The sequence below is a fragment of the Heloderma suspectum genome, chromosome 10 (genome assembly GCF_057233095.1).
Source record: "Heloderma suspectum isolate Gila_16-S chromosome 10, 16-S_ref, whole genome shotgun sequence".
NCBI lineage: Eukaryota > Metazoa > Chordata > Lepidosauria > Squamata > Helodermatidae > Heloderma > Heloderma suspectum.
Genome location: NC_139467.1, coordinates 20892525 through 20953472, shown reverse-complemented (window position 1 = coordinate 20953472; position 60948 = coordinate 20892525). Strand labels below are relative to the sequence as shown.

At 48.7% G+C, this 60948-nt stretch overlaps 1 protein-coding gene across 2 annotated transcripts; it reads right to left on the bottom strand.

The window, feature by feature from the left end:
- Window positions 1-1618: 1618 nt before the first annotated feature.
- KIRREL2 (kirre like nephrin family adhesion molecule 2) lies at window positions 1619-57993 on the bottom strand. 2 transcript variants are annotated; one of them, XM_084814385.1, is made up of 15 exons: window positions 57924-57993; window positions 26334-26483; window positions 24373-24522; window positions 21369-21526; window positions 20836-20986; window positions 20299-20404; window positions 19403-19551; window positions 16982-17109; window positions 15813-15939; window positions 15235-15335; window positions 9815-10013; window positions 8480-8590; window positions 5943-6052; window positions 4707-4790; window positions 1619-2062 (listed from the first exon to the last, which is right to left on the bottom strand). In XM_084814385.1, exons 1-15 carry the CDS (start codon window positions 57991-57993, stop codon window positions 1619-1621), a joined length of 2238 nt encoding a protein of 745 aa, XP_084670511.1. The 2 variants fall into 2 exon arrangements, with proteins under 2 accessions (XP_084670511.1, XP_084670512.1); XM_084814386.1 differs by having other exon boundaries at window positions 15813-15942; window positions 57924-57981.
- Window positions 57994-60948: the final 2955 nt, after the last annotated feature.

The following is a 60948-nucleotide window of genomic DNA, read 5'->3' as shown; positions in this document are numbered from 1 at the left end:
TTGCATTGCAATGGGATAGCTCACAACTATATTTTTTTGCTGGGAAAATTAATTTCTCCCCAGCTACTGTGAGGACTGCAGCTAAGTTCAGAAGGGACAGGGAAACCCAGTGGAGGCTGGCGTCTCCAATGTCAGTGGGGCGGTGCATCCGCTCTGGTTTTAGCAGAACTCTAAGTTATCCAAGGTCCAGAAGCATACTTATGCAGTACGTATGTTTGCCTTCCCTATCCTTCCACATAGTAGGCTGAAATAATCTTGTGATCGGACAAGGTTGAAAGAATGAAGCATCACTCATTCCCATTTAAAAAAAAAAAATTAGATATAAATATTTGAATCCTCCAGTAGGGAAGACATTGATCTTTCCCCCTCTTCTGATATAAAGCACTACACATCCAAACAGGCATGGCCATAGTGTCTCCCTGTGAAATCCCATTCTGAAAAATGCAAAATACAAAACAAAGAAAGAAAAGACACACACAAAGCAATAACTAAACCAACCCCAGCGATTTGGGAAAGATCAAAACAAAAATGTCAAAAAACATCCAACAGCAGAGAAATATGCTTAAGGCAAAAAGTAATCACAAGGAATAACTTATTATATAAAAAAATCACACACACACACACACACACACACAGAAATGAAATCAACAGATCCCATCCCCTTTCAATTGCCAGCTTTTCCCCATGCTCCGCCCTTGGGTTTTCGAAAAATCGGATTATAGTCCTCAACACAATCCTATCATTTCAACGTTTGTGCCCAAGGAGTCCTTTCAGGTCTCATATGGGCACCATGGTTGAACACTTGCGCCACCTCCTGATCTGACTTGTGTAACGCGGCAGGTGTCTTTCCATTAGAAGTGGTGGGCCAGTTGTTTTCATTAAAGGGGGTGGGTGGGAATCTAGTTGCATTTGTATCCACCCAGAGCCACCTCTGCTAAAGAGGGGGAAGAGGGAATTATTTAAACCACAGCAATCAAGCCAGGAAAATTAAAATGCAAGCACTAGCACCCATGCTTAGAGGTTTCCCAGAATCATGCAATGGCAGGAGAGTCTTGCCTTCATGGCTGGAGATTGCCCTTGGGGCAACTCTGTTGGGGAGCCAAGAACAAGCGTCACATAGTCCCATTGCAGAGGCTGTTACTACATCAGATTGTGCACCATTTGGAGCACCCACTGGCTCCTTACGCCCATGCTTTTGTCTGACAAGCAACAACATCCACCATTTTGAATCCAGATTCTTACAGGCCACGACAACCCATGAAGAGCCTATTCTCCATTTCCACAAAGGGGTGCATTTCAACACGTACGATCCACTTTCATGTACTGACATGAAGGCAGATGACAGGGTGGTTTCCTCACAGCCAAAGCAAGATGGAGCTAGTTCCAGTTGGAAGATGACAAGCAGGCCGTCAGCCATCTTGGGTTGCTGCCCCTGGGGATTGTTGAGCCAGCTACCTGCCATCTTCCCTGGAAGGTGAAAATGGTGCATCCTCAGGACAAGCTCAAGGACGTCAAGTCTTATCACCTGGCCGTTGGGAGTCTGTTAGCCAAAGTGAGCGTCTGTTCCCTTTTCTCTCCCTCTGGAGGTGAAAGGAGCTTGGCAGGGGTCAGGCACGAGTCATACGTGAGTCTGCATGCGCTGGTGAGCAGGGCGCCCATAGTCAGACTGCTGGGACAAGGAGGTATAGGAGAAGCGCGAGCAGCCTGAGGCCTTGCTGGCCTGGTCCGACTGTTCATACCCGCTCTCGGCCTTCTCGTAGTTGCTGGGTTTGACGTAGCTGGTAAAGGCCCGGTTGTAGGGGGCCGTGAGGTAGGCCGTCCCACTGTACATGTTTTCCTGCGGGAAAAGCCGCTCGTGGGGGTCGTAGGCTGAGCGGGAACCAGGCGTGCCTAAGGTGTAGCGGTGAGCGTATTCATATAGCTTGGGCTGCGCTGGCCCTGTGGAAGGGTACAGAGAAGAGGCCCCAAACAAAGGTCGGGGGGCTGGCGTATATTCGGAGAAGCTGCTTCCCAGGCATGGCTCCTCATGGGCACGCACTTTGTAGTAGCCATTGGTGGGATCCTAGGGAAGGAGGAGGAGGAGGAGGTGAAGAAGATTATAATGTCATTGGAACATGTTTAGGATATCTGCTCCAAAGAATATGAGGGACAATCTACAGTCTGGTGTAGTGGTTAGAGTAGGGGTGGGGAACTTCAGGCCTGAGAGCCAAATACAGCCTTTCTGGGGCCCCAATCTGGCCCTCCCAGGTTCCCCAGATGGGCCCTCCCCCTGCCCGCACCCTCTTTCAATCATATAGTGTGGTATAGTGGTTAGAACAGGGGTAGGGAACTTCAGGCCTGAGAGCCAAATACAGCCTTTCTGGGGCCCCAATCTGGCCCTCCCAGGTTCCCCAGATGGGCCCTCCACCTGCCCGCACCCTCTTTCAATCATATAGTGTGGTATAGTGGTTAGAACAGGGGTAGGGAACTTCAGGCCTGAGAGCCAAATACAGCCTTTCTGGGGCCCCAATCTGGCCCTCCCAGGTTCCCCAGATGGGCCCTCCCCCTGCCCGCACCCTCTTTCAATCATATAGTGTGGTATAGTGGTTAGAACAGGGGTAGGGAACTTCAGGCCTGAGAGCCAAATACAGCCTTTCTGGGGCCCCAATCTGGCCCTCCCAGGTTCCCCAGATGGGCCCTCCCCCTGTCTGCACCCCCTTTCAATCATACAGTGTGGTGTAGTGGTTAGAGCAGGGGTGGGGAACTTCAGGCCTGAGAGTGAAATACAGTCTTTCTGGGGTCCCAATCCAGCCCTCCCAGGTTCCTCAGATAGCTCCTCCCCCTTTTCCCATCTGCTTTTCCCCAACCACTGATGGTTTTGGTAGTATCCCGGCTTTTGTGCAGTTTCCTCCCCATTCTAAAAGGTTGAAATGTTTCTCCTAAGGCTCAGTCAGCAGCAGCCAGAGCTTTAAGCTAAAATATGCTGGTACTCTTGGTGGGTTTGGTCCTGCCCCTTTTGCCTTTTGACCCACCCACCACTGGAATGCGACTCCTGAGAGCTTCTCCGAAATGGAATTCGCCCCTCAAGCTGCAAGAGGTTCAACAGTGCAGGGTTAGTGTTTGACTAGGATTGGGGAGACCTGATTCAAATCCCCACTTGGCCATGAAGCTCACTAGGTGGATTTGGGCCAGTCACTGACTCTCAGCCTAACCTACTTCACAGGGTTGTTGTGGGAATAAAATGGTGGTGGAGCAGGGGGAGAAAGCACTCTGAGCTCCTTGGGGGAAGGGATAAAATGGATGATTGAATAAAGACTTGGTTTACAGTGAAGTCAAGCACAAAATTAACATGTAGAATTCTTTGCCACAAGATATGGCAATGGCTGCTAGCTTAGGAAGCTTTAAGAAAGAATTAGACCTATCCTCCATAAAAGTTGTCTGTGAGCAGCGGTTAGCCATGAGAGGTAAGAATAGAGCCTCCATGTTTTAAGGCTGTCTACCACTGAGCATCAGATACTGGAGACAAACCAGAAGAGGTGGCTGCCGCCACCATGCTCTTCTTGGCTAAATCTACACTTAGCAGTTATACCGTTATCATACTGTTATCATAACTGTTGGTACACATGACACCAATGGGCACCAATAGTTATGATAATGGTATGATAATGGTACAACTGCAATGTGTAGATTCAGCCCTTGTTAGCATCTCAGAGGCATCTGGTTAGAGGTTTTATTGGAGATAGGATGTTGCAAAAGGATGGACCAGAGGTGGTCCTGTATCGGGGGCAAGTGGGGCAGTGACCCTCCACCTGTCCCCCACCCACTTGTGGCAGAGATAACCAGGTTCATGTGCAACCACTGAGTGCCACACATAGACATAGACATAGAATCATAGGGTTGGAAGGGGCCTACAGGACCATCAAGTCCAACCCCCTGCTCAGTGCAGGAAGCCTGATTCCCAGGCAGTTCCCCATCAAAGTACTAACCAGGGCTGACCCTGCTTCGCTTCTGAGATCAGATGAGATCAGGCACATGATCTGCCCGTCCTCCTTTGGCAATCCAAATAGAATATTGAACATCTGCCCTGCCCTTTGCCCTACCAGCCCCAACAGGCACCAGATGCCCCTGGGATGGACCTTTCGTATGATCCAGGAAGGCAATTTTTACGGTCCTGTGACTCTTTTGGAGGGGAACGATGTGGTGTTCAAAAGGCAGATTACATGCCTTTTGTGCAATGTTGACTTAGATCCTTAGCAGGCATTCAAGCAGGTTTTGATGGCCTGTTTGTTTACAGCTGCCTTTTCTTGAACGACGTTCTTCTTGGGTTGCTGTATATAAGGGGCTCCTGTCGTTCATAATTATTTATTTGAACTTCCTGCTCTTTCTGGGTAGCATGCAGTTTGCCATTAGCATTATTTGTTGGTTCTTGGCTTTTAAAATATTCCATTGTATTTTTTAATGATTTATGGCAGCTGTGCTCTCCAGATGTGTTGGCCTACAACTCCCATCAGCTACAGCCAGCACAGCCAACGGTGAGGGATGATGGGAGTTCTAGGCCAAAAGATGTTGGTTTATGGTTTTAAACCTGCACGGATTTCATTTGGTGAATGTTTATGTTGGACCTTGCCTTTAGAGGGTATGACCCTAGAAGGCGGCCTAGAAATACTTTAAATAAATGAAATAGAGGAGAGATACGATTCGTCCCCCACAGCCCTAGCTGAGCTCACCTTCAGCTCCTGGCTCCCTTCGTCATCCTCCAGGATTTCGCTGTGCTCTGTGTGGGATGTACCTGGAGACTCGCTGCTCGTGGCCTGGAGGCAGATGAACAGGGAAAGGTGAGCATCACACAAAAAATGCCCTTGCCTCAAGTTCAGGTCCGATGGGTCCCTGAGGGCCAAACTGGATGAGACAATGAAGATCCGCATGATCGGATCTCCTCCTGTCTTCTCTTTAAATCAGCCTTCCCCTCCAGGTGTTTTGGACCTCAACTCCCATCAGCATGGCCAATGGTCAGGCATGCTGGGAGTTGTGGCCCACCACATCTGGAGGACACCCCGCCGTTCCCTCTATTACCAATGTTCGGGTGCAAGTGCCGTTGCATACATGGCTGAAACAGCACCGTCCATGCACAGGAGCAGGAGTGAGGAAGCATCTGCAGGCTTGGGGGAATCCCAAAGTTTGAAGAAGTAAAAAAAAAAACTTTTAAAAAACTCAGGGGGGGGGGGAACACTCCCTAAATAGCTCAGTGGGGACGGAGTGTGCTCAGACGCTACAGAATATTGACTGGGTGTTGTGGGCAGGTCATGAGTGGTGTGGGAAAGAGCAGCCTGACCCGGCTGGGGCTTACTGTAAGCCCTGGCTGAGTCCCTTTCTCTGTGAAGCTCCATGGCTCTCTCTGCATGGAGAAAATAACATTTTTTTAGAAAGTGTAATGGTGTTATGCATCCCTCTGACCTTAGATGGCCATGTCTCTTAGGGTGCAATCCTATGCATGTTTAGGCAGAAAAAAGTCCTGCAACTCCCAGCATTCTCCAGCCAGCTGGAGAATGCTGGGAGTTGCAGGACTTTTTTTCTGTCTAAACATGCATAGGATTGCACCCTGACTTCAGCTGTGCAGCACACAGCTACCATTTCTCTTCCACTTTCCTCCAACTGCCGCTCCATGCTTTAAAACTGCCCCTGCATGCCTGATAGGTTAGAACACCAACAACAAAACTGTTTGCCCACCCTGATAAAAGTGATAATATTCTGAGTGTGTGCAGTTTTGCATTTGACACTCATTTTAGTCATAGGGCCATCATGACTACAGGAATGGGGTTGGTTTCTGTTCCCCTGATGGCCTTATCACCTGCTACTCTCTGGGTGTATCCTTGGGCCCCCATTGGGCTGCAGGGCCCTGAGCTTCAGCCCCACAGTCCAGCTCTAGCAGTGCCCCTGCACAGGGGATTGGGTCATTGGCTCACCATGGGCTCCTTGCCCTCCTCTTCCGCCTCGCTTGGCCTGCTGGGGCTGCTCTCGCTCGTCGTGATCTGCACCAGGATGTCCGCCTTGGAGAGCTGTGTTCCCCGCTTGGCTGCAGAGAAGACAGATGGACAAACACAGGCATTAAAGAGTGTCCTCCATCGCCTATGGCTAGGGATGTTGGAGAAATTCATTTGGGGCATAGAGTTTGATGGGTCTTCCTACGCTCAGCCCACCAAACTTCATTTGGGTTCTCGCTACGGCGCCAAACTCCATCTGAGTCAGGCCAGTTCACAGATTCTCCAGAACTTGGGGCATTTTAGGGGGAAGGTTCTGCAATTTGAGCAGATTTCTAAGCCATCTGCGCAAAGGATGGCTGAATTTGCGCAAAATATGGCCGAATTTGCGCAAATTATGCAAAGTAATGTAATTTGTGCAAGTTTGGCCATAAACTGTGCAAATCACCCAGAAATTTGCACAAATCACAGAACCTTCCCAAAAATTGCACAAAAAAGTTCCCAGAGTTCAGGGAACAGCCCTCAGCTCAGCTCAGCGATGCAAAGCCAGTCATACATGCTACGGAACTCCATCAAGCCAAAAATAAATGGATTTCCCAGTGACGGACATCCCTACCAATGGCAGGTTTGCAGAAGCTCAGGCCCGCAGGCCAAATCCAGACCTGCAGCTGCACAGTTCTTACCCCAGGTCAGCACATGAAAATCAGTGGTGGGGAGGGATCGCAGCTCAGCGATTCAGCACAAAGCTTAACATGCAGAGAGTCCATGGTTCAATCCCTGGTATCTCCAGTTTAGAAGGCTGATGGGAAAGCCCCCTGGCCAAGGACCAGGACGGTGGCAATGGTGGGAGGTCAGGGCTCCCTAGAAAAAACAACTGGTGGTTTGCTGCTGAAATTTGATGGCAAACCACTGCTAGTGATAAAAGCACAACTTCCTTGGGTAAAAAAATATTTTTTTTTCTGGTGGGGCAGCAGGGGGAGCACATTCGGGGGCAGCAGGGGCTGCATGCAGGACGTGAGCCGTGTGTTGCCCACTCTGACCTAGCGAGACTCAGAGTAGACCAGGGGTGAGGGCTGAATTTCATTTTGGAGAAGCCTTCGGGGGCCGCATTCCACGTGTGGGTGGGGCCAAAGACAAAAGGGGCAGGGCTGAAATTCCCCCAAATACCACTATCTTTGAGCTTAACGCTTTTCCTGCCAGTAATTAAGCATTAGGAGAGGCATTTCAACCTGTTAGAATGGGGAAAAAGACTGCAGAACAGCTGGGAAACCATCAAATCATTAGCGGGTGGGGAAAGCAGGGGAGGCCAGGGGAATGGGGAGGGGTCATCGGGGATTGGAAGGGCCAGATTATGACCCCAGGAGGGCCGATTTTGACCGGAGGTTCTGCAGAGGTTCCTAGAGTAAATAGTACTCAGATTGTTAGTTTGACCTAGTCAAAGGCAGATACTTATGTGCCTGCACACTGACCCTGGAACGTTAGAACTGGGTGAACATACTGAATGTATGAAGCTGCCTTAAAAAGAGTCAGACTGGTACAGTATTGTCTATTTGAGGGGTGAGCAGAAGGTAGATCTGGATCTACTGGTAAATCTCTTGGTCATTTGTAGTAGACCAGCAAGGATTTCTGACTTCCAATAGCCACAACAACAAATGACTCTTCCTGCCCCAAATTATACCATTTAAAAGAAGGAGGCTTCTTTCTTCTTTTCCTGGACTTTTCTTATTGTCAATTGTTTAAAACTGCTTTAAAGTCCCGGACTTTTCTTACTGCTGGTGGTTTAAAACTGTTTGAGATCTATGTGTGTCTGTGCTGTCTGTCTATATGTTAGTATAGAAATGGTTTTTACGCTTGGTGTAATGTATTCGTAATGAGTTTTTCATCTTTGTAAGCCTCCCAGACAGCTTCAGCTATTGGGCGGGATAGAAATGTAATAAATGAAATGAAATGAAAGCTTGGGGTTACCAGCAGTGGAGTTTTGTGTGGAAGGACTGTGAGCTCCATTTGACTGTGGCATTCCACACAAATCCCTGGGTCCAGATTTCTTTAATTCTAAGTGTATGTCTTTTGCACCAGGCTCCGGCTGGTGGATCTTGGAGTTCTAGTTTAAAAAAATCCCCAAAGTAGATCCTGCAAGCCTGAAGAGTGCCCTCCCCGGTCTACTCTGAGTGGCAGCTGTTCTTCAAGCAGGTGTCTTTCTCCAGGAAGGGGGATCCTTTTTTAAACTGGGAGATGCCGGGAATAGCACCTGGAAACTTCAGCCTGCGCAGCCGTGCTGCTCCGTCACTCAGCTGTGCTCCCTTCCCCAGCGAAGGAGACAGAAAGGCCCCCCTGCTGGGATTTGACCTCATACCTGCGCCTCTGAGCGCATGTGTCAGCTTCTTTCAACGCAAGCATGCGTGCTTCCTGGTACTGCAGAGCTGATAGGCTCCATTTAGCCCCTTCAGGTGTACTTCAAGTAGAGAAGAAGCTGCAAAGCAGAGGGAGGAAGAGGAAGAGAAAGAAGCTATAAGGATCCTCACCTTTCCTGCAGTGCTTGCGCCGGTAACAGAGAGAGATGAAGACGACTAGGATGAGGAGGGCGGCAACTCCGGAGGCAGCCATGGCACCCAAGATGAGGACAGACCAGACCTCTGGAGGGAGAAGTCATTGCTTTATAACTTTGGCTTATCACAGACTTCCCTGACCTGGTGACCTCCAGATGTGCTGGACAACAACTCCCATAATCCACCCCCCACCCCCTGGGGAAGGCTGATCTATCCTATCTATACACCTGTCTTTCTCTCAAAGAGTGTAGAGTGACTGGCAAGGCTTTATACCATTCTGCCATCACAACAACCACCCCATGGTTTGGGTGATGCCAAGAGATGGCGATTTGCCTAAATGGGCTTTGTGGCTAGAGAGGGATTTGAACTCAGAACTCCTGCTCCAACTTTGACACTCAGGGGCTGGCAGGAATGGGGCTGGCATTTGCACTCAGCATCGTTGAGCAGATGCTGCCCCAAGCTGTTTCAGGCTTTAGAAGGAAGAACCAGCAACCCAGCAGGATTAGTTCTGAGTTTGCCTTAAAAAACCCCCAAAACCTCAGGCCTGATGCACAAAGCAGCATGATGCCAGGAGCATTCTGGGAAGTCAAAATGGAGGCTAGCTGTACTGCTGCCCCTGCCACCTCTAGATAATCCTGACCATGCTCACTGATGGAGGAGGAGAGCTCAGCAACAGAGAAGGGGCCATAGCAGACCCAGGGCAGACATCTTCCTGGACACAAGCAGGATCACTCGAATGCCATTCCTGGCAGAGTTAGCCCTCCAGATATTTTGGACTACCACTCCCATCATCCCTGACTATTAGCCATGCTGGGTGAGGCTGATGGGAGTACTTGTCCAAAACTTCTGGAGGGCGCTGGCTTGGGGAAGGCTGATCTAGGGCTGGGGTCCCCAACCTTTTGGGGTGAGTGGGCATTTTTGGAATTTTGGGAGTGTCATGGGTGCCCTCACAAAATGACTGCCATGTAGGACGCCTTGCGCCAAACTGGCAAGACTAAAAGAAATGTAAGTTCCCCAAGAACCTAAGTACAAGGCAGAGGTGGCGTCTGAACTCCAAAACACAAAAGCTTTCTTTTGAACCCAAAGAAAGGTGGCGCTGGAGGGCAGCACTTCGCTTTGAAGCATGGCTAGCATCCCAGTGAAAATATTGATTATATTATGAAATAACATAAAAATCAGGAGGGCTGGGAAGCCTGATGGGCACCAAGAGGAGTGTCCGTGGACACTTTGGCATCCATGAGCACCGTGTTGGCGACCCCAGGTCTCGGGGGTCATTCCAAAGGCTTCCTGGCAAAAGATGATGCCTCTCACCTTGGCGGCGCAAGCTGACCACGGCAGAACGTGCGCCGAAGCGGTTCCAAGCCGTGCAGTTGTAGGGAAGTGCAAAGTCGGCATTGTGGGTTGGGTCGATCAGCAAAGCCGAGAGCACCCCTTGGTCTGTCACCACAGTGTCCACCGTGAAGCGGTCCAGCGAGCCAGCATCCAGCACCCGTTCACCCCACGCCCACGCCTGTTGCAAGAGGAAAGAGAGGGAATCAAGACTGCGGACTGATGGGGGACGCATGGGTGAGCACATGGAGCTGGCCCGTGTGAGACGGCTGCCACACAGAGGCACCTTGAAAAAGACAAATGCTCCATGTGACTGTTGCCACCATGTGGCCAGCTGATCATGCGTAGGAATTCACCATACAGAAATTTGCTGATTTTCTCCATGCTTCTGCAGATCCTCTTTGTCTGTTTGCAGCCTGAGGGGAGAAAAATAATCTCTGCCACCAGGTCTGAATGGTTAGCCGTGGCCCACAAATAGCTCACCCGATGTTAGTGGGTGTCCTCGTGGAATGATTTAAAGCTGCATGCTATGCACTGGCTCATCTCAGACTCTTTTGACATGGTGGGAGAGAAGACAAGTCAGGGAGGGGGCGTAGCTCAGTGGGAGAGCACCTGCTTTGCATGCAGAAGGTCCCAGGTTCGATCCCCGGCATCTCCAGGTAGGGCTGGAAAAACTCCTGCCTGAAACCTTGGAGAGCCGCTGCCAGTCAGGGTCAACAACACTGGGTGAGATGGACCAAGAGTCTGGCTCAGTATAAGGCAGCTGCCTAGGTTCCTATATCTTAAGATCGCTGTGCCATTCCAACCTGCCCCAGCTTCTGAAACGTTCCCCCCCCCCCACAATTTTTTATTGTGAGTTTTAACAAAACAAAACAAAACTGAAAACTTAACAAAACCAAAAACAAACAAACACAACATATTCTAAAATCCTCAGTTTCAAATATTCCAATATCCAAGAAAGAAAGAAGAAAAAAAGTGGTGGTGGGGGAAATAGGTTACACACACACTTCAGTAAAAGCAGACCAAATATCCACATGTAAGTCTACCTGCAAGTTACGCCTATATATCACCCTTTCAAATGTTGTTCAAGTGTTGTTACGTCTTCAGCCCATTGCGTTACAGGCAATTGGAAGGCTTTTATCCTTCCAATTTCGTAGTATCAGTCTTTTAGTGACAAAAAGGGTGCGAAAGATCCATTTACACTGACCATGTGTTACATTCCAAGAAGCAGGTAAGTAATTTAAAAGAACATCTACGTCAGTGAATATTAAAGAGCTTTCCAATACAACATTTATCCGTACAATAACCTCCTCCCTAAAGGAGGCGGCCATTGGCCATTTCCAAAGCATATGAATAAGAGAAGCATTGACTGCATTATGCCTCCAACAATCAGCCGAATTTGACAAGCCTTTATTTAAAAGACGTTGTGGCTTTTCGAGATGTGGCCCACGTGCTTTCATGTTTCTCACCTCCATCTTTGGGTGAACCCTGCCCCCCTCCCCGAATTTTGGAAACAGAGGATCACAACAGGTTCTGCATCTGCACAGCGAACTTGAACATCTCCTGCCTTACCAAGCCGCTTGTGCCCTCACATCAGCCAACAGAGCCCTGCTCCAAGAGCTGGCACTGTCCAGTCTTCTGCTGACAGGTGCTCTTGGCAAGGAAGAACTCTCACCGGTGTCCCCTTGTTGACCTCCCACTACTGGGAAGCCTTCCCCAACCTGGTGCCCCCCAAATGTGTTGCCCCACAACTCCCATCATCCCCAGCTAGCACAGCCAATGGTCAGGGATGATGGGAGTTGTAGGCCAACACCTCTGGAGGGCACCCATTTTGGGAAGGCTGTCCCACAGGAGTTTGGTTGGCCTTCCTGGGTTTGTTTTTTTAAGAGGGTGGCTAACAGTGCAATCCTCGGCAGGTCTACTCAGAAGTAAGCCCCCCCCCCCCCGAGTGTGTATTGAATTGCAGCCTAACACTCTCACTGTTCCAGGGGGCTTTGGAGGAAGATGTGCATTTTATTCCAGACTTACTGTTGTATTAATCATACTGCTAGATCAATGCTATTGAGACCATTCATTTTTTAATTGCATTTCATCCCACCAATAACACTTTGTTTTGTTGGTTTCCGCTATTGCTAGCTGCCCCGAGGCTTTTGAAAAATGTGAAACAAAGGATGTGAATGGAAATAAATAAAACTGATGGCATAAATGTCTGTGCCAGCAAGCTGAATGCTGGATCAGTAACTGAGTTAGATTACCGCCTCTCCCTCCTGTTGTACATCAGGCATGCTGAGTTTTCTTTTTTTTAAAAAAAGGGTGCATGTGTTCTTATGCATGCGTTAGTTACATCCAGACTAGACTACTGCTATGTGCGCTATGTGGGGCTGCCTTTGAAGGTGACACAGAAAACCTTGGTTGATTCAGAATGTAGCTGCTCAGGTGCTTGTTGGCGCTAGACGGTCAGAACATATTACACTGATATCGCACAAGCTGCACTGCTTACTGGTGCATTTCCGGGTTCATCTTATTTATTTATTTCATTTCTATACTGCCCCATAGCTGAAGGTCTCTGTGTGCTTTACAACAATTCATTAAAAAAATACAGCAGCATTACAACTCACCCCTATCTCTGGATAGGGGTGAATGCTCCTTCCTTGTTCTCCTCGACCTCTCAGCGGCTGTGGATACTGTTGACCACGGTATCCTCCTGGACCGCCTGGAGGGGTTGGGCATTGGAGACACCGTATTGCGGTGGTTCTGGTCCTTCCTCTCCGGCAGGTACCAGAGGGTAGCACTGGGAGAGGAGGTTTCGGACCCGTGGCCACTCACTTGTGGGGTGCCACAGGATTCCATCCTCTCCCTGATGCTATTTAATATCTATGTGAAGCCGCTGGGGGCTATCATCAGGAGGTTTGGGGTGCGGTATCATCAATATGCAGATGACATGCAGCTCAACCTCTCATTCAAATCTTCACCAAGGTTGGCCGTAGAATCCCTGTCCAAATGTCTGGAGACGGTGAGTAGCTGGATGGGGAGGAATAAGCTGAAGCTGAACCCTGACAAGACCGAGGTACTTTTGGTGGGAGACAAGAGGAGGCTGGGGGATGTTGACCTGGTGTTGAATGGGGTATGGCTACCCTTGAAAGACCAGGTCCGCAGCCTGGGGGTCATTTTGGACTCCCAGCTGTCCATGGAGGCTCAGGTGTCAGCTGTGAGCCGGACAGCGCTGTATCAACTCCATCTGATACGGCGGCTGCGCCCCTTCCTTCCTGACCACCTGCTCCCATCGGTAGTACATGCCCTGGTCTCCTCTCGTTTAGACTACTGTAATGCGCTCTACGTGAGGTTACCCTTGAAGATGGTTCGGAAGCTGCAGCTGGTACAGAACGCGGCGGCTTGCCTGATTAAAGGCAGCCGCCGGCGAGACCACATCAGTCCAGTGCTGAAGGAGTTGCACTGGTTACCAGTTGTTTTCCAGGCCAAATTCAAGGTGTTGGTTTTGACCTTTAAAACCCTATATGGTTCCGGCCCAGCCTATCTTAAGGAGCGCCTCCAGCAGCACCAGACAGGCCGCTTAACAAGATCAGCCTCGGATGGCCTTCTCTCTGTCCCATCAGCCAGGACAGCTAGACTGGTGGGGACGAGGGAGAGGGCCTTTTCTGCGGTGGCCCCCACTCTGTGGAACTCCCTCCCTAGGGAACTCCGCCATGCCCCCTCTTTAATGAGCTTCTGTCGTGCATTAAAAACGTGGTTGTTCAGGCAGGCATTTGGGGTGGGTTAGGGTATTTTAGAAAATGTTTTTATTGTAGAATTTTATTGTTTTAAATTGTTTTATTGTATGCTGTACATCGCCCAGAGTGGCTGGGTGACCAGCCAGATGGGTGATTAATAAATTTAATAATAAATAAAAATAACATACAACATAATAAAAACCTTCCAAATTTTTTAACACAGAAAAATTAAAACAATGTAAACAGCTGAAAGCAACGTAAGCCAACAATATTTTCCCTAAGAGACCTGTTCAAAAACAGCAGACATAGATGCCTCATCATATACCATTCAGTGCCTGGAAGTAGAGGATGGTCTTTACCTGGTGCCGAAAAGGTGGTGTCAGGCAGACCGCAGTGGGGAGCTCATTCCACAGTCAGGGGGCCACCCTTGGAGGTGGCACCCAAAGGAAGGCCCCAGATGTTGAGCTTAGTGTTCGACTATGTACAGATCAGGAGAGGCATTCTGTCAGGTTTGTGGTCCCAAGCCATGTGCGGGTTTTGACCATTAAAGCCCTAAACCTGGGGAGGGCAACCTCTGGCCCACGGAGGGTTGAGCACCCTCTGCAGGCCCTGCCCTCTGCCCCCCCCAGCTCTGCCCATCAGAGGGCAAGTGGCACAAATGGAATCCCTTTCTTATTTCCAATCAGAGATTGGACATAAACTGTGGATTTCCTCGCATCACTCTTGCAAGCCCTGGTCGAGTCCCTTCCTATGCTGCTCGTGCCCCAAGCAGCCTGGGAAGAGGGAACCTGACTCGGCTGGGTTTTGCAGGGGCTGCACACCCTGGCTGGGTCCCTTTCTTTGTACAGAGAGAGGCATGGAGAACTTTTTAAAGAAAGTGGGCAGGGCGGATGATGCCATGAGAGGCAGTGGGGCTTCGGGTTGGGCTCCACCCCCTTGATGTCATGCGGCCTGCTGGCTTGGTCCAGGGGGTTAAATCACCCCCCAGACCAAAAGTGATTGCCCTCCCCTGCCCCAGTTTGGGGCCAGGTTCTCTGATGGACTGCTACATTTGTATTAACCTGCCCAAGCACTAAGTAAGATCAGCATCAGTGGTCCTAGCTGCTGGCCTGCCATTAAGGTCTGAGAGACTGGAAGGCCGTCTGGCACTAGGAAGAGGGCATTCTCAGTGGTGGCCTCCAATCTGTGGAACTCCCTCTCAAGGGAAGCACGGTTGGCCTCATTTGTTTTGGCCTTCAAATAGGTTTCGAAGACATATCTGTGTTGTGATCTGATGGAGTATGCTGCTGGCTAATGGGCTTTTAAATTGCCATTGTGCCGGCCTGAACTCTGTTTCAAATGGTTTATTTAAATGCTGTTGTTGGCTATTTACATTTTTTAAAAAAAATATTTGTAATTTGTGGTTTCCTGCACTTGTCCCAAGATCAGGGAGAAAAAAGAATGCATGTTTTGAGAGCAGCTATTGCATGGCCTCCATGCCTGCATAATGTTATGTCCGTCTTAAAGGCTAGAAACACGCATATTTGTGACTATAAAGCCAGTTTTAATTAGATGTTGAATTCTATACCTGGTGCCAATTCTCAATCGAATTGTCCAGTTGTGAAATACACACAGGCTTGGTTTGAGGCAAGAGGAACGGCAACTTTGGACAGACTAGTAGACTGAAACACTTACGATCCTGTCAGGACGGGGAACGCTTCCCACCAAGCACTCCAGCCGTGCCTTGGCTCCCACTGCTGTCTGCTGGCTTGGTTCTGCACTGATAATTGGTGGACCTGGAAACAAGGACACGATCAGGCCAGTGCTTTGAGTTCTAGGGTGGCTTGAGGGGACCCAGCCCCCTTCCCTTGTGTGCTTGCCCTCTTCTCTACTGCTTTAAAAGGCTACAGGAAGGGGCCATGGCTTGGTTAAAAAGGGATGATGTCAGGGGGTGGTGCTTGTGGATCTCACGAAGGGCTCTCGACGTCCCCTCTCAGAGTTCGACCATTGAACCAGGGGGCTGCTTCAGCCCTAGCTAGTGGGAGCCAGTGGCTCCGATGTCAGTGGGCCGGTGAATCCGCTCCAGGTTTCAGTCAGGACCAGTCAGAACTCTAAAGTACCTCCTTTAGAGTTCTGACTGGTCCTGACTGAAACCCGGAGCGGATTCACCGGCCCACTGACATTGGAGCCACCGCCCTCCACTGGTCCCAGCCCCTCTTTGCAAGACCCACCTTGACAGGTGGCCTTGCCTGCCATGCTGCCCAGCTCCTCACCGTTCACAGCCAGCGTCACCTCCTTCTCAGCCACTCCGATGCGCGGCACGATGGCTTTGCACACGTAAACGCCGGCGTCTTCCTGGGTCACTGCCTTGAGGTGCAGGGTGTTGCCGTTGCTCAGCACCTGCTGGAACAAAGTTGCTTGATGTGGCTTTCTCAAGAGCAAAGACACCTCGCCCGCTCTTCATGGGCAAATGCAGATGGTGCCCTGAGTATCAGGGGCAGTGTTCCTATGTACACCAGTTGCAGGGGGAACGTGGGTGGGAAGGTGCTGTTGCACCCATGTCCTGCTTGTGGGTTCCCCGCATGCAGCTGGTTGGCCACTGTGTGAACAGAATGCTGGACTAGATGGACCCTTGGTCTGATCCAGCATGGCTGTTTTCATATTCTTAGATTGAGGGGGGCGGGAGGGTTGCTAGGCTAGCTTTGGTGTGGGTTGCAAGTCACAAACAGGGAGGGTTTGGGAGCATGGGGTAGAATCCAACTAAAATCCTACTTAGGGTAGACCCATTCAAATGAATGGGATTAAATTAGTCATGTTTACCTTAAGGCCCTTTCATTTCAATGGGTCTACTCTAAGTAGGACATTAGTTGGATTCTACCCACGGACTCCTGGTGTAAGTCAGTTGCCCCACTGGATGAGATGTGATGGCTTGGAAACCCCCCAGAAAAAATGGGGGGTAGGGGGTGGGATGGAAAAAATGTGAAAAAAAGTTTTCCCCCCTTTTTCCAGAGATTTTTGGAAAACTTGGGGGGGGGAACTTCCTCCTTTTTTCCTGTTCTCCCCCCACACCTATTTTTTCTGTTTTTTTTTTTTTTTGCAGACCTTGATTGATTGATTGCATTTATATCCCACCTTTTTTCCTCCAAGGAATTCAAGGCGGCATACATAATCCTCCTCGTCTACATTTTATCCTCACAACAACCACCCTGTGAGGTAGGTTGGGCTGAGAGTCTGTGACTGGCCCAAAGTCACCCAGTGAGCTTCCATGGCCGAGTGGGGACTAGAACCTGGATCTCCCGGCTCCTGGTCCAACACTCTAGCCACTACACCACACTGGCTCTCATCTCCCCACTAGATCCCTTCTTTTATTTGTGCTTCTTATTTTCGTTACTGTTACCATTGCGATAAAACTCTTAATAAACTGCTGATATACTCCACTTACCACACTAGATCCCTTCTTAGTCCAAGCCAGGGTGAGAGGTGGATTCCCAGTCCAGGTACAGGTGAAAGAGGCGTCCGCTCCAACATCTACAGTCAGGGGCTTGGGCTGAGAGACAAGGCGGGGTCCAACTGCAGAAAGACCAAGGCAGGGAAGGCGTTACTGAGAACTAGTGGAGTGCAGCAGCTAAGAGACTGATCTACGAAGCAGGAAGTTCCCCCCCACCCTTCTTCATATTCCACCTCTGTCACAAACTTATTTGGTCACCTTAGGCAAGCTGCCCTCTCTCAGCCTCGGTCTGCCCTTCTGGTAACCTGGGGATAATCAGCGGAGGCTGGTGGTTCCGATGTCAGTGGGCTGGCGAATCCGCTCCGGGTTTCAGTCAGGACCAGTCAGAACTCTAAAGGAGCTCCTTTAGGGTTCTGACTGGTCCTGACTGAAACCCGGAGCGGATTCGCCAGCCCACTGACATCAGAGCCACCAGCCGTCACTGATCCTAGCCCCTCTTTGCAAGACCTGCGTTGACAGGCGGCCTTGCCTGCCATGCTGCCCAGCTACTCACTGTTCACAGCTGCCAACGTGGGGATAATCAATGGAGGCTGGTGGTTCCGATGTCAGTGGGGTGGTGAATCCGCTCCAGGTTTCAGTCAGAACCAGTCAGACTGCTCCACACCTTGGACAGCTTTAGAGTTCGGACTGGTTCTGACTGAAACCCGGAGCGGATTCACCGCCCTACTGACATCGGAGCCACCAGCCTCCACTGGGGATAATAATACCCAACTAGGTAAGAGGAGGATTGTAAGGATGATGGACAGATGTATACGGTGTGCTTTGAACACCACTATGCAAATGAGAGATGGGCTGAGCATTCAAAGCCAGGCTGTTCCGACGACGTGTGAGCATCCCCACTTGAATTTTTGGGGTAGCAGAACTGACGCAGGAGCCACCCCCCTTGAGCAGGTTTCCTTCTGTTCTGCTCTCACCTCCAGCATGGGAGCAGCCTGTTAAAAAAAAGAAGAAGCCCTGATGCATACTGCTGGTGGAGACAATGATCTGGTTCGAATGATCACCGCAACCCACCGTGGTGTATTTAAGCCACGGTGGGTTGCAGTGTGTGCTGGCGGCCATTTTAGATATTCATCCCCCAGCAGGGGGCTTGCCAGGGTTTGTCATCTTGTCCAAACCCGGGCAACAGGGGTTGTTTGAGGGTTAAAGGAACCTCAAACAACCCATGGTCTGTTGTAGGGTTGTTTGAGGGTTGTGTAACCAGCAAACAACTCCTGCTGCCCTGGTTCGGATGACACAACAAATCATGACAACCCCCCGCCAGTGGGTGAATATTCAGAATGGCTGCCAGCAGTGTTCCACAACTTAGTGTGCCTTAAATAAGCCACAGTGTTCTGCGGTGATCGTGCGAACCAGTCCAGTGTCTCCATCTGTTTCCACGGTGGCTGCTTTCAAGGGCTGATCATGGGATAATTGTTGCTTTTGCCCCTGAGCAGAAGATTTCACTGGTTTCACTGGAGCAGCCCTTCAAAGCAGGGTAGGTGGGGGGAAATGATAGTTGTCCCTCCCCACATTTGTTTTGAGCATTTACAAAAGTCCTCGAGGATTTGTGAATATTCAGAGGGAATGCTCATAAAACCCTGATAGTCTCTGAGGTAAACAAGGGGATGTTCCCCCATCCGTAAGGTAACTGCCAAGGATTAGTATCATGGTCTACACCACATACAGATGGAAGGCTACCTACTGGGAAGGCAAGCCAAGGGACTACATCAGGGGGTGGGAGAAGAACCTGTTATGCCCATGTGTGAACTGATCACAACAGCTGGGTAGAAACCAAGGTGGGCAACCTGTAGTCCTGTGGCCACCTGCAGCCCTGGTCCTAAATTCATGCAACCCTCAGTCTCTTTTCAAAAGTCCTCTGCAAGTGATCAGTTCAGACTCCTGACAAGAGTGATTTTTCTCTCCTCAGCAGCTTGCTTGGTGGGGAGGAAGAGGGGGTGAAAAAAAGGTGGCTCCACCCACTTTTGTTCTGGCCCCACCCATCACTGGCTTCAGCTCTGCCCACCACCAGCATGCAGCCCCCAACAGATTACCCCCACAGGATTGTGGCCCTCATCAGATAAAAAGTTGCCTACCCCTGTTATAAACTCTAATTCTGCACCAGGCTAACCCCTTAGCCATCTTAGGCACCTAGGAAGTGGCCTTATACTAGGTCAGATCCTTTGTCCATCTAGCCTGGTATTGCCAGCTCTGACTGGCAGCAGCATTCCAGGCTTTCTGACAGATGGTCCTTCCTGTTACCTCTTATCTTATCGTTTTAGGAACTGACCTGGGACCCCTCTGCATGCAAAGAACATACTCTACTGCTGAGCTACGGAACCCTCCGTCTCAAGATCCAGACCTGCCTCCTTCACTCACAATGCACATCCACCAGTGTGCTGACGTTGGTGCTGCCCACGGCATTTGACACTTCGCAGGACACGGGCTCGGTGAAGAAGGACTGGTCAACGGTCGCCTCGTAGCTGTTGCCGTTGGCTTCCGGAATGGGAACCCCTCCTTTAGCCCACCTGTGAAGGCATGTGCAGTCTTAGGAAAGTCTGATTCAAATAATCCCCTAAGAGGAAAAGTTCCCCTAGGAGGAACTCCCCTACGAAGAAAGGTTACGGCATCTGGGGCTTTTTTTAAAAAAGGAAGGGAAAAAAAGGCAAGTAATGGGGTGGGTGAGGGGACACTTAGGGGGTTTATAAAATTGTGCTTGGTATGGAGAACGTGGACAGAGAAAAGTTGTCCCGCATCTGGCATAACAGTAAAAACCCAGTGGGTCCCCCCATGAAGCTGAATGGTGGGACATTCAGAAGAGACAAAAGGAAGTCCTTCTTCACAAAGCGCAAAGTTAAACTATGGAACTCGCTTCCACAAGATGTGGTGATGGCTGCCAACTTGGATGACTTTGAAAGGAGATGAGATGAATTAGTAGAAGACAAGGCTATCAGTGGCTACTAATCACCACCTCCAGGAGCAGCAGGCCGATGCACCTGAATAGCATTCACTGGGAACCAGACGCAGGGGAGGTATATTGCGGTCGTGTTCTCCTTGTGGGCTTTCCATAGGCATCTGGTTGGCCACTGTGGGTCAGGAGACGGCAATAACCCCAGCAGAAGGAAGTACCTCCCTTTCCTCCTAAACTGGCAAGCACCACTGAGCATGCAATCCCCAGTGTTGCCATTAGAGGGCATCCCAGCCATGTCACAAGCAGAACATGATTGTGTGTGTGATCCCTGGAGAGTAGGAGCTCCCTTTCTTCTAACCCTTACCTGTAGCCTGTCACTTCAGGGTTCGAGGTGGCTGTACAGAGGAAGCTCACTTTGCCACCCTCAGGTACAGTTTGTGGTTGCACTGACAGCATTACAACAGGTGGATCTGCAAGACAGAAGAGAGGAATGGGCAAAGTCCAAAACAGTTTGTGTCCTTAGTATGAAAGTCCCAGAGAAGGGATTTCCCAAAGATGTGGTTTTCTTTCTTCCCAAGCTCAACTCTTCATATATTCAACCTTCCCCTTGAGACCTCTTTCCCAGCCTGGAAGATTGTGCCCAGCCTGCACTGACTTGGACTCCTTACTGTCTATCTTTGCATCTGCTTGGATCCCTTGTTATCCAACTCTCTGTTGCCAATTAACTGTTCCATCTGTGTACAGTCAGGCAGGCTTTTGGTGCTGTGCGAAAGCTAGGTAGCTACAATTTCACTCAGCTTGCTCTTCCAGGTTTCCTGTGCCCTCCCTAGTGGATCTCAGGTGTCACACTAGTGGGTCAGGAGCCCCGAGCACAGCAGATCCCCTTGCCCCATGGACTCACATTGCACATTGAGGGTGACAGTAGTCTGCTTGCCAGCTGGGGCTGCTGGGTTGCTGACTCGGCAGGTGAAGGAGCTGCCCATGTCTCGGCTACTGGGGGTCAAGAGGAGGGTGCTGACTGCCACCTCTCGCTTGCCATCATCCATCAGGGCCTGCAGGGGCGAAAGAAGAAGTGATCAAATCCTCAGTATTTCCTTGGAAGACATCTCTCCAACAGGGAGACAGGGCTATTTTAGGGCAGCCTTCCCCAACCTGGTGCCCTCCATATGTGTGGACTATATCTCCCAGAATCCCCTGGTTGGGATGATGCTGGGAGTTGTAGTCTAACACGAACAGAAGGCACCAGGTTGGGGAAGGCTGTCTTAGGGCTTAGTTTCACATGGAGCTGCTTCTGAAAATGGCAGGCTTGTGTCGAGTTCTCCCCTGTAACGTTCAGGTGCACTTGCCAGGTCACTCTAGGACTTCCTGTCCAACTTTCCATTCCCCTTTTCTGCGTGCTTAGCTCTCACCAACACCGGCCTCACCCTTGCTCACCTTGGAGTACACGGCAGACTCTTGCCGTTGTCCATCGCGGTACCAGCTGATCTCAGCAGCGGGCTTGGCACCAGTAGCACGGCATGACAGGTTGTAGGGAATGTTGGATATCACATGCACAATTGGACCGTTCTGGATCTCGGGGTCATTCGGAGGGACTGGGATAATAGATGCAGGGAGAGGAGGTTAGTCATGTTATATCTGTTGGGATGGGGGTAGGGATCTTGGAGAAATCTGCAACCGATTCCAATGAGTTTGGCTTTCTATGAGTCTGACCTGTGAATTCCACAGCGGACTGGCTTTTTCCGAGTCATGTGGATTCCGCAGACTGGTTTTTCACTTTTGGGAGGGATTTGCGCTAATTTGCATTAGCGCAAATACACATGAACTAATGCACATTTGCAAAAGTAGAATGACATTCCAATTAAAAAAAATTCGAATCTGTCAGTGATGGAATGAAAGATGCCTGACAACCCACAAAATAACTGATGGAATGGATTTAACAAAATCCATACATCCCGGGGTGGTGGGGAAGGCATGTGCAAACAAGAGATTCTGGAAAATGCAAGCTTCTCCAGAGCATCATCCCAGCCAGGCAGAAGATGAAAGGTGGTGTTTCCTTTCAGCCAGGTCTTGTGAAGATGGATAATTAATGCACTGAATCGTTGACCACAGAACAGTCAATCTGTCCCCTCCAGTCCCGCAGCATTTCCAAATGGTCCCCATTCTTCAAGGGAGACACAATAGAACAATCTTCCCCCACCTGGTGCCCTCTGGCCTGCAACTCCCATCATTCCCAGTGGGAGTTGCACTCCATCACACCTGGAGGGCACCAGTTTGGGGAAGGCGACAATAGAACCCACTTATGCCATAAGGTGTGAAGGGAGCAGCAAAGCCAGACTGGAAGATGTATTGTAGCCCCGTCTGGATGACTGTAGCTGCTCTTTGAGTGCCTAAATATTATGGATGGACGTGCGTGCATCAGAGATCAAAGCAACAGGGGAAGGGAGGATAGCCCATTCAGCTGCAGCACAATTCATTCTCTCACTCTTGATCTAATCATATTTCCTAAGTTCCTAAAAACCCAAAATGCACACAGGCACTTAAATAAATTAAGAACAGTAACACACGGCCCTCCCTGCAGGCTGACAATCCAATCTACTCTTCCAGTAGGACTGGGAGGCAGCAGACTCAGCAAGGATCTTGGATTAGATGCCACTGCAAGGTGAGCAGAGACAGTACCATTAATATTGGGATCTTGCCCCATCCCACCCCCTTGCTACTTCATAGTGCCAGATCGGACAATGCTCTTATCCAGACCAGTCCCCTAGGCATGGTTGAGCATATGGGCATGCCCTTCTTCCCACTTACTTGTCAGGAGCGCCCTAGCGGCCTCTTCCAGTAGACTCCAATAGCCAACTCATTCTTTTCAAGGCTTTAATCCTTTTACAACTTAATGACTCTTTCAGATGCTAATCACCAGCGACTAAGCAAGGAACAGCAGAGTGGCCTATCCTCCGAGTAGGCAGTTGATCCCCATTTGAAGGAGAGTCACTTGAAGACCCTGAACTTATGGGCTAGGGAGAGATCCTCCCTCTTTCCCTTGGGTCCACGGGAGGTGGCCGTTGCTTGCGCGCCAAACGGGCGCTACACCTCCTTTCCGCGCCCTCCATCGCTTGTCACTCCCTGCGTATGCATCTAGCAAGCCCCGTTCCCGCACTTTCTCACTGCCAGGGTCACTATCTATCTCAGGAATGCTGGCAGGAGGAATCTCTGCCAGCTGCTGTGCCTGTGAGGGATGAGCTTGCTCTTCTCCCACAGATTGCTGATCCTCCTCAGAATCAGAACTGCTCTGGGATTCTATCGGCTCAGTTTCCACCCTGACATCACTAAACTGCACCTCCTCCCACCTCCGACATGACCTAGATGTCCATGTGTGGTTGCAATGTTCAAAAAGGCATACATTCATAAGATCATAATGGCTGATTAAATCTGGGATATCAACTCTGTGACCTGTGCTTTGAATTGAATAGAAACTTAGGAAACTGACTTATACCAGGTCAGATTCTGTGCCCATCTGGCCCAGTATTGTCTCCTTTGGCTCTCCAAGATCTCAGGTAGAGAAGGGTCAACCCCATCACCTGCTCTCTGCTCCTTTTAACTGGCTATGCCAAGGACTGAACTGGGGATCTTCTGCATGCACAATGAGTGCTCTGCTACCAAGCTGTGTTCCTCTCCCTAGATGGTGAGCCTTTAAGAATGTTACATCCACGTAGGGATGTCCAGAAGTGTCTGATGATGGGACAAGCACACAGGTGTTGGTGGGACAGATGCACTCATTCCCACTCCCCAGCACACATCGAAGAGTGGTCCAGGTAAGAGTATTGTCTGACCCAGCCTGGAGATAAATGTTGGATATGTTGCAAAGGTGGGGAATCAGGCTTCCTGACTGATGGGGAAACTTTCCAAGTTTCTAATAGCCAAAGGAAACAATTGCAGGATTGAGCACAGTTGTCTTTGGAGGCCTCTATGGCTCCACAGTGATGGACAGTCACAACAATCTAACCCCCACTGCCCCCCACAGCTTGGTTTATGTTACCAGGACACTTTCATAGATTGATTAGCAGCGGGGAAAGCAGATCTCAGAAGCCACGATCAGATGCAGGAATTGTTGAGTCTCTCTCATGGTATATTAGCTGAGACCATAGGAACATCAGAAGTTTCCTTCTACTAAGTCAGTCCCTTGGTCCATCTAGCCCAGTACTGTCGGCACTGACCAGCAGTGGCTCTCCAGGGTTTCAGGCAGGATCTAGCCCTAATTGGAGATGCCGGGGATCGAACCTGGGACCTTCTCCATGCAAAGCAGGTGCTCTACCACTGAGCCATGGATCCTGAGAACTCTTTGCGGTTGGAACAAATGGGAATGTTGAGCTGTCTCGGGGTGAACGCTTCTCACAGAGGATGAGCCTTGGAAAGAGGAGAAGGGGGCAAGAAGAGGACTCACTGAGTACGGTGAGCTTGGCCCGCTGGGATCGCAGAGCCGCCTGGGTGGCCTGGCATTCGTAGACAGCATCATCATCCAGTTCGGCATAGTCAATCCGTAGGTTGTGCTGTCCGGCAGAGGCATCCCCGACAATGGAGTAGCGGGACCAGCCTGGTGGGGAGAGAGGGAGGTGGAGCTGAGGGTTAGTTCATGGGCCCCAGAATGGAAAGATCCAACTTGGTGCCCCCTAGCCTTTGGAAGTATCCTCTGTTCAAGGGGCACGCCATAATCCGTGATGCGTGGGAAATCCATGATATAGGGATTTCCTGGGCTTTTTTTTGCTGTATGTGCCATGCTCACTTGGCTTTATGCTCAGTTCCCCAGGAGAGAAACAAAGGAAGCTTACATTGAATTGAGGACAGGAGAGATTTCCCCTGGGATCCATAATAACGTGTGCTTCCCTCACAGAGAGAACATCTTTAACCCTGAGTGCCATAAATGCATAAAGAAGTACAGGCTAAGGTTAAGTTTGGATAGTAGCTACATTGGATGGTGGGGCAGAACCCAACTATTTGAAACAGGTAAGGCAGGGGTGTGGAACCTCAGGCCCAGGGGCCAAATCCAGCCTTCCTGGGGTCTCAATTTGGTCCTCCAGGGTTCCTCAGATGGCCATGCCCCCTTCCCCTGGCCTTACCCCTTTCCTCCAACCACCAAACATTTGGTGGTCTCCCAGTGTTTGTGCAGTATTTTCCCCAATCTGAAATGTGGAAATGGCTCTCCTATGGCTTCGTTCCTGGCAGCATGAGCTTTAAGCGAAGATATGCTGCTGTGTTTTGCTCCTTCCCCTTTGCCTTTGGCCCTGGCCACCACTGGAATGCACCTACCCCATCCCGCCGAGAGCTTCTCTGAAACTGAATTTGGCCCTTAGGCTGAAAGAGGTTCCCCACTCATGAGATAAGGCACAGCATGAACTAAACCTGATGCCCTTCCTTGAAGGAACCTCCAGATGGGTGGAAGTCACTGGAAACCTTGGGCCTGCAACCTTATCTCATCAGAACCAGATGAAACCCTGATGCAAGACCTGAGTGAATTAGGGTGGACTGGTTAAGGGAGGGACTAAAGTGGTCATCCAATGGACTGAGAGTAGTTAAATCAGAGGTAGGCAACATGGTGCCCTCTAGGTGATTTGGACTATAACTCCCATAATCCTTGACCACTGGCCATATTGGCTGGGGCAGATGGGGTATGTAGTCCAAAACATCTGGAGGGTGCCAGGTTGTTTACCCCTGAAAACCTTTAATTTTGTCCCAGGGGCCAGAAGATGTCCATGCCAAAGGTAACCAAGACCCTGTCCATCTCTTCCTGACCACCACTAGCTCCTTCTGTTAGGCTTCACCACTCACCCCAGAAGGCCTGGGACTTGGTGAGGCAACATAATATTTGTTTGTCTGTCTAATGCTGGATAGGAAAGTTAGATAGGGGAGCAGAATCATTATTCGTGTGTGCTGCATATTATTATTAGTGTGTGTTAATACATTCTGAAACTGCATATTGAGACAACGTTCCTTTGAGTCACAGAACACATTCCTGAATTCAGGCTTGTAAAAAAAGTTAATTTGGGTATTTGGAGGGGAAGTAACTCCAAAAATTGGGGTGATTGTCTGGGCAGTCATCTACGTGTACACCAGGGATGTGGAACACGTGACCCTCCAGTTGTTGTGGTATTGGAACTCCCATCATCCCTCACCATTGGCTGTGCTGGCTAAGACTGATGGGAATTCAGTCCAACAACATCTGGAGGACCTCACGTTCGCCACCCCTACTGTACAGGTAAGTGGTAATCCAAGCTGTAATAGGTTACTGCAGTGACCAATAGCTACTGCAGCTGGTGGTGAATTGGTACTTCAGACAATAATGCCCATGGCTGTTAGCTCTCCAACCACACCCCAGGCCTTCCCTTCCCAATCCCATGATGAACATACCAGGCAGGTCTCTTTCTCCCCCCAAGGCCAGCCCATCCTTGGTCCACTGAACCATGCCGCGGTAGCCCATAACCACACAGGCCAGTGTCACTGACTGTCCGGATATGATCACTTGGTCCATGGGCTGTTGGAAGAAATATGCTGCCAACCCTGAAGAGAAGGGAAAAAAGAATAAAAAACAACAAGGGGGGTAGGTCAAGCCAATTAGTGAACATAGCAAGGAGCCAGGATTTCTGGAGCAAATACACAAGAACTGATTCATTGCATTAGACCAATGATGTGTCAACACCAGCACTCTGTTTCCAGCAGCAGCCAGTCAGATGCCTTTGGAAATGCATAACAAGAGTATGGAAACAATGGTTTTGTTGCTGTTATTTTGTCCCCAATATCTCATATTCAGAGGTAGATTACCCCTTAAACATGGTTGATCCAGGTCACTATTGTGGCTAAAAACTATGTTCCCACTTGTTGAGGATCTATCTATCTATCTATCTATCTATCTATCTATCTATCATCTACCTATCACCATCATTTATTTTATATCACGCTTTTCCAGCAAAAATGGTTCTCAAGGCAGCTAACAATAATACAGGTTAAAAACAAAATCTTAATTAAAACACAGCATAAAAACAGATCCATAAAAACTCAGTTACAACCTCAAAATTATAATAAATAAACAGCACCAACCAATTACAAACCCCTTCCATAACAGACCAGCTTATATATGCAAAAGCCTGCCTGAATTAAAAGCTCTTTGCCTGCTGGCAGAAGGACAATGGAGAGGCAGCCAACCTAGCCTCCCTTGGCAAGGAGTTCCAGAGCTTGGGAGCAGCCACTGAGAAGGCCCTCTCTTTCATCCCCACCAGACATGACTCCGATGGTGGCGGGACTGAAAGAAGGGCCTCCCCTGAAGATCTTCAAACCTGGGCAGGTTCATATGGGAGAAGGCAGTCTTTTAGGTAGGCTTAAAAGTGGCATACCCCAGCTGCAGTCTGAATTAGCTCAGCCTGCTCAGCCACTGCCAGCCATTGCAGACATACTGAGCTGGCTGAATCAATGATCTGACTCAGCATAAGGCACCTTCCTTGTTCCTGCCGGCTATATTGGGCACATATTTTTAGGGATGTCAGTTTGAGGGGTGGAGGTGGATGGGTTTTCTTGGGCTCGCCCCCCCCCCCGACTTCATTTCGGGTCCTGCTGCAGCGCCCTACAGTGAGTCAGGCCAGTTCACAGATCTCCCAGGAATTTTGTGCAGTTCAGGGTTGGGGAGATTCTGCAATTTGTGCAAATGTCTGAGCAATTTGTGCAAATGTTGGCCAAATTTGCACAAATTGTGCACATTGCAACCGAATGTGTGCAAATTGCACCAATTTGGTCATGATTTGCACAATTTGCTCAGAAATTTGTGCAAATTTCAGATCCCCCCCCTCCAATCAAAAAGCTTCCCAGAGTTTGGGGAACATCCCACAGCTTGGCTGTCAGACACAAGTGAGTTGTACATGCCGCAGAACTCCGTCGAGCCAAAAAAAGAGAAAGAATTGGATTTCCCAGCAACGGACATCCCTACAAGGTCCCAGGTTCAATCCCCAGAAGGGCTGAGAAAGACTCCTGTCTGGAATCCTGGAGAGCTTTTGCTGGTCAATGGAGTAGACCAGCCTTCGCCAACCAGGTGTCCTCCAGATGTGCTGGATGATGTGTTGGGTGACAACTAGTTGGCTGAGGCATGCTAGGAGTTGTCAGCTGACACATCTGGAGTGCACCGGGTTGCAGCAGGCTGTCGGAGACAGTGCTCAGTGAGATGGACCAGTCATCTGACTCAGGGTCTTTCCACAGAAGGGGGTTTCATTGTGCAATCGCCCTGCTTTATTCACAGAATTTTACAGGCTTTCCCCCCATTACCACAGAAAATTGGTTAAGGAAGGAAAGATGGAAAACCTACACAATGGCTTTGGACTGTTGCACTAGAAGCACCCTGACTATATGGCAGCCTACGTTCCACTCCGCATTCTACCACCACATCTGGCTGCATGGGCAGACCAGGTTGAAACCCGTAGCTACCACCCCATCTTACGTGGCCGTTCTGTGCCAGGTTATTCTTCCCACTACCAAAAAACAACCACCCCCCTGTTCTACAGCGGGAGAAGCGTGTGCACGTTCCCAAAGTGTTTCTCCTTCTGTTGATTATTCTACAGCGCCGTCCTACACGTCTCTGCTCAGAGGGAAGTCCCACTGAACTCCGTGAGACTTACACCCAGGCAAGGGTGCCCAGGATTGAAGCCTTCCTTAGCCTGCCTCCTTTTGTGCGAGAAGTGAAAAATGGAGAAACGTGGGGAAGCTGAGGGGGAAAATGCTGATGGAGCATGTTTTAATTTCTTTAGGCAACGCAGAAGCCCCCGGGTCCCTGGCATTGCCTTATCTCTCTGCCACAGACTGCTGAGGTGCTGTTTTGGTGTGCTCTGCACATGCTCTTCAGCCAAGAAAGCCTCTGTTTCTGCTCCATGCCACCCTCGCTGAAGTGCTTTCTGCTCCCTTTCTTTCCCCTCACCCCCCCCCCGGGGGGGGGGGGCTCTAGGCAAATGCATTAAAAGAAACTTTAGATATCGTGAGTGAGTGCGTACATGCAAATAAATCAGTGGGTTGCTACAATGTTGGCCCTCTGGGGTTCTCTGTCGGGTTTGAGTAGAAACAGGATCTGGTGGTCAGAGCACAGGAAAAAGGCCAGGCGCTGTGGGGGTGGGGGAAAGGCAGAGCGTGTGCGAATAAATCAGTATATCCAATTACACTGACTGATTTTATTTAGTTGAGGGATTTCTATCCCACCTTTCATTAACATGCCCAGGGCAGCTTTACACAGGGCTGATTGCTGCTTCTCATGGATCTACTCTGAAACCGTAACATGTTCCTGCCTGAGACTGTAGCATTCCAAATACATAGGACACAAATGTATTGCAAGGTCTGTCCACATGCCCTGGGAGCCGCGACTCCCTGCCATGTGTGCAGACAGTGGAAAAGATCCGTGGACCTGCTTCGGAGACCGTGCGTATGTGTGTGTGTACTCAGTCCACAGTGTGAAAGTAGGATCTCTGGCTTTCCACCCTCCCCACAAGTGTTCATATCAGCCATGCAGACAGGGGCAATTCTGACCGGAGCCATGGCACTTAGGAGTGGGGTGGGAGGGATTTAACCCTTTTCTCTCAGTGCCTTTTTTCCAATCCCCCCCACCCCAGGCGGCAATTTGAGGCATCATATGGGTGCCTGAATGTTTTGTTTTGCAGGGCAAATATTAGCTTCAGGGAGGGTTTTAACTGAGAAAATGGCATGGAGGGAAAGGGTTACCCTCCCTCCCCCTCAATTCCCAGCATTGTGGTCCCAAACAAAACTGAGCTCCTTCCTCTTATATAATCTAAACACATTTTTTTGAAAGCAGGAGATTCTATTACTTGTCTTCATATCATGCCTTCTTTGGCCCTGACTAAGGACTTTGGAGGAGACCTGATTAAGGTTGCACCTGATAAAGGTGTGTTCAGAACATACGTACTAATCCCCACTCAACAATTACCCTTGAAAAATGCATTGCCTTGGCACTAGTAGGAGGCTTTCCCCCAAAAAATTGCAGCAAGGATGGGAGGGAGATTTGGAGGAGGTCAGTGTGCACAGGGAGGGGGGGTTAACGCTTCCCTCCCCAGCTGTGAGTGCATCTGGGCTGCTGGTTCCCCAACCCTGCACTAAACCATGATTTAGTGGGCTTGAACACCTCCTCTCCTCCTCCTGTGCAGCCAGGAGGAGGCATTCGGAAGCATTCACTCCCACTTTTAGTTAACCACAGTTTGATGTGGTGTCTGGACGCAGAATTGTGGGTATTAACCCGCTATGGTTATGTTTAAATGAGCCAGTTTCATAACCCATGGTTTGAAGTTGGCTTGTCTGAAAGTAACCATAGTTAGTGTTGAAACTAACCACAGTTAACCATGACAAACCATGGTTAGCTAAAAATGAGATGTTAAAGCCTTCTGCACAGAAGTACAGAGGAGGGGAAAGGAGTGTGTGATGCTGTGGCTTGCTGCAGCTTGTGCATGTCATGTGAAACCATGGTTTAGTGTGCTATGTGAACATGGCTGCTGTGAGCGATGAATATAGATGTGTGAATTGTCCTTAAAAAGCCAGGTTTTGAGACCCTGCAGAAGGAGCCCTTTCAGACAGCTTCCTTCCTACTGTTCCCAGTGTGTAAAGTTACTCTCATGCAACTGAATGCAAATTTCCTTCTACTGTATGTTGCAGCAGGGTTGGATCCTGTCTGTGGCAAATCCAGTTGCCAGCACCAAGCTGTTGCCCTCCCAGGCTCTGCCCTCTGCCCTTTTGGCCACTGTGAGGCTGTTAAGATCCAAGAGGCTGAAAGAGCCTTTATTGGCACACAGATCCCTCCATCTTGAGGCTCTTATCTCCTCACTAAAGCCTGCTTAACTGCAATCCAATAACGCCAGGCCTTTGTCCCATTATTTAAAAGTTTACCCACCAAACTAGAGTCTGAATAGAGGGACAATCCCCTCAAGAGGGTCAAGAGAGCTGAGGCACAGAAGGAGCGGGAGACAAAGGCCTGGAAGAGAGTCAGAAAGGCAGGGCAATCCCCCCACCCCCTCCCAAACAGAACCAAGGCCAGCTGATCATGTGGAGCAGTACCGTCAAGTGTGGCACCAACCCAGACGTGCCCAACCGTTTCCCCCAAACATGGAACTTTAATTTTTTTACAGCAAGGAAGACAAGTGCTCTTGAGCGGAACCCTATCTCACCCCCGCCACCCCGCCAAATGTAATGTTGGGAATACTTTTAAAGCTCTGATGTATCACTTGCAAAAGTTGTTAATGCAATTCAAAAAGGAAGCGGGGGGGGGGGGAGAGGTAGATAGATACCCATACGGTACTTGCATATTTAGTCCTGTGGGGGCAAACAACAGCTTCAAGGCCAGTGATTACTTTCCGAAACCCAGTACCCAGAAACCCAGAAAAGATTAAGCCCCCTCTCCTAGTGCTGTGGTCTCAATCTGAATCAGCCCCCACACTCCAGAGCTGCTTTGAGCTTCGAAAAAACAAACAGTGGGAGTTCAAGTAATGGATCTCCTGTTGTCTCGTTTAGTTGCGCCAAAATTATACTATTTGCATAGCCAACCTCAAACATTCCCTTTGCATGTAGGTGCCCTGCAACTGCCCTGACTGCCAGGGGTTGGCATAATCAGGCACCTGCGAAGGCCCACATCCCAGGAGAGGGCCCACTGCTGGCACACATACCCCAGCAGCCTCCTCGGCCTTGCTGCTTGTCATTCTCAGTGCCACTGCCTGTTCACCTGTCCTCTCCAAGTGTGGGAGCAGTGACAAGAGCCAGGAGACAGAGCAGCAGTCTCCATTTTCCTTGCCCCCTCCTTCCAGGCAGTGGTGCAGATCGGGTCCAGAAGGAGATGGCAAGCAAATGGGCAGAAACGACAAGGCGAGGATATGGGCCCTTTCAGGGAGGGAGCTCACTGAGGGAATCTTGCCCAAGCTTTCCCCCCGCACAAACCTAGATCCATTATTACACTCTTGCAAATTCATGCATTTGCTAATTTTCTCTCTCCACTCCCCCTCGCTCTCTCGCACACACACACACACATGCACACACACATTCTTGCTGAATGCACAGCTGTAAGGGACACTCCTGCCATAGGCCCAAAGGGAGGAGTCCATATGGGCTTCCATCTGGTGACATTCAAGAGCATTTCACCATGTCAAGACAGCGTCAGGTAGGGCAGTGTTACTCAATTAAATGGCCCGGGCAGCTCAGTTCACCCCCTGACCCACCTAACCTGGAAGCTGTTGCTTTGTTCCATGCGCTTTGGCTGGGCGTGGTGGTGGCTGCCGTACTCCAGTTCTGGGCAAGACTGTTTCCTCGATGACGCCACACATGTGCGTGCTGCTGGGGTTGGGGTGCTGGCAGCCGCTGTGGCAAACAGCAGGAGAAGGATGGAGAAGCAATTGTCTAGGGAGGGGAAAGTGGCAGAAACTCAGCAGGAACAGGCGTGGGTGGCTAAAAGCCAGGGCAGTAGGGTGTCAGTGGGGGAAGAGCTAGTCCTCTCTATCTAGCCACAGTTGCTTACTCCCTCTCCAGAGCTGGGATGTCCAGGAGTGGAGTCTTCTGAGCAACCCCACTGCCTTTCAAATACACGACACCCTCAGGGGATAGTGGTGGGAACATGGGAATAGCCAGCCATACACAAAATGCACAGTTCAACAATTTGTATGGTCTTTGGATGTGAGATCAGGTTAGGGATGTATGGATTTTGTTAAAATGTCTCTGTCTCGCAGATTGTCAGGCTTCTGTTGTTCCATCGTCGGCTCATTGATGGAATTGCATTTCTTTTAGGGATGTATGAGAATTTCATTCCATGTATGCTAATTTGCACTGGCGCATGTGCACATTTGTGCAAGTGTGAATTAGCACTGATGTGCATTAGCACAAATGCAAATTTGTGCAAAACCCGCCCCCCCCCAGTTAAAAAATCAGTCTGCAAGCCTGTGTGATTTGGAAAAGAACGGTCTGCTGCAGGATGGATTCATAGAAATCCGAACTCATTTGAATCCACTGCAGATTTCTTCGACATCCCTAGGCCAGGTGCTACAAAGATATGTCTGCTCCCCTTTCTGAATGGTGTTGGGGAGGGGAAGAAATGCATTTTATATTTCAATCCCCCCACCCACTCCAGGAACCATTAGATCTAGAAAATTCAGCATTTAAACATTCAAAAACCTGTCTGACCTGCATTCAGTTTTCAATCAGGAGTGTATCACATGATCTTTGGGGACAGAGGTGTCTATATTCTTGAGTGCAAAGTCAAATTTTTGGCTATATCCCTGGGGTCGGTAGGGAGGCAAGGACCAAGAGCTACGATGTCTGGGTTCTGTTGACAGTTCAGGAAGGGAGAGCTGAAGTGTTTTACTATAATGACTTATTAGTAGAGCAGGAGCAGACTGCAAGGAGAGACAGAAAGTGTTGTCATTTGCCTTGAACAAGTTTTGTTGTTGTTATGAGCGCATGCTCCATAGACAAGAAGATATCACAAGGGCTAAGATTAGAGATGGGTGAGCTCTCAGAAACATGTCTCAGATTAACTTGAAGCTTTATCTGAGCTTTTCTGTGAAAACAAATTAGGAAAAACTTGGGTAATTCTCCAGAGCCAATCTGAGAGCTTGCAAATATTGTCCCTGCCTCTCTCCACCAGCTTTTCCTTCTCACCATCCAAACTACAATGCCTCTTATTTCCTCTTTTCTCCTCGCACATCTCCACTGGCAGGGAATGGCAGAGGAAACTGAGAATTTCTGCCCAGTTTGGATTTAAATCCAAGCCCAGGAAGAAATTTGGGGTTCTAAAAACTTGCCTCTCATTTGAGCTGGGCGTTTATGAGCCCCAAAGTTAACTTTTGAGCCCAGGTTTGGAGAACATCCCTAGCTAAGATTCCTTCTTCTGCCCCATGTTTTGGCAGTTCTCAAACAGCTTACATCGACATTCAGTATTGAGGATTCTCTGCATGATAGCTCCTGGGAGAGAGCACGAGGATATTTCAGCTGATAATTACATCTAGGGGCACTTTTCAGGACCCCTTTAAACTGACTTTGTCTCACAAAACCCCTTTACCAGCCTGTCATACTTGAAATGTAGGTGGCGAGACAGAAAGAACAGAGTTGCCAACTTTTTCTGCCAGCTCTTGTGGCTGTGCCTTCAAGGGCCATCTGACCTGTGGGTCTTTTACGGCACAGAGATAAACATAATCACTGACTAATTGCTGCAGATCAAGTGGCTGCTGAAAAGGCACAGCTTCAAGGGCAGTTTCAAAAGTTGGCAAACCTACTAGAGAGTGATCAGCGGACATGGTATGTTTCTCACCCTTTCAAAGCATGCTTGTAAAAGAAAAGTGGAGGTGGTCCAGTCCACCTTGCTAACTATGGATACTGAGTTAGTGCGATAGCAACTCCAGATTTAAGCAGTTAAAAGGTATGATCCTGTGTATGTGGTAGCATTTAGGAATAAGCATTGCATCAAATGATCACATTCCTTTCTATGCAATTGTCAGGGTTCCCCTTATGACCTGAACCCCTTGAGCAATTCCTTAAGGATGTCTTGCCTCCGTAAAAATCCCATCTTCTTTCTTTTAAACTTCCCCTTCCCAGTAACATGTTGTTTAGGCTGTAGATGTTGGGTGACTGACACTCTAGACATTGACTGGGTGACTGAGATCACAACAGTTTACTAGTAGATTTAAAGCTAGCAAATATTTACACAATAAAGCGGCATGATACAAAAGGCCTTAAATGAAAATAAAAGTTGCAAAATGCAAGTTCCTTTACCCTAGCAGTCCTTCGATGTTTCTAGGCTGCTGCTTCTTGCTCACTCTTCAGACTCTGCTCTCACTTCAGGCTCTGGCTGTCTCTGCTCTTACTGGCTCTCTCTCACTTATATACCCTCCTCCCTCAAAACCAAAAGTACTGCTTCAAACCTGAAGAAATGAAACTTAACTGGAGAAATGAAACTGACACTTAACTGGAGAAATGAAACTACTCTTCTCAGGGATATCCTCTCCCAACAAAAAACTCCAGGCCTCTAAGCCTGACCCTTTTTCCTTTTGCCTCTGTTGGCCTCAAACCTTCATAGTAATTCTTCACAAAAAGGTGACAAAGAGAAACTGTGACTTAATTGGAGAAAGAAGAGCTGAGAATTTTCTTTGGCACTATCCTACATCTGTTTTATATATTTATTAATATCCCACCTCTCTTCCATCACGGAACTCAAGGTTGCTGCATGTGGTTCAGGTGGTTTCCCCTCCAAACACTGACCAGGCCCAGACCTGCTTAGCTTCAGCAAGGTAGCTGCCTCATGTGCCTTCAGACCATGTCCTGGAACCAGTTTAACAGTTATACCAGTTTAACTGTTATAGGAGACTACCTTCTACCAGGTCATATTATTTGTCCATCTAGCCAATATTGTCTCCTCTGACTGAAAGTGGCTCTCCAGGGCTTCACACAGAGCTTTCTCATCATCTGTCCCATTACTTTTTAAACTGGAGATATTATTATTGTTATTATTATTAAACATTTATATCCCACCCAACAGTCCTTTGAGGAAGGTTAGGCAGAGAGTCAGTCACAGGCTCATAATCACCCAGTGTGCTTTATGGCCAAGCAGGGACTAGAACCCGGATCTCCCAAGCCCTAGCCCAACACTCTAACCACTGCACCATACTGCCTCTCAATGCCAGGGATTGAACCTGGAGCCTTTCCCATACAAAGCAGGTGTTCCACCACTGAGCTGGCTATGTGCTTGCCCCCACACTGCAAAGAATCCTTGACGAGGGTACCGAAAATCCTCTTAGAGATCCCTAGCCCTATCCTCTTGCAGAATCCTCCATTCCCAGAGTTCTCTGGGGAACCAGAAACTGATGCAAAACTGCGGCTGCTAGAAGAAAAAAAAAGAGATTAACAGTGGGGCTAAGTGATGCAGATCTCAAGATATACTCAAGTGGCAGCTCAGCTCTCCTTGAATGGGGGATACTATCTCCACCTTCCTGATAGATACAGCAGAATTAAATGCATTTAAGCCATTTCGTCTACCAGTAAAGGAGCCTTTCCCCAAGCAGGTGCCCTCCAGACATTTTGAACTACAACTCCCATCACCCCAGTCCCAGTGGAGGCTGGTGGCTCTGATGTCAGTGCGGTGGTCAATCCACTCTGGGTTTCAGTCAGAACCAGTCAGAACTCTAAAGGAGCTATCCAAGGTGCAGCCTGGATAGCTCCTTTAGAGTTCTGATTGAAACCTGGAGTGGATTCACCACCCCACTGACATCAGAGCCACCAGCCTCCACTGCCCTGATCATTGGCCATGCTGGCTGGGACTGATGGGAGTTGTAGTTGAACACATCTAGAGGACACAAGCTTGGGGAAGTACAGCATCTCTGAATGGAAACCAGCTGATGGCCTCAAGGACCCAGTCAGCGGGGCCTGCTGGCAGGTAAGGCAACTGGGTTCCAGTTACAAAACATTTACACACACACACACACACACACACACCACTTGTTGGCTCCCTTCTTCTTCCTCCTCCCACACCCACCTTCCCCCCTCAGGCTCAGGGACGCCTCTGCGTCGTATTTCCATGCTTCACGGCAAATCCTTTTTGAAGCCACGCAGAGGTGAACCGCTGAATTCCTGCCCGCTAATAGGCGTGAAATCGGCAGTTCATTGTGCCAGAGCTGCAGGGGGAAGGGAGATGAAAGCTGCCTAGATAGCTCTTGCAGGGCTCCTTGTCTGCCCCACGGAAATAGGGCAGAATCACACCGGGGAGGTACACTGCTTCCCCTCCCCCAGCAAGGGTTTCCTGGAGGAACAGAAGCCTAAAACTGCAGGCTTTGGGAACAAACTCACCTTTGGGAGCCAATTAGAATCCCGAGTACTCAGGACACCATGGTCGTACCGTCCAACTCCGCCATGTACAATGGGGCCTCCCCCATGACCCTTATGGGGAAGGCCCGTTCCCTCGCTGCCTTGACTCTGAGGACAGCAGGGAATCCACTTCCTCTCCCCAGCCATGGAGCGCGGAACGCAAAACAGAGAACATCTCGCAAAATGCACCAAAGCCAATCAGGATGTTTTGCATTGCTGGTGTAGGACCTTTGCTGTTGTAATTTGCTTGTTTGTTTTGATGCTCAGCGAAGTGAGCATCAAACAGCGGCAGTGACGATACCCTGCCACACAGCATAATTAAGAAAAATCCCTACCACGAAAATCTGGGGGGAAATGTTGGAAGCTAAGCCGCGATTTTTTTAAAAGTGAATTTTTAAAAAGTGCTTTTATGTAGCAGAAAAACTCAAGGCCTGGGGTGGGTGGAAAAGCGCACTTGAAAAGTGTCAGTCAATCTCTTTTTCAGAGACAACCCATGAGAATCCAGCAGGAATCTCAGCTCTCCCTGATGGGAATCGTGTTGCAGAGAGCCTGCCCAGACTTTAAGATCAGAAAGAAAGGCCCTTCTCATTTGCCCACCCGTGAGAGTAGTCAGGTGGGTGACCACACGTGAGAGGGCCTTCTCTGCAGTGGCCCCACACCTTTGGAACAAGCTGCCATCGGAAGTCCGCCACGTTCTGTCATTGCAGACTTTTAAGGCGGCCTTGAAAACAGATTACCTTGGCCTTCTCTTGATATGGCTGCTGTTGCTGCTGTTAACATCGTTGCTGGTTTTATTGTTGGCTTTTATTGTTGTTTTTATTGTTTTATTTTTTTTAATCACTTTTGATATTTTAATTGTTTTTATGTATTTTATTGTTGTAGGCCACCTTGGGAGGGCTTCTGCCCTGAAAGGCATTCAAGAACTATTATAAATAAATAAATAAATAAATAAATAAATAAATAAAAAGAAAGAAAGAAAGAAAGAAAGAAAGAAAGACTATCCATGCTGACTACCGTTGAATGACCAAACAGAGTAGCACTCACAGACCCACTTCAAGAAATCATTCATCCAGCTGAGAAGTATGAGCTTTTGGCCTGACATCCTACAGGGCCTCGACTCTCCTCTCTGCTAGGCCAGAAGCTGACAGCAGGTTGCAGTGCCTGCTTTCTGGTTTTGATGTGGGTCTTTAGTTCAGTGGTGGCCAAAAGCTGTTTTTGGTCCTTATTTTTGTAAACCGCCCAGAGAGCTTTGGCTATGGGGTGGTATAGATATAATAAATAAATAATAACAATACTAATAAATGATTATTTGATAAGGAGGTCTCCCAGAAGCGAGCTCAGGAGGACAGCACAGAGCAAGACGACAGGGAAGCCATGAGAGTGCGTGTGGAACAAATCCCATGTTGTCGTTTTGCAAGAGAAAGGGGGGAAGTTGGAAAGGGGGGGGGGCTGCCAGACCTGGCAGCTTGTGAGTGTGTGAGTTAGCGGCCGGACAAAGGCGCTTTGTATTACAGCCTCATTCAATTGCCATCAGTTCCGCCATCCAGCCATCTCCATGCTGTCTGGTCTGTGTACCCCTCATGCTCAAAAGCTCTGCCAGTACTTCTGACCCATAAATGCCCCTTGCTCGGGCAAACTCCGCCCCCCCCACCCCCGAGGCCTTGGTTTCTAGCCATGAGTCAGTATCTTGGAAATTATCCACACACCTATGAAGAAGCGAATCTAGCCATTGTGGTATATCAGGCCCAATTCATGTGATCCTTTTAGGTTCCATTTCCCATCATGTATTGTAGATTACAGTTTGCTTGTAGTGAAGAGATCACATGAAGGAGTTGCTCATAAGCCCAGATTGAGCAAGGGTGCAGGGGTAGCTCCAGGTCTGAGCCCTTCCCACAGGCAAAGTACCCACTGGTGGGCCTGCTTCCACATCTCCGGGCCTCCTCAGTGGGCTAGCTTATTTCAGCCTAGCAGTCTGCACTGGGCAGCTGTGAACTGTCTGCCATTTTAATTACCCCAGTGCAGGATTGCACCAGGGCATTGTGGGAAATTAAAATCACGGGTGGCCTGCAGATCCAGTGAGATCCCAAATCCAGCATCAATGTTGAGCTCTGTCAGGGTTGTGGTGGCCTGGTAGCTGATCAAAGATTCTAGCTCCTGACACCGGCCCATAATGGGTGCACCATTGTCACTTATTCTTAGGGTGGCCAATTCTGGATTGCCAAAAAAGAGGACACACATCACCCAATAAGAGGACAAAGGAGGACAGTGATTTGTGTAACATTTGCATATGCTACTGTATATCCATGCAAATATTTTAAAAAATTATTATCATTTAAACAGAAATACAGCACATCTCACTATGCTCTGGAAGATTGCGACTAGGTGATCTGTGTGCCTTGCTCTGTCTGCTGCCCAGGTGCGAACTGTTGATGGGCAATGGTTGTTAAGGTTCATTGTCTTTAAACTGGAATTAGACTGGATGGACCGTCTATTATTTATTTATTTACTGTCCAATAGCTGAAGCTCTCTGGGCAGTTCACAACAATTAAACAATGTATAAACATAATGGACAGATTCATCTGACTACTTACAAGGAAGCTACTCATCCTCCCATTTGTACCTAATACAGGAGTTTTCATTAAAAAGAGTCCAGCTTCATTAGGGAGCTTTAACAGCTTTAAATATACACGACTGAACAACTGAACAACAACAACAACAAATATATATATATATATATATATATAGATAGATACACAATTCCTTTTTAATTCACATATCCACATCTTATATACATGTGACATTTTCTTTTGTCCCAGTTTCCTCCCACAAAGCCACATAAAGTCCTTCTAATAAAGGACACCTTCAAAACAGAAGACAGTCCTCTGGCATACCTTCAAACAGAGGATTATGCTCTGTAAAAGAGGCCACTTGGCCACCCTGCGTTAAGTGGTAGCACAACCAACTCCAATATGAGCATAAAGCCCTTCCATAAGCAACCCGCAATCTGGGAAGCCCTGTTCCCTAAAGTCATGAACTGGCCCTATGGGTAGGAGACAGATGTGGCAGGAAGTCCTGATAAGTCTTTTCCAGGCAGGCCCCCTCTTCATCCTGTAACCAACTTCATCTCCCATATAAACCATACTGTCCTTGATGGAGAGGACGGAACATCCTTTTATAGCGAGCGACACGCCCACTGGCTCTCCTTCCTTGCCACCTATGTGGTGAAGGAAGCCCAGACGCCCCTTCCTCAGTGGCAGATTGTGGTGACACAGACACACCTCCCTCGTTTACCAGCCCTTCACGCTGACAGGCCTGGCACTGAGCTTTGCACACCCCTGCAGTATGTTGCCATAGCTGCCTGGCACCAGCTCAAGCACCAGAAATTAGGTCATTCCCAGAAGCCAACAGATGTTAATTTTGTGCATTTGTCTCTGCAAAGCCGGCCACGCCTCTCGCCCCCTCCCCCTCTGCCCTGAATTACAAGGCCGGTGAAAATCCCCTGTACACATCTGCCCAAGCCCACTACTGCTACACATACATGTATGCACACACACATACTCACATGCACACACACGGTTTTGGGCATGGAGCAATACTAGCATAAGGGTGCAATCCTATGCATGTTTAGACAGAAAAAAAGTCATACAATTCCCAGCATGCCCCATGGCCAGACTTTTTTTTTCTGTCTAAGCATGCATAGGATTGCATCCTAAGTCATTTCTGCTTCTTCCTTGTGTCTTCTCAGATGGAAAACGAGGCCCCAAACGTCACTCCTTACTCTCCAACAAGGACATGCTCATGCACATACAGCATTTTGATTCTCTGATGGGGGAAAAACAGAGGAAGCTGCTTTTCTTTACCAGCTGATGTGGGCAGCAGGGAAGAGAGTGGCAGCTGATGCGGGCAGCAGGGAAGCCGAAGGTAGGTCCATTTTATTCCTGCAGTCATGATGTTACCATGATTTAAGTGAGCTTAAAATGCAAAAGTGCACATACTCAGAGTAATTATTATCATTGTTATCATTGTTGTTGTTATTATTATTATTTTAAATCAGGGTTGGCAAACAGTTTGGCTGCTGTTCTAACATGTCAAGAATAGAGACGCGGTTGTAAAGCATGGAATAGCAGTGGCGGGGGGGGGAGAAGAGCAATGTTAGCTGCTTCACAACTGACCTAACACATGGTCATCAAAAGCCCCCCCCGATCATTAAGGGCTCAATCCTGTGAATATTTAGACAGAAAAAAGGCCTACAACTAGGGATGTTGGAAGAATCTTTCTGGGGGGAGGAGCTTTGCAAGCTTTCATCAGCTCAGACCCCCAGACTTTGGCTCGCTTCCCTGTGAGCTGGCTCATCACAATCGGCATCAAGTTGGGCAAGCTCACAGTTTTTTTTTCAGTTTTTTTAAATGTACATAAATAGAAATGTGCACAAATTACAGAGTTCAAGTTGTGTGATTTGCACAAATTTCAACCATAATTTGACTAATTTGCACAAATTGCAGCCCTGATTTTCATAAATTATGTGATCTGCAACTGCAATTTGTTTGAACTTCACCAATTTGCAGCTGGAATTTGCATAAATTGTGAGATTTGTGGCCAAAATATGCATAAATTAAACGAATTACAGCTGAAATTTGTGTAAATCACACAAATTGTGCCCTGGAATTTACGCACATTTCTATTTACGTAATTAAAAAACAACAACAGAAAAAGTACCTGGATTCCAGAAAAAACCCAATGGCTCAGCCCACAAATGTGAGCCGAGTCAGGTCAGACCAGGAGTCTGTCAAACCCCAAAAGGGCCAGATTCCCCAGCGATGGACATCCCTACTTACATCTTCCAGAGTGGTAGGCCTTTTTTCTGCCTAAACATGCATAGGATTGCACCTGAGATCCAGGGTTTAAAATTACCTAGCTGCACCACTGGGTGAGGCTATTTGTTCATCTAGTCCAGTATTGTCTACTCCAACTGTCAGTGGTTCTCCAAGGTCTCAGGCCAGAGAATGGCATTTCCTAGTATCTGCCACCAGTCCTTTTCCATCAGCTGCCACCAGATCCTTCTTGAACTGGAGATGCCGGGCACTGAACCTGGGACCTTGTGCTTTCAAAGCAGGGGCTCTGTGATTGAGCTACGGTCCCCCCCCCCCAAATAAGAGACCTATAATCACATAGAATGTAAGAAGCTGGTCAGGCTATTTGTCCATCTAATCAGGTATCGTCTATAGGGATGTCAGAGTAATCCATTTGGGGGGTGGAATTTGATGTGTTTTCCTAGGCATGCTCCCCTGGACTTCATTTCAGTTCCCACTGTAGCACCAAGTTGGCCTGAAGCAAGTCAGGCCGATTTGTGGATTTTCTGGGCATTTTGCGCATTCTCCACCCCCCAGGTTCCACAATTTGCACAATTTTCTGAGCAATTCATATAAATACGCTCGTAATTTTCACAAATAGCTCAGAAATTTATGCAAATCGTGGAACCTGGTGGTGGTGGGGGGAATGTACAAAAAAGTTCCCAGGGTTCAGGGAAAAGTCGCTCAGGTCACAAACACAAATCGAGCCGTCCATGCTGCAGAACTCCATCGAGCAAAAAAGAACCAGATTTCCCAGCGACAGACATCCCTAACTCTGAGTAGCGGCAAGATCTCCAGGGTCTGCAGCAAGAGAGAAGCCTTTCCCATCATCTGCTACCAGGGATTGAACCTGGGACCTTATGCATGCAAAGCATGTGCTCTGCTACCAAGTTACGGTCCCTCCTCGCCAAGGATCACCGCCTGAGTGCACACACACATATATCCCAGTTCCACATCACTGAAGATTCTCTTCTGCCTACTGTATTCATTTGCTTTGCAATCATCTGCCTAGGGAAAACACTTGCTTCTGAAGCAAGCACGTTAGTAAACCAACCATAGGTTTCCTTCTGAACAATCTCTCTCTCTCTATGGATGTTTAATACAATGTTTAAGCTCACCATGAATCTGGTTGTACTTATTATAGAATAGCTCCAGTTCAAAGACGTTCGGCCACATCCATGGCATAGATTAAGGATGCTGAGCCCCAGGCCTGCAGACTATATCTGACCCTCCAGGGTTCCCAGATGGCCACATCCCCTCCTTTGGGCCCCCTCCCCCCCGACCACCAATCGTATGGTTTCCCGTTGCTTTTTTACCCCATTCTGAAATGATGAAATGCCTCTCCTAAGACTCAGTTACTGGCAGTAAGCACTTTCGGATAAGATATGCTGGTATAATTGCCCTGAGCCTTTGGCCTTGTTCACCATGGGCATGTGGCCCCCAAGTCCTTCTCCAAAATGAATTTGGCCCTTAAGCTAAAAGAGGTTGAACACCCCTGATCTAGTTAGGCAATTACTCTGGGAGGGGCCATGGCAGAGTGAGGTCTTAGATAGAGTGAGGTGGTGGCTTAAGGTGGCGGATGCAGGTGCACGCACGTGTGTGTGTGGGCAGTAGTACCATGGGGCAGCAGCAAAGGCAGTTCCCAGGGTGCTGACCCAGAGGCGAGAAGATAGGATGCCAAGCCTGAAAAACGTGAGTGTTGCCCAGAGGTCTGGCAACACTCTATGTGAAATAGGTAGCCTGGTCTATTTTTAATAGCTAGGTTCATCTTTGTTGACAAAAACAATACGCAAGCTGTTGGGTCACACAATATCATTCATCAAGCCGAACGAGAATGCTCCAGATTCTTTTTCTGGGACGTTGGTAAGGACGTCATCAGGCAAAAACTGTAATGGCAGAGTTCCTTCTGCTTCACTTACCTAGAACTAAATTAATGCCTTTCAAGAACTTCAAGGAAAAGCAATTCTAGGACTTTTCCAGAAATCCAATTCCTCTATTCAATTCTACTTACAATGAAAGGGGGGGGGGGAGGGGAGCTGGCAAAACAGCTTGGCCTGGGCTTTGGTGGCAGCTTAACATACATCCTTAGAAACCACATCAGGATTTTAAAAAATGAAATAGCAGGTGCCATCCCCACACCCCATGATTTACACTGGGATTGCAGCACATGCAGAGGGGATGTTTAAACCTTCCCTCCCTGGCTGCTTTGTGATCCCAGCAAAAATCACTTTCCTGCCCCCCCAGCTGTCTTAGAAAAAAACACTCCCATTAGTGCTATACAGTGTGTGTGTGTGCGTGTGTGGGGGTGGGAACGTCAGGACTGCAGCTGGGGAGGGAAAGTTTAAACCTCCCTCCCCATGTGACGTAGTTGTGATGAAAATCCTCCTCTGCCCCCAATACACTTATTTTTTTAAAAAAGATTGTGATGTGGTTTACAATGACACATCTAGTTTGGCCCTGAGAATTAAGTAAAGGGCGGGGTGACTCCAGATCACTGTCAGGGGGTTCTCTGAAGATGAGTTTCCCACCTAGAGCCACACACAGAACTCTTTGCCTCCTTTGCACTTGCCGTCCCTCAAACGGGTCCCTCCCACCCTGCCATAGCCCCGCACACATTCCAAAACCTTCAAAAGGAAAGAGAGGAAGGCAACTCATTCACTTTGGCCCCTGCCAATTGTTACACCTTCTTCTCTTTCGGTTACAACAAGTGTTCAAGATGTGACAAAGTGTAAGTTGGCTGCGGTGTCTCTGCTTTGGAATCGCCTAAGTGGCTGGGAGGCCTGAGAAGGGACGCCTGCGGAGATCACCACACAACTATGTGCCATATGTGAAGGCTTTTCTGTCTTGTTAATGGTCTGGAGAAAATCGGGGGGACGGGGGAGGGGTCAACACTTCACCTCAACCCTGTGTGGAGTTTCACTCCATAAGGAATCCTGGCTGGAACTTTTGGGCACTCAAGGCAAAGCCTGGTGTGTCCCATAAACAGCGCCAAGACACTGCGTGACCTCATCTTTGCCTGCCTAGCAAAGAGACAGAAACAGGGTTGGCATCAAGGGTAGGCATGGTCGGGGAGTTGCCGAGGGCCCATGCCCCAGTGGGTGTGGCTGACAAGAGCCCACTGAATGTGCTTCTCCTCTTTGCCATTGCAATGTGCTTGTTCACCTGTCTCTCGCTGTGGCCAAGACGACTGAGGTGGGGAGGAGGAGGAGCAGTAGATCGCTCTGGCTCTCTGCCTGTCAAGCAAGCAAGTGGGAGCAATCCTGAGAAAGAGGATGAGGAGCAGTTGCAGCGGGTGACAACGGTGGAGACACGGGGCTCCTTCACACGGAGCTTTTATCCTGCAATTGAGATTGCTCCTTCACGGAAGTTTGCGGGCTCTTTACACGACGCTGTGACCCTCCACGGAGTCTCCTGCACTAAATGCCCTTTGTTCCATTTTTAAATCGATCGCAGATCATGAGCTATCAGATTACCCCATTGTGTTCCGCTTTGGTTTCCTCCGTGAAAAGAGTTAAAGCAGCAAGAAGAGGAGAGAGATCAATGAAAGATAGTGGAAGATACGGGGAGAAGGAGGGGGGAAAGGAAGCGCATGTAAAGGGAGTCAGTGGTGATCCTGCATTTAAAACAGAAGCAGAAAGCCCCGTTTTAAATGCAGGATTTTAGGCTGGTGTAGAAATGCCCAAGGTAGACTCACTGAGGGAGGAGGCCCATTGAGGGTCCCCCAACACCTGCAGCTGGCACTGGATGGAAACATCACTGATCCCTTAGTATGCCAGAAGCCTCACAACATCTGCAGTGATAGGGTGGCCATGTGTCCTATTTTGCAGAGAGCACTCCTCTATTTGGTCACTTGCAGATGTTTTTTTCAAATTAGGCTAAGGGCCACATGCAGCTTTAGGGCGGTAGGTCCCTCACCCCTCCTGCTCTAATCGTCACCTCACCATGCACATTAAGGAATTTGCATTAAACATGGGCATACCGTTCACTGCAGGATGTACATCCACCTATATTTGCACATAGATGTTCCTAACCATCTGGGGAATCTGGTATGTGCTCTCTTTACAGACCATGTGCAAGAAGCACCACAGTTTAAATGTGGCTACTGTGATTTATGTTTTCAATCTCTACTGATAAAGTACTTGAAAATATGAATATATCTATACATTGGCTCCATGATTTGCAACAGCAGCAATGCCATCTAGATAATGGGTGCCTGTTGTATGTTGGGAAGACAAATAGGCTACTTATAGGCTGAGAACATGGAAGCAGAATAGAGAACAAGACAACCAATACTTTACCTGTTCAACATTTTGTGGATTAATCATCATTCAGAGAAGGATTTTAATATGTGTGTGTGTGATTGAAAAATAGTATAATTAGACCAACGTGGATTTGCTGTTTTTACAAATAATATTTTCTGAAGACACATGTTTTAAACTCACTCTCACCTGCGGGTCTTCAGGGGAAAATGGTATTAGGGTATTCACTTGAAAACAATATAGTTTGACCTTGTCGTTTTCTAGCTGTTTATAAGGCAGGGCTGGGCAGAAAGTAGGTTGGGATCTACTGGAAGATCTCTGGGTGATTTGCAGAGCAAGGGTTTCTGACTCCCAACTGTCTAACAAAAGCAACAACGAAGACGGCCATCCTATGGCCCCTAGATAGCATCTGGGGGGCCAAAGGATAATTTGGATTCCTGGATCCGAGGTTGGAGACGGTGCTCTGATCTTGGACTCAGGAGTCCGAGCTCCCTGCCTATGCCCCCTCCCCCTCACAGCCGGCATGGACAGAACTGTGCCGGCTGCCTCTCCAAGGTTGCAAAGGTGACCTCGGAGGGAAGGTAAAGGATGCACTTCCGTGGGTGGAGAGGGGAAGGGACTGGGGGGTGGTTTACAAGGTATCATCCGGCCTCCCCAACCTTCTTGCCTTCCCCTTCCCAACCCTGCAGCTAGATGGGCAAAAAAAGCCCATCTAGCTCAAATGCAGAGTGGGAGGAGCATGGAGGCAAAGATCCCGCTCTGCATTGGATGGCCGGAAGCGTCTGAGTTCAGAGGCCTGCAGCCATCTGCATGGGACTGCACCCTTTCCCCTCCTAAGTTAGGTTGCTGAAAAACAATACTTGGGGGAAAACCAGGAGTAGATTTTTGCATGTAGGGACTTGTGAGTTTGGTTCTGTTACACAAATTCCTGGGCTGACCATGTGCTCAGAGGCATCCTGTTCCTTAATTCTCCGCTATGTCTGTCCACCCATGCCACTAATTTGCACCTGGTTCTGATTGGTGGACCTTAAGAGTTCTAGTAAAAAACAGATTCCACAAGCCTAAAGTCTGCCTACCCCTGAGTTAAGGGAGCAGTGAGTGACTACTTCTCATCGTTAACTAGTGTAGTGGTTAGACAAAGTATTGCACTCAGACTGGGAAAACCTGATTTCAAATTCTCACTCAGCCATGAAATTGCTGGGAGGTCCTAATCCAATCACTACCTTTCAGTCTAAGCTACCTCACAAGTTTGTTGTGAAGTTAAAATTGCAGGGGAGAGAAATCATGTACGCCATCTTGAGATCCTCAGAGGAAGAGTGGCATAAATTCAATAAATCAATAATCAATAAATAAATGCATGGCACTTTATAGAGTTACAATAAAATGGCAACCCTCTTCCCAGGAGCTTACAATCTAAAATGTGTGAAAGGGGGTGGGGAAGGAAGATGGAGATGATGTAAGCCAAAATATATGGAGGGCTACTAGTTGCCTCCCGCTGTAGTAGGCTGCTAATCCAGGCTTTTATATTAAAAAAACACCCTAGTTTTCTAAGAGGCTAGCATCTTTTCTTTCCATGCTGTTATGGTAGACTGGGCTTTCTTTCCTCTTTGGCTAGCGTGGAAGTAAGAACAATCCATCCCTCCTTCATCAGCCTGCTCACTCACCCGCATAGAATTTCGCTCACTCACCTGTAAGAAATTTCTGATCACCGATGGTGACCAAGCAACTACTTAAATACAAGGCTGTGTTAATCTGCATGTGGGCTAGGTGCTACAGGGCACACAAATAAAAGTATCGATTTTGCAGTGGCAGCTAAGTCCCAAAAACTTCTGGACTCATGTACACTGTGGCAACATGCAATTGAACATGGGCCCAGACACAACTTTTGGGTGGTGCACTGCCTTTAGCATTGCTCATGCCATGTGCAAGCTGACAGTTGTGTCCTAGCAGTTGGAACATTGCAGGAGATGTTCATGGGCTTGTCTAGAAACCAGCTGCTCCAGAGGAGAAAAACAAACAAACGAAAACATATATGAGTATCCATTTATATGGTTCAGGCAGCAAAAAAGAAGAAAAGAAAGTACTGTACTAGTAGAATTAAAAGATATGAACATAAGCAGAAAATTCAGTTCTTCTGCTGTCCTAGCTAGGGATAGATAATCTTTCCGTTTTGGTTTCTCCGTTTCTCATTTTTCTAATCTTAAGTTTACTTCGTCCTATTTCCATATCAATTTGTGCGTGTGTGTTTTAATGTCAGCATGGAAATTGATATTCATTACTCCTAATATACACCCTTTACTTTGCAATTTTTCCTATTATACACATTTCCAAGCATTCGCCCCTAAAATAATGTATTTTGGACCATATTTTCACTCATACTGACATTTTTGTGTCAATATGTGCATTTCTTGATTGGAAAACTGCTGCACAAACTTTGGGGAAGTGCAAATACCAAAGTAGACTTCTGTTTTGGTTTGCATATTAGTTTGGGAAGTGCGAATTAGCCAAATGAATTTCCCTCTCCTCCCATCGCTAGTGCTTGCCATGGGACCTGGCCATGTAACAAACCAAAGCCAAATAATATATTAGAATCTCTTGAGTGGAGGCCAGTTTATGAGATAGGTAATTCTATCTCTCTGCATGCTCCTGTACAATTGGAGAAGCAGTGTCTTGAGAACACTATCTTCCTTCACAGTGAATGCATTCATTATCCCACAGCTCCATGCGTCCCAGGGCTGGCAGTAAAAACAGGTTCTGGGGCTAAACCAATATGTCAAGTCAAGCCTGGTATCTAGAAGAAGCAATAACTGCAGGGAAAGACTCGCACGGCCCTTTGAATCCTCCCTTCCCTGTGAAATATGTTCAGCAGTGACAAAATCTTTGGGATCCTGCCAGTCTATCTAGTGGCCATCAAGCATGTAATAATTGCAGTTTTTGAAGGCTTCTGTGTCTTTTTTCTCCCTCTGAGAAAATTCAATTTTCCTGTTTCCTGCAACAATTTTAGCTGGTAATAATCAATGGCTATCTTAAAGCATCTCTCCAGACGTGTTAAAAATCAATCCAAATGTTTACCGCCGCAGGAAATTAAGGGAGCAGACAATTACTTCGTGACAGAGGAGGAGGCTCGGGAAAAATAAGAGCTTTATTTTGTTTAATAGCAACTACCACTTTATACAGTGCAAGGGCCTTTACATCCACAGAAGCATGCCACTATTTACAGAGATAGCCACGCTATACATTCATTACTGGACCTAGCAGTTCATTTGTTTTGGTGCGTGTTTTGAAATCAATGGACTCTCCACCCTACCAAACGCCCCCCCCCCTTAATTGCATGATGCAACAAACCCTGACACAAACCCAAATCTGCAAACGGAATAATCCATGAGAGCCCTGGTATCTGGGGACTGGCACAGCAGGGCTCCATACCCAAGCATCTCAAGCCAATACCAGAAACATTCTGGGGGTAAGAGGAGAATCCCTTATCAACACCCCCATCTGATTCCTGGCAAGGAGCAGGGCAGGACTGGATCAACCAATCAGCTCTGCTAAATTTTGGCTGCAGGACCACTCTCACATTAGGATTTTTGTATACAGGGGGTAGGGCAGGGGAGTTCCATAGATGTCTCAAAGACTTTATTTGACAATATGGGAGGGCTGGCATCAGTGCAGTTGTTTAAACAATCCCAACACATGTTCAGAAGCAAGAGGAGATGGCTGCTTGGACTTCTGCCTCATCATTCTCCTTCTGCTCTTCAGCCTGCCCACATGCATTTTTTAGCACTTGGCTCTCTTGGTATGAGTGGTCTCCCTGCATTGGTCTCCAAGAACATGAAACAGCATTGCAGCTAGATGGAGGCAGTGCTTCAACTTTGCCGCTACCACCAACGGGCACCTTACACTCAAAACGGTGGCAGCAGCAGGGCCAGCGTCAAAGGTTGCACGGTTGGGGGCCCATACCTCAGTAGGGGGCCCACTGGTGAGCGCCCCCAGACCTGCCCTTCCTCTTCATCATTGCAACCTGCTCGTTCAGTCGCCTCTCCCTCTGGCCCAGACAACAGCGTTGGTGTGAAGGAGGAGAGGTAGATGCTTGCTTGCTGACTGGCTCTCTACCTGATGTGCCACTTTTCTACTTGTGGGGTGTTTTCTTTTTTTGAGCATTGGGAAGCACTCAACGATGCAATCTTCTTGTCTTGCACTCTGAAGTGGTACAGTCTACCCTGCCCTTTCAGGGCTCTATCATCTCATTTGTTTGCACGTGTAGCAGTCGATCCAATATGGAAGTCAAGGGAAAATGCAACAACCTCCTCCAAGTATCCATGAAATTGCCGAATCTCCCAGTAGCCAGGTGGCTACTGGTCTGAGCATGTGTTATAGCAGCCTTCCCCAACCTGGTACCCTCCAGCCATTTTGGACGTCAACTCCCATCAGGCCCAGTCTGCATGGCCAGTGGTCTAGAAGTTGTCATCCAAAACACCAGGTTGGGCACCAGGTCAGAGAAGGCTGTGTTACAAACTAAAAGCTCTTTCATAGTCACTTTTATTAGTACTAAGAGGAAATCCAGGGCAGATACAAACCCAGGAACAGATGATCCAAATCACACAGCAAAGGACACATCAACATGGTGCTTTTTCAGATGCCATCCATCATTCATATGCCATTCAATCCCTGCGGCCCACACAGCTGTGGGCAGGACCGCGTGTGAGCATTTGACAATTCCTGTTAACTCACACAATGCAAGCGTGGAAATTTATATTGAGTGTAGAATTCAGCCTTTTGAGAAAGCCATTTTTCACTTTTGAAAAAAATGCAAGTTTCTAGCCCTCAGGGCTAGGAAGATTGATTTGATAGTCTAGAGCATGGAGAATGCCTGGTGAAACTGCAACAGCTTGGGGAGCAGGATTTCCAGGGAAAGGGGGTCAAGTGTCCTGCCTAGCTTTCTGCCCCGATTTGTTGATTGTTTGCATTTATATCCCACCTTTTTTCCTCTTGCAAGGAACCCAAAGTGGTTTACACTATCCTCCTCCTCTCCATTTTATCCTCACAACAACAACCCTGTGAGGTGGGTTGGGCTGAGAGTCTGTGACTGACCCAAAGTCACCCAGTGAGCTTCCATGGCCTAGTGGGGACCGGATCTCCCAGCTCCCAGACCAACACTATGACCAGCAGAAGGATAATGTATGGCGGGGTGGGGAACCTGAGGACCACCAGAAGTTGCTGGACTATCACTTCCATTATCCCTGACCATCGGCCATTCTGGTTCTGGAGCTGGAGGCCAACAACATCTGGAGGGCCATGGATTCCCCTAGTGGAGGCTGGTGGCTCTTATGCCACTGGGGTGGTGAATCCAGTCCAGGTTTCAGTTAGAACTCTAAAGGAGCTATCTGTGGGGCTTTGCACCCAAAGCCAATTCACTGCCCCACTGACATCAGAGCCACCAGCCACCAGATTCCCCACTCCTGATATATGCAAAAATACAGGAATTTAACTTACTTTGCACCATGCATACAGACCGATCACAGAATTTAGCATTTCTTGGCCCAGAAACTGGATTTCCCTGGTTCAAAATGTTACATTTTTAAGCACAGAATACACCCCCACCCCGCCCTGCTTAAGAGCAGGGGCCTTGCCATATATTACACTGCTTTTTTATTTGTAGGTGTATGCTTGAAAACATGAAGGATGAATGTGTCAAAGGTGGTTGGGGCTTGTTCCAATGTTAATAGCACCCCTCCCTTTACCTGGGAGAGCTTTAGACCAATCAGTGCCACAGTCGCATTGCAAGGATGGTTGACTACTGGCTTAGACATGGCTTTAAAAAGAAAGCATAGACAAGAGAGGTTGGCCAGTAGCAGCTATTGGTTGTGGTCAGTAAAGGGAACATCCAGTTCAGAGGCAGCATGGCACTGAGGACAAAATGCCAGGAGGAAACAGCAAGGCTATCGCATTCATGGCCTGCTGTCAGTCTATACGGAGCATCTGGACAGCATCTGAGAGAGAGCCGGCTTGGCGTAGTGGTTAGAGTGTTGGATTGAGGACATCCAGGTTCAAGTCCCCACTTAGTCACAAAGCTCACTGGATGATGTTTGGCTACTGATTCTCTCTCTCAGCATACCCTACCTCACAGGGTTGTTGTTAGGATAAAATTGGGGTGGGGAGGGAAGACCATGCTTCAAGAAAACATGATGCCAGACCAGATGGATCTAACTGAGTCTGATCTGGCAGCAGCGGTGCAGCTAGTGCTGGACTTTGGGGCCAAAGTCCAGGGGCATGGGCAGATGACCACGCAGAGAGCAGCAAGTGCAGAAACAAACTCCGGGGCTGTTCACACAGTACGCTAACCCAGCCTCAGTGGTTCAGTGTGGATTATTTTGAACCGTGGGTTTGTTGAACCATGGTTTATCGTGTTGTCTGAACACAGCCAGGGTGGCTTGTGAACCATGCAGTGTGGCTTATTTTTCTCGAACAAGCCACCTTGAGAATCCATGGCTTGTTGTTAGGTCATTCAGGGTGGTTAACAAGCCACACTGCATGGTTAACAAGCCACCGTGGCTGCATTCAGACAGCACGATAACCCACCCTGCGGAAAACGTGCTGTGTTCAGACAACTTGATAACCCACAGTTCAACAAACAACCCACAGTTCAAAAACCCCCACACTCAACCACTGAGTGTGGGATAGCATGTTTTGTGAACAGCCCTTCTATTTTGTTCCTGCAGTCACGAAGCTATTCAAGTTTGTGAATTTAAAATGCAAACTACACATGCTCAGAGGTTTGTTTTTTTAAAAAATCAGGCTTGGTAAACAGTTTTGTTGTAGTAGTCCTAACATATCAGGAACTTAGAAGCAGTTTTAAAGCATGGAATGATGGTTGGAGGAGGGCAGGGTGGGAAGAAAAACATTAGCTGTGCGGTTCACAACTATACAAGCATACATGGCTGTTCAAAGGGGGCTCCCATAAGACAATTAAGTCCAGGGTCTAACATGTCCTCACTGCACCACCGTCCAGTAGGGCTCTTCTGATGTTCTCAACTGGTTAACTGTCTTGATTGAGCCCCCAGATTCCCAAGTAGGTGTAACCCTAGCGAAGATGGTTTCCCAGCAATTCAATGATTTGTTCTTTCATCCAGAGTGGGTGGGGGGAAGAAGGAACACATCACAACATTCGTTTCCTACAATACACTCTAAAGATCACCTTGAGTTACTGCAAAGCTTATTTTTAGTTGATCAATGCATCCGTTATAATTGTTCGTCAGCCTTACCAAGTAGCCCTCTCCCCCTCCTTCTCTTCCAGCACCACCCCTGGGGTGGCCGACCAACCATCCCTCCCACCCCCACCCTCTCTGTGTCAGCGATAGGCAAAGGGGGTATTCATTTGCATAACTTAATACAGGCCAGGCATGGCATTAGTATTCAGATAAATGCACTCGTTGCAACTTTGCCAACTTGAGATCACTGCAAATTTGAGTGGATTTCCACAGAGACAACAGAAGGCACATCCCCCAGGCCAGCTTTTGCTCCTGCCAAATTTCAGTGACACAGCTTCTCAATGAGATGACTGAATTTTTTAAATTATTATTTTTTTTAAAAAGATGGAGGAAGATCATCCTTTTTCTATCATTCTTAGAGGCAGCTGAAATCTCTCTCTCTCTCTCTTTCTTTGCTGGAACACCAAAAACAACCCCTGAAGCAGAAAGGGGCAAAAACCCAGTCTGGATGGGCAGAAGCTGTGAACATTTGACAACAGACAGGTTCATTACATCTATTACATATCAAATACTTAAAAAAAAGGAAACCAGGACAGATCAGGGACACACAATACACCATACAGGCTCTGAACACCTTTGGCTTGCTGAAGAATTGTGTGCAGTCTGAATGCTTTGATAAAGACAGAGGTGTCTTATTGTATGTTACTAAAATAGTTTGAAACAGAATGGTGGCTTTTGAAATGTATTCCAAGGAACTCCAGGGTTCCACAGTGGCTTATCAGGAGCTTCTTAATGGAGGAACAAGCTTCTCTGAAAGCCATGATGGATCTTCCCCTGAAATGGGCACCAGGTTGTGGGGCGGGGGGCATTCTAGGTCACATGTGGAGCAATGCCAAATGCTTAGCCACCCTCTGATTCAATAAACTGAGTGCATACCTTTGAACAGGGCTAGGCAGACTGGAAATCTGCAGGGCCAACTTTGTTTTTACTAGAACCCTTGGGTCCACCAACCAGAACCAGGTGCAAAAATGATGGCTCAGGGATGCAGACATACTCTGAGAATTGAGGAACAAGGCTGCCTCTGAGCACATGCTCAGCCAGTTTTCGGTACCAGAACTGAGCTCACAGTCCTATATTTAAAGAACCCATTGTCCCCCCCCTCCCAAATCTCAGTTTCAGCAGCCTGAAAGCTATACAATGCTATATACCCTTACTTAGGAGTTAGCCCCATCAAATACAGTTGGACTTAACGTCTGAGTAAACATGCATAGGATTGCGCTGTTGGGGGTGAGGCAAAGGATGCTGTTTAGTTGTTGCTACTGTTAACAAAATTGGGAGTCAGAAACTCTTGCCCATCTATTGCAAATCACCCAGAGATCTACCAGGAGATCACAAACTATCTTCTGCCCCACTCTTGCCTTAGAACACTTCTCCAAACCTTTGCCAAACACAAGGGTTAGTAAGGCCAGGTAGACAGTAGGTCTTTCGCAGACAAGCTGATGTGCTCCTTGAAGGTAGAAAGTCTGAAAAATGCTGATATACACCATCAGTCTTCAAACGGTCAGTCATGACTCAAAACTGAGGTCATGGGTAGGTTCCAGTGGTGTGAGTTTTACCAGTGATGGCACCATTATTTTCTTGGGTGGGGTGGGGCATGATTGAGGAATGTTGCTTATTTTTTGTAAAGGAGAAAGAGACAAAGGAGGAGAAAAACAGAGAGAAGACATCTAATCCTAAAGTAGGTCTCATGTTGCACATCCACGTCACAGATGGGTCCCAGCTCTGAAAATGTTCAAGATTATCCACATAATGGATATTGCAACGTTCAATAGCAGAGAATGACACAAAATGACCCAAACAAGTTGGTGGCACCGTGGAAATTAACTCACACTGTGTTGTGTGAGCTGTCGTAGATAACAACCTACTTTGCCAGTTACTTCCTCAATCCCCTGATAGACATAAACAGTGCATTTGTTCAAGAAAATAAGAAAGGTAACAGCAGGAGGTGTAGTTGTAGTTTTGGTGGGGATTGAACCAAATTCTGTCAGCAAAGACACATGCAGGCTTCTGAAATACACAGAACTCTTTATCAGGCTGCTGCTGTGACTATTCGCTTCCTATTTGTGGTTTGCACAGGTTGGCCACACAAAGATCTATTCTAGGGAGAGGAGCTCAGCTGGCCTATTATGCACATTAGAAATCCTACTTCTGTCCTCTAATTTTACCCCCTCCCCCCAGGGACCATCACATTCTCCCATATTCCGGCTGCTGCCTCTAGCTGCTGGCTTAAGACATACCATCATTCCACACTGCCCCCTCCTGCCCCCAATCCCTCCCCACCCTCGCACAGAGGTTGATTCAACACCAGCGAGGAGCAGGCACCCCAGGGTAAGAGTACCACAACCACTCAGCAATCATTAGTGTTACTGCAAAGGGAACTTATAGCTGGGGGGCACGGGACCAAGCCAGGCGTGCGAGTGTGAATTCACTCGTCCCCTCGACACCTCCGCTCCCTACACATTCCGACCCCCCTAACCCTACCCCAGGGGCACTTCTCTGCGCTCCCATTACAGCCACTGAAGGCATCTGATAGCAGATGAGCCAGGATGCCCGACCAGCTCTGTAGGATTGCCAGGATCAGAATTGGGGGGGGGGGGGAGGGCAGCATTCCCCAAGAATAAGCCAGCTCCTGGGCCTTTAAGAGAGGCAGTGCATGGCAGGGAGAAGTTTAGCAGGTGCACCTTCTGCCATCACTGCAGTGCGACTGGTGAGTGGCAGAGCTGTTCAAACATACAAGAATCCCTTTCGGAGGGAGGCAGCCACGTCCGTCCGTCCACCGGCTGGTGGCCCCTCCCAGTGACCCACTGCCAGGATGGCCCTGTTTAGAGGCAGCTGCCTGGCCACGCTGAGGGCGAAGGGGAGGCCGCGGATTTTTGGATGCCCTTACGGGAAGCAGAGCAGAAGACAGGCAGATGCCGGACCCATAATCCACCAGTCCGTTGCGTTGCACCGTCCCATAGCCCACTGAAATGAACTACCCTGGCCTGCGCTCCCTTCTGAATCGGTTCCTGTTTCTTTCCATGGGGGCTTGTGCAAGAGAAGTTTCCCAGTGGGTTGTGCTGTGTGCCACTTTGCAGGGAGAGAGGGAAATGTGCCCTCTTAGGCGGTGTGGCCTGAGCAAGATGGAAAATCCACTTGGGCCAGGCCTGCTCCTTGCACATCTATAGCCCATGGGAGGGGCTCACATCCCAGGTCAAGAAAGAAAAATGATTATGATTGGGAGCTGTGAAGCCAACCGGTAGCCCACCAAACTGAACACCCTCCAGTGTGCCCTACGTGGCTCAGCTTGAACCTGTATCCCATCCCACCCCCCTCCTTCAATGTCAGTTATGGGACATCAGAAGCATAACTTCGAACATGTGCAGAGTGCCTTTGACTCCCCTGCTGAGCTTCAGCAAATGGACAGTACAGAAAGGTGTTCTGATGTTGATGATGATGTTGAAATAAACCACAACCAGAAGCCCATATTTCTGGGATTTGGGGGCCTTAAGCCCCTGCACCTCTCATAATTATGCACAGGAGACAATGGGTGCCATCAAGTCCCTTTAAGAGGGGCTTAAGATGTGCTGGGGGGGACCCTTTAAGAAGTGCTGGGAGGTGCGAGTGGGGTGGTGGTGGAAGCACGATCAGGAGGAAGCTTTCCCATATTGGGAGAGGGGGAGATTTCAGGGGCTCTCCAAGCAATGCCCTGTCTTTTTCTCCTCCTCCACCATTTCGGATGGAAAGCTATGCTAAATAATACAACAGCCCTTGAATGACACCGAAGTGTGAAGAACGCTAGCCGGGCTCGAGTTGCAGAACTAAAGGGGGAGGGAAGGAATGGGTGGGGAGGGGGGGAAAGGAGAGTGGGGCGGGAGGGGGAGGCATAAATCGAGACTGCGTTCAATTTAGCCGTTCAAGGTTAACCACGAGAGGGAGTCAGCCCGGGGAATGGAACTTAGATCAACCCTAACCCCAAGCAAACGCCCCTACTAAAAAGAACACTTTTTAGGGGATAAGGGTGATGTTAGTTTAGTTCCCCACCATCCCACTCAGGCCCCCCCAACCCGCAGGGTCTGTATGGGAATCATTCTCTCTACCAATCACCCTCCCCCCCCACACCTCTGGAGCTGAAACTGCAGAGGGTGCTCTGTCAGGGTGGGGAGGGGGAAAGACCCTCCCCACAGAAGAAAAGCTCGTTTCGCTGCCGATCCGGAGGTGGCTGGCTCACCCCCCCTCCCCCAAGATAACAGCGAGCGGCAAAGGCGGGGGCACAGAGTGGGTCTTCCTCAAGGTCATACGTACTCACACATACATACTCAAGGAGCACTGACATAGTTCAGATGAGCCCCCCCTCCCCACAAACCCCCAGCAATCCCGAGTCTCAAAACCCCTCCCTCATTCCCAAAGGAAGGAACCCAGGAGTCCTAGCCCCTCCATCTCTGCCCTAACCATTGAACCCCACGTCCTCTCCCAGTGTTCAGAACAGAAACCGGGCGTCCTGAGGTGTAATTCCCTTGAGTAGACTCCTGCCAGGAACACTCTCCCTCCCTAACCCACATCCCCGGGTCGATGTCCTCCTAATAATAAAGCCATAAACTATTATCTTCTTGGGAGAGTTGGAACTGGCCAGGTTTTGGGGTGATGGTAGTGGAAGGGGTTAGAGTGTTCCCTTCGAGCTGGCAGATTGGGAGGCTCCCACCTACTCCCCCTTGTCTCGCTGCCATCGCAAGGAAGTTCCCCCCACCCCAAAAGAAAGAACAAATCGACCTCAGTCCATACCTGGATCTGCAAAGTAACTCAGGGATACGGTCCAGGTCAGCAGAAGCGCCGTCCTCATAGTGGGTGGCATCGGGGGAAGGGTTGAGCGGGGGCCGGGGGGGGGGGCAAGGAGAGCTTCAGCAGGAATGAGTCTCCCACCGCAGGAGCCTCCTCCGTTCACACGGTCGTCCTTCCCGCGTGTCCGCCTTGGGATTCCTCAGCAAGGCAGGGACGATTCCGGCAGCTCAAGACTATTGGTTGTTGTTGCTGGGGTTTTTTTTGGGGGGGGGGGAGTGAGAACCCAGGTTCTGTCCTGACCTTGGTGACTGGGGCGAGATGGAAAGCCAAAAGTGGAGTCAGCGTGTGGGGGAAGAGATGGGGGCGAGCGCGGGGGGCGCGGGGGGCGATAGTCAAGTTGGAAAAGCAAAAGCAAAGCGCGATGCTGGCGCCCTTCGGTGCGCCGGGCCGCTTCCTACGAGCCCCCGCTTCTCCGCTCCCCCAGCAGCTACTTCTGCACACTGAAGCCTTCCGCCTCCAGGGAGCTCCTGCTCATTCAGCAGGGCAGAGCGTGGCCACGCCCACCCCGGCTCCCGATTGGCTGCCTGGGAGGCTGCACTCATTAAGAAAAAAAAAATCTATCTCACGCTCACAATGAGCAGCCGCCGGCAGGGCGGGCTCGGCTCACCCACCCAGGCCGACCCCCCTCCGCGGCTCAGAAGGGCCGATCTTGGCGGGTGCGATGCGGGGAGAGGAACGCAGCTGGTTGCGGAAGGCTGTCCGTCCGTGCGACGTAAAACGTGCCTCCTTCCACATGTCCTCTCATAACGGGGCAGGTCACGCTGGGAGGCAGGGCTGGTATCCGATGTTAGTCCTATGTAGAGAAGACCCACCGAAATGAATGAGACTGAAGTTAGTCACGACGAAATGAAGCCCCATTCATTTCAATGGGTCTACTCTGTGTAGGACTAACACTGGATACTACCCAGGGAGTGCTAAGTTAAAGGTTTGCGGAGGGGACTGGTGGATGCCTCTGGCTGTGTGTTTCATTTTAAAAGGGCCCCTTTCTCTTATTACGGAGCACCAAAATCCCACAGGGTTGCTGATTTGGGCTGTCGTGAAAGAACTGCAAATTATGACTCATTCAAAAAAAAATTATTAGCATATTTTTACTGACGCTGTTGTGAGATTTCTGCTTCTGGTGCCAACTTAACTCCACCAAGCTTGGGTACTACTCTGCATCTTTACTGTTGGGGAGGGGGCGATTTGCTGCTCGGGTGATAACATATATGGTCCTGATCCAATAGCCCATCCCTCCACAACCTGGTGCTCTCCAGATGTGTGGGACTACAACTCCCATTATCCCTAGCCAGCACATCTGGAGGATGCCAGATTGGAGAAAGCTGTGATAGCCTTGTAAAGAATGCACCTGAGGATTCTCACATACTAAGGTCCTTCCACAGAGCCTCATTAAATAGGCTTTTTTATTTTATTTTTTGGGCATGTTTCCCCAGCCTCCCCCCCCCCCCCCGCCCAAAAGGACTCTTTATTTTGTTGAAATCAAGCCCTTATTCCCCCTGATATTTGCTTGTAGCCTAGTTCTGGGCTTCCTCAATTGAAAAGTGTTGAAGGTGCATTATTTATTTGTGGTGGGAGATGTTGTGATGATCTTCTGACTGGACTGGCTTTGCAGGGGGGGAAAGGTGAGAAAGAATAGAAAGGCAAAAGGCTCTGGAGAAATGCGGGCTTCTCAACAATCTGATGCAACAACTGCACACATCGAGGCAGCTTCCTGACCAGGCACTGCTTGGTCCCAAGGGCCACCCAGTCACACAGAGCCTGGCATCTCCCCCACCTCACTTAAATAGTCCTGTGTAGGCCTAAGTAAAACCACAGGCTAAACTGGCCGCAGAGCCAGCCACAGCTATGTCAGTACTATAATTGCCTAACCTATAGGCAAGGCTTAATTTGAGCCAAGATTTAAGTAAATCTTTCTCCCCTACCGCTACTAGGGCTTTGCCTTGGAACACGTCACTGAATCATGAACAGACTGCTTTGAGCATGTGCAGAGTGCATTCCTCTCTGCATACTGAGCCAACATAACCAGCTCCTAATCCTCTGCAATTAGGGGGAGGAGCATTTAGGGTTCCTGAATGTGATCCCAGGGTGTCTGGCTTCTCTTGGATTTTGGGGGAAAAATGAATCATACCTGGATTTCATCTAGTACTTAAAGTACTTCACCTACATTATTTCTGTGATCCTTACAACAACTCTGTAAGGTAGATCAGTATTATCTCCAAATTGCAGATGGGGGTGGGACAGGGCATAGTGGCTTGATCACTTTCACATAGGCCTGGTTTGCACAATCACCACAGCTCGCCATGGCTTATATAAGCCATGAAGAGCCTTTTGCAACCCCCATCCATAGCTTGTTGTGTCATCTAAACCCAGGCAGCAGGAGTTAAACAGCTCTCAAATAACCCCTAGGCTGTCTCAAACAGCCCCTGCCACCCAGGTTTGGATGACATGACAGATCATGGCAATCCCCTGTTGGGGTCTGAATAGTCAAACTGTCTGCCCACCTGTGCTGCAACTCACCATGGCTTAAATAAATAAATAAGCCACAGTGGGCAGCGGTCATTGTGTGAACCCCCAGTCATTGTGGGTTTGCATTTACATGGTGGGTTTGCTGTTGTTTTTGCATTTCCTGTGCCTGCAATTTGAATATAAAGGATCTATACCAGTTGTCAGTCTGCTACGGAGCTAGGTTTAAGGTGTTGGTATTAGCATACAAAGCTCTATACAACCCAGGACCAGGCTACCTCAAGGAACATCTCCCCCATACCAACTTCCAGCCACTGCAATCTTCAGGGGAGCCCCTGTTGTCTGTGCTGCACCCTACAGATTTCCATTTGGTGATGACACGAAGATGGGGCCTTTACTGCAGTGGTGCCCACCCTATGAAATGATCTCCCCTTAGGTGTATGTCAGGCCTCAATGTTGGCGTGGTTTAGGCATTTATTGAAGACGTATCTGTTTCTTCTTCCTT

What these genes read in the sequence shown, in the direction of transcription:
- KIRREL2 (XM_084814385.1), bottom strand. Translation starts at nt 57,993, where the DNA reads ATGCCACCCACTATGAGGACGGCGCTTCTGCTGACCTGGACCGTATCC. An exon ending in GGGAGAAAGAGACCTGCCTG is followed by an intron (nt 24,523 to 26,333) that starts GTATGTTCATCA and finishes TCTCCCCACCAG; the next exon opens with GCTGGTCCCGCTACTCCATT. An exon ending in TGTCACCCTCAATGTGCAAT is followed by an intron (nt 20,405 to 20,835) that starts GTGAGTCCATGG and finishes TCTGTCTTGCAG; the next exon opens with ATCCACCTGTTGTAATGCTG.